The sequence below is a fragment of the Castanea sativa genome, chromosome 5 (genome assembly GCF_040712315.1).
Source record: "Castanea sativa cultivar Marrone di Chiusa Pesio chromosome 5, ASM4071231v1".
NCBI classification, from domain to species: Eukaryota; Viridiplantae; Streptophyta; class Magnoliopsida; order Fagales; family Fagaceae; genus Castanea; species Castanea sativa.
Genome location: NC_134017.1, coordinates 44,837,247 through 44,898,194, shown reverse-complemented (window position 1 = coordinate 44,898,194; position 60,948 = coordinate 44,837,247). Strand labels below are relative to the sequence as shown.

The following is a 60,948-nucleotide window of genomic DNA, read 5'->3' as shown; positions in this document are numbered from 1 at the left end:
CCCTCCTCACCTATCATTCTTTCTCGCAAATAAAAACTACACCTATCATTATTGTAGTCCGGCATTCTTTTCATTTATTTTTTCCTAGAAAGACTGGATCTTTCTCCCCACCTTTTTTATTATTATTTTTAGGGTAAATTACAAATTGCACCCCTGAAGTTTGGGGTTAACTAGATTTTAGATCCCAACATTCAAAAACTCGATTTTACACCTTGAAGTTTGGTTCCGTTAGCACTCCCATAGTTAGTTTCTGCTATTAACTGACACATCATCATGCTGACATGTTTTATGTTTGCCAAACTAACCCCAAAATTATGTACTTTCAGTGATGACCAAGTTAAAAGTTAGCACAATCAAAACTATGTAGTTTCATGCCTAAACTTAAAACACAAACCTCTAGCCTAAACGTCACCGACAAGCCAAACTCTAAAACAAAAAACAAAGAAGCACGAAGAAGACCTATGAGGATCTGACCTTCCTAACCCATGCCCCATGAACCAAGTTAAAAGCTTGCACAACCAAAACTCGACTTGGTCCCAAAAACCGGTCCAGCATATTTATTATAAGAGCTGAAATTAGAAGCTTTTTACTTTGAAATTGAAAACCATGGTAGCTAGCTCTAGGCGGGGACAACAAAGATTGTAAAGAAGAAGAAAGAAGATGCACAAAGAGAAGATAATAAAGAAAGACCGATAGTGTTCATGTAGCCAACAAGGATTTTCGTTCTTTATTTTTTATTTCTTTGTGTCTCACTCTGCTTCATTATTTTTTATCTCTAGTTTTGCATCTTTTTTAATTGTTTGTCTTCTAGGTTCTTCTGTATTTCATTAAACACTGGTTTGTCCCCCTCTTCTATTATTTTATTATATTATATTATATTTCTTGTATTTGTTATTTCTCCTTGTCAAGTTTACAATGAAATATCATTACTTCTTGTTTGTTTCATCACTTATCTTTCTATGTTATTCTTTTGTCCGAGTTTATAGTTCTGTGCAGAGTAGTGTAGCCCTCCTCTGTATGGGTTAGGTAGGTTTGGGTTCATGGGGTATGGATTAGGGAGGTCAGATCCTCAGAGGTCTTCTTCATGGGTCTTTGTTTTTTGTTTTAGAGTTTTGCCTAATCGGTGACGTTTAGGCTAGAGGTTTGTGTTTTAAGTTTAGGCATTAAACTATTTAGTTTTGATTGTGCCAGCTTTTGACTTGGTCATCACTCAAACTACGTAGTTTTGCAGTTGACTTGACAAAAATAAAACATGTCAGCATGGTGATGTGTTAGTTAATAGCAAAAACTAACCGTGGGGAGTGAATTGCTAATAAAACCAAACTTCAAGGTGTAAAATCAAGTTTCTGAAATATTGGGGGTGTAAAATCCAAACTACAGCAAACTTTAGGAGTGTAATTTGCAATTTAACCTTATCTTTAATTTGTCCTTGTCACCACTTGCTCCAACTAAGAAAAGAGATTTTTTTTTTTTTAATTTATACAAAATATAAATTTTACCCTAACTTAATTTAAATGTATATATATGTGAAACTTTCTTTTGAAGTCTTAAACTATGACTTTTACTCTTTACATCTCACAAGTACTTATACTTTTAAAGTAACCATTACACAAACAGTACCAGATACTAAAGAGAACAAAAATAATACAAAAAGTTTCAAATGAATATGATATTTGTACTTAACCAAAATTCGAAAGGAGAAAAAGTTAGTTGGGTTGGAGAAAGAGAATCATTGGAGAATAAACTTGACTTTTTTTTCTATAATTTATAATATAAAAAAAAAACCCCTTATTTTACTCTTTATTCCTTCCTCATTTTATTTAAATATTATTTTAGCTTTTTATTATTTTTCTCTCTCCACAAATTTGTTTTTTCCTCCTTTAGTCTTTCTTAGTTTTAGAATTTTCTAAGGTAGTCAATTCTGTACCAGTCGATATGGCCGAAAATTTTGATACTGGAACCTTCACTGATACAAAAATTGCTATGATTCATACCGCCTCATATATCGGGTCATACCGGTCTATTCCGGTCATTTTGGGATATTCCGGGCCATTTCGGCCGGTAAAGAGGTTTTGGACCTGTATAGACAAGAAGAAAAAAGAAAAAGAAAAGTAAGAAGAAGATGAGAAAAATGGGTATGTGACTCACTAACTTGGTGCCTAATGACTGAGATCTGTGCTCCAAATCTTTCAATTTTTTTCCCCTTCTAAACCCTTTTCTAATTTATATCTCATTCCTCTCCATTGTAGCTGCCACTACAACTTTATTATCCTTCTTCTTTCCTGTGTCTTTGGTTTCTTCACTGCTAATGCACTACAACTGTGTGCTTTCAGCTTTGTGTCTCTCAAACTTTTTTATCTAACTATTTAGCTAATGATGTTAGATTGTTAGGTGGGAGTGGTGTGACAATTTAATGCATTTACTGTATATCTTTTACTATCTTAGAGTCATCACGTGTCTATCAAATTTTTTTTATCTAACTATTTAGTTAATGATGTCAGATTATTAGGTGGGAGTGGTGTGGCAATTTAATGCACTTATTGTATATCGTTTACTATTTTAGGGTCATCACGTGTCTATTTTTCTTTTGCTTTTTTGCTTTTTCTTTTATTCCTTCACTTTTTTTTCTTTTTTCTTTTTTTGCTTTAACTCATTCCTTCACTTATTGTTTATTGTAAATATTGTACTTTTTATTCCTGAATATAAATATATACTATTTATGTTAATATATACTCGGCTAATAAAAAATGACAAATATATTAAACCTATACAGACTATAATTTATATAAATAAAAAACCTATAATATACATATATATATATATATATATATATATGTATTGTAAATTCTGAAACGATACACCGGTATTAACCAGTATCGAAATATTTCGTTTCTTTAATCAAACTAAAATGGTTTTCGGTACAGTATTAACTCTAATAATATCATATCATACTTATTTTGAGTTAATTCATGCATTTTATAGTTGATTTTGGAATAATGCTAAATAATTAATTTTGTACTTAATTGAATCTTAATGCGTGAATTTGTCTTTTGTAGAATAATGAAATTAAATAAGTTGTGCAAAGAAAAAAGCTAATGGACTTTAATTTTACAAGGGTCATGATGAAGTCAAAGAAGGCCAACCCAATTAAATTCAAGTCTAATTGGAGTAAGGAATCAAAGGAAATTTGCACCTAATCCAAGCCCAATTCGGATTAGGATTCCAGCTTGCACACCAGTTAGTATTTGGAGCATAACTTTTGGCTCAGATTTCCAATCGAGATGATTCAAGTTGGGCTGGAACGCTAACTTAAAGGTTTACAACTTTGTAGTTTAGAAAAATTCCGAATTATGAATTTAAATGGGCCAAAAACATCGGTTAAGTGAAGCTTAAAAACCTGGGATTTTCTCCAAACGAGAATTCAACTTGTAATAGGATTCCTTGACCTATTTAAAGACTCTTTAGGGCAAAATTCAAGAGAGAGCTGCTGTAGAACATAATTTAGATTTTCTTAAAGTTTCTTTACAGTTTTTAAAATTTTATTTGTGTTATGGCTTGCTAGAAGCTTTGCTAAGGCAATGGGTGAAACTCAACCGTTTATTGGTATGTTCTTAACAATTATTTATTGGTTTTAATGCTTATGTTTTTATGTTTTTGATTGTTTTACTCATCTAGAAAAGTGTTTTGTTCTGTATAATCCTTTGATTTATCGTAGACTCCGGGCACATTAAATGCTTAGTATTCCCTGCGAACTAATTCACTAGTTTTGTTTTGCCTAAAATCAATCAATTGCATGAAACTACTTTAGACAATTAATTCTTGAGTTTTTATTATTAAATCATCCGACTAAGATCATCCTTCGTATGAATTTTAGTTGAGTTATAAAATAAATATTGTTAAGGCCACCAATAGATGTGTTGTGTGTGGATCCCTAAACCTTAGCACTTTAATATATTGTTATTTTTTCTCAGTTTAAATTACCTTCACTAAACAATCAAAAATCTCTTCAGTTAAATTTTATTATTTTAGTTTTATTCTATTGTGGTTTGCTAATCAATTCATTTTTTCCTATGGATTCGACCTCAGACTTTCCGAGTTATTACTTCACGACAATCCTGCACTTGGGAGCGTTATTTAAGTTGCAGCAAGTTTTTGGCGCCGTTGTCGGGGAATTAGGCGATTAGAGAAGTGTTCCACTTTGTTTGGAGAGGTTTTTGGCGTTAAATTTCTTCACCTATTTGGTAATATCTCTCCAACTCTTTTATTTTTTAAGTAGTTTAGCTTTCTTTTAGAGTTTTTCTTTTATTTTTGCTTCTCCTTATTGTTAAAGGTTTTTGTTTTATTTTCTTTTCTTTTCTTTTTTCTTTCTTGGTTTAATATTGCATGCATGTTTGGTGTCGTGATAGTGATAATCGCTTGGTTAAAATTGATTCTAATAATTTGTTTGGCAATTTATCTGATTCTTTCACACATTCTCACACAGCTGATGTCATGGCGGACTTAGAAAGTAATCATGGTGATGAGAATAATTTAAATAATGAAAACTTCCATGCTCACCAACCCATTAGAACTCTCAAGGATTATTTGCAACCTACTAGGAGTAGTGCACCATCATGCATCATTTTTCCAACTAATGCAAATAATTTTAATTTTAAGCTTGGTATGATTTCATTACTTCCTAAATTTCATGGCTTAGATTTTGAAAATCCTTACCTACACTTTAAGGAATTTGAGGAGGTATGTTCTACATCCCATGACCAATCATGTAATGAAGAGACCATTAGGTTGAAGTTTCTCCCTTTTTCTCTTAAAGACAAGGCAAAAACTTGTCTTAATTCTTTGAGACCTAGGTCAATTGGTACTTGGAAAGAGATGCAAACTAAATTTTAAAAAAAATTTTTTCCAATTCATAGGACTAATGCACTTAAAAGACAAATAATGAATTTTTCACAAAAAGATAATGAGACATTTTATCAATGTTGGGAAAGATTTAAAGATTTGCTTAATGCTTGTCCACATCATGACTATGAAACTTGGAGTATAATTAGTATTTTCTATGAAAGTTTAACTCCAAAGATGCACCAATTTGTAGAAATGATGTGCAATGGAGAATTTTTGAATAAAGATCTTGATGAGACTTTTGATTATTTTGATCTCTTAGCTGAGAATGCCCAATCTTGGGATACCATTGATACCTCAGATAGGTCTAGAGCATCCACCAACCCCTCTAAGGGTGGTAAGTACCAACTTAGGGAAGATGATGACCTTAGTGCTAGGGTGGCTAGTCTAACTAGGAAGCTTGAAGCCATGGAATTAAGGAAGGGCAATGGAATCAATATTGTGCCTAAAATTGATGCGGTTTGTAGAATTTGTGAGACCATGGAACACCCTACCAATGAATGTCCTACAATTCTAGCTTTTAAAGAGGTGTTGCATGATCAAGCAAATGCTATGAACATGGTGAAAATACCATACCCTTCCCCCTATTCATAGACATACAAGTTAGGGTGGACGAATCACCCAAATTTTAGTTGGAGGAATAACAATGTGGTTGCACCTCCTATACATGGTTCTTCAAATTTTGTTCCCTATAATCCTTCTCCAAAGAAGAGTCTTGAAGACACCTTGCAACAATTCATGCAAACTCAATCCACCGTTAATAATCAGAACTCACAAGCCATAAATGACATTAGGAGCACTCTTACTAAATTGACCACATCCATGAGCACAATAGAAAATGGTAAGTTTCCATCTCAACCACAACCAAAACCCCAAGGTCAATTTTGTGTTGATGATTGTAGTTCTTCTGAAAATAAAGTGAGTTAAGTTAAATCTGTAACTACTCTTCATAATGGAAAAATCATTAAGAAAGATATTCCTAAAAGCAATACACAAGATGAATCTTCCAAAACAAAGTGTAGTGATGAAGTCCTTGACCCTAAATCTAATGAAATTGAAAGGTGCCTTATCCCTGCTCCCTCTCCCTAAAGGTTGATTCCACCTCAAAAAGTGAATCAAAATTTTGAAATCCTTGAAGTGCTTAAGCAAGTTAAAGTGAACATTCCTCTTTTGGATGCCATAAAGCTAATTCCATCATATGCTAAATTTTTGAAAGATTTGTGTATTTTTAAGCATAAGCTTAATGTACATAAGAAGGCATTTTTGACTGAACAAATTAGTGCAATCATTCAAAACAATAGACCTCCAAAGTTTAAAGATCCAGGTTGTCCCACTATTTCATGTGTGATTGGTAATTCAAAAATAGAGAAAGCTTTACTTGATCTTGGGGCAAGTGTGAATCTTTTGCCATATTCAATGTATGAGCAATTAGGTCTAGGTTAGTTAAAACCCACTTCCATAATTTTACAACTTGCCAATCGATCTGTGATTATTCCTAAGGGGGTTGTCGAGGATGTTTTGGTTCAAGTGGACAAATTTTATTTTCCTATTGAATTTATTTTTTTGGACATGCATCCTACTTCTAATGCTAATTCTCAAATATTTGTGATTTTAGGACGCCCATTTCTTGCAACTTCTAACGCATTGATAAATTGTAGAAGTGGAGTCTTAAAATTATCTTTTGGGAATATGTCCCTTGAGCTTAATATTTTTAATACTTGTAAGCAACCTAGGGAAGAAGAGGATGTGCATGAAATTGACTTTATTGAAACACTTGTTCAAGAACAATTCAACAAAACATGTTTTTTAGATCCATTAGAAGCTTGTCTAGTCAATTCATGTGATTTTAATTTTGATGAGAATTCTGAAATTGCATACATTCACTGTCTTTTGGAATCTGCACAGGAATTGGAAGCGGGCAATTGGAAATTGAAATATGAGGAGTTGCCACCTCGTAAGATAAAGTTGTTGCCATCTAGTGAGCAAGTACCAAAAATGGAGTTGAAGCCCTTGCCCGTTGAGCTCAAGTATGCTTTTCTAGGAACCAATGAGACTTTTCCTGTGATAATATCTTCTAAACTTGACTCTTTGCAAGAAGGTAAGTTATTAAATGTTTTAAGAAAACATAAGAGTGCCATAGGATGGAACATAGCTGACATTAAAAGAATTAGCCCGTTGGTTTGTACTCATAAGATGTATTTAGAGGACAATGCTAAACCATCTAGGGAGATGCAATGTAGGTTAAACCCTACAATGAAAGAGGTAGTTAGGACTAAAGTGCTCAAATTGTTAGATGTGGGTATCATATACCCCATCGCAAATAGTAAATGGGTAAATCCTACTCAAGTGGTGCCTAAGAAATCTGGAATAATTGTGGTAAAAAATGAGAATAATGAGTTAATTCCAACTCATGTCACCACAAGTTGGAGCATGTGTATTGATTATAGAAAATTGAATGCAATTACTAGAGAGTAGCGGGTCATGAGTACTATTGTTTTCTAGATGGGTATTCTGGGTACTATCAAATTAAAATTGCACTTGAGGATCAAGAGAAAACCGCATTTACTTGTCATTTTGGTACTTTTGCATTTAGGAGGATGCCATTTGGTTTATGTAATGCACTTGCCACTTTTCAAAGATGCATGCTAAGTATTTTTAGTGACATGGTAGAACATTATTTAGAGGTTTTCATGGATGATTTTTCTGTGTTTGGTGACTCTTTTGATGAATGCCTTTCTAATTTGAAAAAAGTCTAAACTAGGTGTGAAGAAAAGAATTTACTATAAAATGGGGAAAAGTATCATTTAATAGTCACAAAAGGGATTGTATTAGGCCACATTGTTTCTTCAAAAGGCATTGAGGTGGATAAAGCAAAGATTGAGTTGATTGCTAATTTGCCTACACCTAAGACTGTTAAAGATGTGAGATCATTCCCTGGACATGCTAGATTTTATAGGATGTTCATAAAAGACTTTAGTTTCATATCTAGACCTATGTGTAACCTCCTAATAAATGACACTCCCTTTGAATGGACCCAAGCTTTCCAAGAAGCTTTTGGTAAGCTAAAAGGCACGCTTACCACTACACCTATCATGCAACCACCAAATTGGACTTTACCTTTTGAAATTATGTGTGATGCAAGTGATTATGCAATTGGAGCTGTTTTAGGGCAAAGAAAGGATAAAAAATCTCATGTAATTTATTATGCAAGTAAGACTTTGAATGAAGCTCAAATGAATTATTCTACAACTGAAAAAGAGTTACTTGCTGTGGTATTTGCCTTAGAGAAATTTCGTTTATATATTCTTGGTTCTCTTGTTGTTGTTTTCATTGACCATGCAGCTTTAAAATATCTTCTTTCAAATAAGGATGCAAAGCCAAGGTCCATTAGATGGATTCTTCTACTACAAGAATTTAATATCACCATCAAAGATAAAAAGGGAGTAGAAAATGTGGTGGCAAACCATTTGTCGCGCCTCACTTTTAATGAATCCATGGATGCATTGCCCATTAGGGATTCATTCCCTGATGAACAATTTTTTTCCATCTCTACTTTGCCTTGGTATGCTGATATTATCAATTTTCTTGTCACAAGCCAAACACCATCTCACTGGAGTGCTCAAGATAAGAAACGCTTCATAGTTGAGGTACGCAATTTTTTCTATGATGATCCTTATTTATTTAAGTACTATCCAGATCAAATCATTAGGAGATGTATCCCTGATAATGAAATATTTAGTATCATCTCCTTTTGTCATAATGAAGCTTGTGGAGGCCACTTTTCTTCAAGGAAAACCGTTGCAAAGATTTTGCAATGTGGTTTTTCTTGGCCTAATATGTTTAAAGACACTCATCATTTTTGCAAATCTTTTGAGTCTTGTCAAAAGTTGGGAGGAGTAACTCATAGAAATATGATGCCTTTAAACCCAATTTTAGTTGTTGAAATTTTTTATTGTTGGGGCATAGATTTCATGGGTCTGTTCCTTCCTTCTTTTGGAAATCTTTACATTCTAGTGGTTGTAGATTATGTTTCAAAATGGGTTGAGGCTATTCCTTGCAAAAAGAATGATCACAAAATTGTTTTGAAATTTTTAAAGGAAAATGTTTTGTCAAGATTTGGCATCCCTAGGGCAATTATTAGTGATGGGGGCTTGCATTTTTGCAACCGACATTTTGAGGCATTAATGAGAAAATATTGCATAACACACAAGGTTGCCACCCCATATCACCCACAAACAAGTGGACAAGTTGAGCTTGCCAATAGGGAGATTAAATAAATTTTGGAAAAGACGGTTAACCCAAATTGTAAAGATTAGTCTTTGAGGTTGAATGATGCACTTTGCGCATACTGCACTACCTATAAAAATATTCTTGGTATGTCTCCCTATAGATTTGTTTATGGTAAAGCTTGTCACTTGCCTATGGAATTGGAACATAAATCATATTGGGCAATAAAGATGTTTAACTTTAACTTAGACAAGGCTAGTTCATTGAGAAAATTGCAATTGAATGAGTTGGAAGAAATTCTACATGATGCATACGAGAATTCTAGGATTTCTAAAGAAAGAATAAAGGTTTTTCATGACAAATAAATTTTAAGGAAATCTTTTGAACCATCTCAAAAAGTTCTTTTGTATAATTCTAGGTTACATTTGTTTCCCAAAATATTGATATCAAGATGGACTAGACATTTCATTGTTAAAAATGTTTTCCCCCATGATACCATAGAAATTGAAAATCCTAAGAATGGTAACATATTTAAAGTGAATGGACAACGTCTTAAGCCATTTCTTGAGAATTTTTCACAAGAGGAGGAATCCATTAGTTTGGAGGATCCCATTTATTAAGACTTGCCAAGCAATTAGCATTAGCATTTGTGTCGTAATTTAGATTTTTTTTTTCTTTTTTTTGTTGTTGTTGTTGTTTTGTTTTCTAACCCCTTTTGCAGGTGTTAAAGTTTTTTCTATTCATTTATGTTCATCTCTTCAAGGTACTCTCTGTAATCTCTACTCTTTATTTTTTTTCCTTGTTATCATTGAGGACAATGTAAGTTTTAGGTTGGGGGAGGAACTTGAGATGATTTGCATTTGGTTTTATTTTATATTATTTTTTTTTTTTGGGTTTTTTTTGGGATTTTTGTTTCTTTTTTTTAGTCCAATTTTCAAAAAAAAAAAAAAAGTGTTGCTTTAGCAAGAGTTTTAAGTCAAAGTTCTTTATGCTACTTCTATCTAAAGAATTCCACTGTTTTTCATGCTCAACTAGTATGCACATGCATATTAGCCACATGAACATGTTTCTTGGTTGAGAGATAGAGATGACTTTGAAAATCTTAAAAATAAAATGTAGAGACTATAACCCAAGTGAGTTCTTGAGCCATTCATTTTTTTTAGAGGGTTATTTTCTTTTGACCTCATTTTTAATTTGGAAGCACATAACTTTGTTGTTACTTGGTCTCATTATTCTTTGATTTGGTCGAATGCTAAGAATTCATCAAATTTTATGCCACACCTAAATATGTTAAAGTCATGGATTTTAAAGAACTATCCCAATCCTTAAGAGATGATTTTAGGCCATCTTTGTTAATTTTGAGCCTTTATGATACATTACTGCTAGTCACCCATTTGAGCCTATTATTTTAGTCGTTCTTTCTCAAACCCTTTCCTAAGGTGTTCTAAGAATGAATGCAATCAAATTGTCTTATTACAATAAATTTGTGGTGAAATAGTTGGAAGAAAAGGAGAACTCCCTCCAAAAAAAAAGAGTCATAAACAAAAAAGGAAAAATGTTGAAAAAAAAGGGCATGTGAAAGAGGAAGAAATAGAGCATGAATTTGTTGATGAAATTTTGAAGAAAAAAAAAAGAAAAAAAAAATGAAAGTGCGATATTCAAGAAACTTGAGAGAATAAATTAATTGGCATATATTCAAAAGAAGTTGTCTCTCTAATTATTCTTAGGAACACTTTTTTATTTTTACCTATACCCTTTGTTCTAAATTCCTCCTCTTTACCCTGCATTACATCCCAATTGAAGTCCTATTTGATCTTAAGGAAGGTGTGGTTTGGATCTTGACATGACTAATCAATGTGTGTGGTGTAATAGTCTTAGTGTTTGACATCCTTTCATGAGACTATAAATATCCTTTATTTTGCTTCACCGTTCTTTATCTTATTTATATGTGAGATATTAGTCTTTGTTCTATATTATTCTGCTCACATATGTTTGAGAGTGTTACACCCTTTTCGAAGTAATTTTATTTGCTGAGTGTTAACAACTGTGAGATTTGAGTTGAAACATAACTTTGGATAAACATTCAAGCCATGTTTTATCTTAAGACTAAGGTTGTGTTTGAGTTGGCTAAACCATTCACACACTAAGTATTGATGGCATGTGGAATATCTTTGGTGGTTGTTAGTGTTTTGACCTTTGATTAACTATTTCTACTAAAGTAATAATTTTTTGTTATTTTGTGTCTTTGTCTTGAGTCGGTTAAATTGCTAGGGACTAGCAATGAGCTGGTTGGGGAATGTGATAATAGCTTAATTTTACATATTTATATCATTATTAGAAAAACATTATCATACTTATTTTGAGTTAATTCATGCATTTATAGTTGATTTTGGAATAATGTTAAATAATCAATTTTGTGCTTACTTGAATTTTAATGCGTGAATTTGTCTTTTTTAGGATAATGAAATTAAATAAATAGATTTGTGCAAAGAAGAAAGCTAATTGACTTTAATTTTACAAGGACCATGATGAAGTCAAAGAAGACCAACCCAATTAAATTCAATTCCAATTGGAGCAAGAAATCAAAGGAAATTTGCACCTAATCCAAGCCCAATTCGGATTAGGATTCCATCTTGCACACCAGTTAGTATTTGAAGCATAACTTTCGGCTTAGATGTCAAATCAAGATGATTGAAGTTGGGTTGGAACACTAACTTAAAGGCTACAACTTTGTAGTTTAGGAAAAGTCTGAATTTTGAAGTTAAATGGGCCAAAAACGTTGGTTAAGTGAAGCCTAAAAACCTGCGATTTTCTCCAAACGGGAATTCAACTTATAATAGGATTCCTTGACCTATTTAAAGGCTCTTCAGGGAAAAATTTTGGAGAGAGCTACTGTAGAACATAATTTAGGTTTTCTGAAAGTTTCTTTACAATTTTTAGAATTTTATTTGTGTTATGGCTTGCTAAAAGTCTTGCTAAGGCAAGGGGTGAAACCTAACCGTTTATTAGTATGTTCTTAACAATTATTTATTGGTTTTAATGCTTATGTTTTTTTATTGTTTTACTCATCTAGAAAAGTGTTTAGTTCTGTATAATCCTTTGATTTATCGTAAACTCTGAGCACGTTAAATGCTTAGTATTCCCTGTGAACTAATTCACTAGTTTTGTTTTGTCTAAAATCAATCAATTGCATGAAACTACCTTAGACAATTAATTCTTTAGTTTTTATTGTTAAATCATCCGACTAAGATTATCCTTCATATGAATTTTAGTTGAGTTATAAAATAAATATTGTTAAGGTCACCAATAGATGTGTTGTGTGTGGATCCCGAAACCTTAGCGCTTTAATATATTGTTATTTTTTCTCAATTTAAATTACCTTCACTAAACTATCAAAAATATCTTCAGTTAAATTTTATTATTTTAGTTTTATTCTATTGTGGTTTGCTAATCAATTCCATTTTCCCTGTGAATTCGACCACAGAGTTTTCGTGTTATTACTTCACGACAATCCTACACTTGGGAGCATTATTTAAGTCGCAGCAAACTCCCTTAATTTTCTCTCCTTCTTTGTTACAAACAAATCACAAAGTCACCAATTAACCATTCACAATTTCAACATTCTCTCTCCAAGGCAACAAAAAAGAAACAATGGCATTTTCATCTTCTTAAGAGGCATTCTTCAACTTAACATAGTTCACCTCTTTTTTTTTTTTGTTTTTTTTCTTTTTTTTATGCGCTAATACTGGTTATTTTGTTGTGGGGCCGAATAGTTGTTCATTGACTTGAAGAACGTTCCCCTTCATCTTGGACTTTGTTTCTAGTGATTTCACCTTTTTTTTTTTTTTGGTTGATGCTATTAATGCAAGGGTTTTGGGATGTGTTTAGCTAAATTTTTGCCAAAAAGTGAAAATACATAGCCTATGATAATGCTCTAAATAAGTCTAATTAGAGTTAAGTATTAAAAGTTTAAAATTTGTTGATTTAATTTTATTTCAATTAGGAGTTGAGATCCAGCTCACAACCAAGATAGATTTCATGTTCAAACTTGGTTCATTTCTAACCGAACCAATTCAATTTTATTCACAAGCTGCTTTATAAATTTATTCTCTCTATATAAAGTAAAAAAGATAAAGTTTATTACTTCTTTACAAATCTTAAATCTACACTAATAGTCAATAACTAAATTATTTATGAGGAATAACTATTCTTGTGCAAAAGGTTGTATTAGCTATTCCTTAGTAGATGCAATAATTTCAAAACTTAATATATTTCCAAATAAACAAACTTTTCATATACATCTAACAATTATAAAATAAAAAATCATTAAAAAATAACACATATCTCTCTTAAATTTAAAAATAACAATTTTTAAGGAAATATAATTGTATGAGTAAAATATTTCCTAAAATAAATATTAAGTTTCATTTTAATGTTATAACTCACAACCAAACTAATGAATAGGTTTAGTTATTACATTATGACACACTTTATTACTAGTAATAAATATTGCAATTCCTATCGTAATCCCCGTTCAGTATACGAAACGTACCCTAATAAACAAAATATAAGCATCAAAACTAGTGTTGTTTATTCTAGCCAAAGCATCCGCACATAAGTTTGCTTTTCTATAAACATGTTCCACTCGCAGATTGTTAAAAGTCCTCAACAAGTTCGTCCTCAACAAGTTCCTGTAGTGAGTAGAGGTTCAAGTGAGAAACTACTATAGTTAACTAGTTAGAATAGCTTTCAATTCTGAACAAATAAAAATCATATTCACCAATCTTATTTAATTGATAATCATTCATAATTTACCAAGTAAGATGGATGAGTATAAATGATAGAGAAAAAAATATTGGTCTATGTAAAGTTAATTGGTAATTAATCATAATTTACCATGTAAGATAATTATAGTAAAAATTAATTTTTTTTAAAGAGAGTTATAACCTATAGCGTCCGCTCTTAATGATTACTCTTTATCATCAGACCAAGATACCAAATAGTTTTTTGTATAGCAGGAATTAAACTCCAAATCTTTTTTACAACTATTAAATATTTCATTAGTTGAACCAACTGAAACCAAATTAATTTTTGTTTTTTTACCTAAAAGGAAATCTTATATAAAAAGTCACTGACTATTATTGTTCATGGGGCAATCATATTAATGTGAAAATGACAACCTGACCAATTAGTTACACCTATCATTCTTTCTTACAAAAAAAAATCTTCATCTATCATTCCTTCTCAAAAAAAAAAAAAAATACACCTATCATTCTTTCTCACAAATAAAAACTACACCTGTCATTTTGTAGTTTGGAATTCTTTTCATTTATTTTTTCCCAGAAAGGCTGGCTCTCTCTCCCCACCTTTTTTTGTTTTTTAATTTGTCCTCGTGGCCACCTATTCTGACTAAGAAAAGAGACTATTTTTTTTTTAAAAATTTATGCTAGATGTAAATTTTATTCTAACTTAATTTAAATGTGTGTGTGTATATATATATATATATATATATATATATATATATATGTGTGTGTGTGTGTGAAGCTTTCTTTTGAAAACTTAAACTGTGACTTTTACTCTCCACATCCTACAAATACATATACTTTTAGAGTACCATCACACAAAAAGTACCAGAAACTAAAGAGAATAACAATGATACAAAAAGTTTCAAATGAATCAGATATTTGTACTTAACCAAAATTGGAAAGGAGAAAAAGTTAGCTGGGTTGGAGAGAGAGATCCATTGGAGAATAAACATGACCTTTTTTTCTATAATTTATAAATAAATAAAAACCCTTATTTTACTATTTATTCCTTCCTCATTTTATTTAAATATTGTTTTAGCTTTTTATTATTTTTCTCTCTCCAAAATTTTTTTTTTTTCCTCTCTTAAGTATTTCTTAGGATACATTTGGTACGTTATAATATCTCATGTAATGGAATAGTTATTTATGTGTAATATTAATTCAGTCATTTGGTTGCATCTTTATTACATGGATTAATTATTACATTGGAATTACTACTACTTAAATGGAAGAATTGTTATTCCTCTTTAAAATGGATGTAATAGGTATTCCTTAGTGCATATAATAGGTTTTAAAATTAATATATTTCCAAAAATTTAAAGTTTCCTTATACATAACTTTTATAAGCTTTCTATATGTAACAACTAAACTTATAATGTCTTCTATTCCCAATAATAAATATTATTATTCCTAATGTAATCTACATTCAGTGTACCAAACGTATCCTTAGTTTTAGAATTTTCTCTTCTTCTCTGTTACAAACAAATCACAAAGTCACCAATTAACCATTCACAATTTCAAAATTCTCTCTCCAAGGCAACAAAATGTCATCATCTTTAGTGGGAGGAGCTCGGGGCTCTGACCGCGTGCCTGTTGAAGAATGAGCTAGCGACTCATAGGCTGTGGCTTGGTTAAGGGAACCCACCAGAGCCGTAGCGAAAGCGAGTCTTCATAGGGCAATTGTCACTGCTTATGGACCCAAACCTGGGTGATCTATCCATGACCAAGATGAAGCTTGGGTGAAACTAAGTGGAGGTCCGAACCGACTGATGATGAAGAATTTGAGTTCTTTACAAGTACGTACAATTACAGCTTTGATCACTTCGGATTTTTCTAGAGGCGTATTTGGTATTGCTTCCTTGATTACAGCAACAATAACGTCACCAATATGAGCATATCGTCGATTACTAGCTCCTATGATTTGAATACACATTAATTGTCGGGCCTCACTGTTAATAGGAAATTCTCGGTAAATTATCGTGCTTCAATTTTTATACAAATTTATCTCTAATGAAAAGAAAAAGAGTTTCGCATAATCTAATCGTGCGAAACTTATACATTTTTTCTTTACATATCTTAAATTAGAGAGCCCCCCGCCCTTTTATAATTATAATTCGATCAAGAACGGCCTTTTGGTTCTAATACAACAATGCGTGCATCGCGAATATTGATTATTTTCTTCTTTGTTCTCTTTCTTTCGTCGAAGACTATTGGCTAGTCTTACTTCCACTCTGCAGTACCAGACAAGAGATAGATCTTCCAAAGAACAAAACTTTTTTCTAATAAGCCAATTCATTTGGGACCCTGCGGATCCACTTTTTTTCCTATTCAAAGATCCGCCATTTGTCTTTGTGGTTAAGGTAACGACTTTGGGCATGGCTAGCTCCCATAGTGTGACGGGCGGTGTGTACAAGGCCCGGGAATGAATTCACCGCCGTATGGCTGATCGGCTAGAGGGGGATAGGGCTAAGCGGAGCGAAAAGGGTTTTCCATGAGATGGGAAATGAAAACTATTTGCCTCACACGAGGTTTGTGAATAAGTGATTGTCTGATAATGAGCAAGAAATATCCGTCTTTCTGCAAGAAGAAACAATGTTCTCTTCATCTTCTTAAGAGGCATTTGTCAACTTAACATAGTTCACCCCTATTTTTTTACTCTAATTTTGGTTATTTTGTTGTGGGGCTAGTTGTTCATTGACTTGAAGAATGTTGCCCTTCATCTTGGACTTTGTTTCTAACGATTTCACTTTTTTTTTTTTTTCTTTTTCTTTTTTTCCTTGATGCTGTTAATGCAAGGGTTTTGGGATGCATTTAGCTAAATTTTTGCCCAAAAGTGAAAATACATAGCCTATGATAATGCTCTAAATAAGTCTAATTAAAGCTAAGTATTAAAAGTTTAAGATTTGTTGACTTAATTTTATTTCAATTAGGAGTTGAGATCCAGCTCACAACCAAGCTAGATTTCATGTTCAAATTTGGTTCGTTTCTTACTGAACCAATTCAAATTTATTCACAAGCTGCTTTATAAATTTATTCTCTCAATCTACACTAATAGTCAATAACTAAATTATTGCTGAAATTATTATTATCTTTTTGGTAAATATGAATTGCTGGAATTATATAGAAATAAGTCTGGTACAAGATATTCCCTGTTTATCAAGGGTACATAGCTAATCCACCATAGGCGGCGAATTATTAAACAAAATATAAGCATCAACACTGGTGCTGGCTATTCTAGCCAAAGCATCCATGCATCAGTTTGCTATCCTATAAACATGTTCCACTCGCAGATTGTTAAAGGTCCTCAGCAGGTTCTTGTAGTGAGTAGAGGTTCAAGTGAGAAATTACTATAGTTAACTAGTTAGAATAGCTTTCAATTATGAGCAAATAAAAATTGTATTCACCAATCTTATTTGTAAATAATTATATTTTAAAAAGAAACGTACATAAGTTTATGGAATATTTATATTTACCAGTAAATTACAAATAATAATTTGATATTATATAAACTTAATTAAAAATTTAGATAATTAATTTCAAGAGTTATATAAGGATATTTAATACATATACACTAATAAACATATAATATTATATATACTCAAACCAACACTACAAGAAATCTGGGTTTAGGCGGCGTTTTTTTTAGTGACGTTTTTAAATCCGCCACTATAAGTGGCATACTGTGACGTTTTCTAAAAACACCGCTAAAGATTGAGATTTTAGCGACGTTTTTTAAAAAACATCGCTGTAACTCAAAACAATACCAACGTTTTTTAAAACATCGCAAGAAGCATAGTTTTAGTAGCGCATATCTCGTTTATAGCGACGTTTTAATAAAATGTCACTATAGTGATTAAAGAAAATATACTGAGGGTGTGTCTAAAAAAGAAATACTCTATAGCGACGTTTTCTAAAACGTCGCTATAGTGATTACAGCAAATAGTCTCCGCTTGTTGGTGAAAAAAAAATAACACGCTATATTGATTAAAGCAAACACTTTCAAATACTCTATAGCGACGTTTCGAAAACGTCGCTATATGTTCTAAACTTTTGCCTTTCAGGTTCCCACACTTTTTTTCCCTCTTTTTTTTTTCTTTCTTTCCATTAACTCACTCCGTGTCCCACTCTTTTCTTTCTTAGGCTCACTATTCATTGTCCCCTTCTTTTCTTTTCTTTTCTGTTCTTTGTTCCTAGTGTTTTCTTTGTGACCCATTTTCTCTAGGATCACCACACATCTTTTCCCTTCCACCCACTGCCACCACCATACTTTTTTCCCTCTTTTTTATTGTTCAAGTTTCTTTAGAGTGTAAGTATTTGTTCTTGACTTATGGGTTTGCTTTGATATGGTATTTTTTTAATGGGTCATGGAGCTTTTTTGCTATTTTTCAGTTTTGGTTGGAAAGTTTTTGTTGTTCAATTTTCTTTAGAGTGTAAGTATTTGTTCTTGGCTTATGGGTTTGCTTTGATATGGTATTTCTTTAATGGGTCTTGGAGCTTTTGTGCTAATTTTTTCTATTTTTCAATTTTGGTTTAAAGTTTTTGTTGTTCAAGTTTCTTTAGAGTGTAAGTATTTTTTTTTTTTGGCTTATGGGTTTGCTTTGATTTGGTTTTTCTTTAATGGGTCATGGAGTTTTGTACTAATTTTTTCCTTTGTCTATTTTGGTTGGAAATTGGTAGAAAATTCTCTTATTCAGATTTGGCTTCTTGGGCAAAAGGACTTGAGGATCAAGGGCTGAATCATTGTAAGTATTTCTTTAGAGTGTTAGTATTTGTTTTTCAATATTATACCTTCTAACAGTGGCAAGGGATGAACAATAGGATTGCAAAATAGACTATGTTCCAAACATGTATATTAATAGGTTTTTAACAAACTAAGAAACTTAATTTAATAGCTACAATTAATCTTAGGCAACCAACCCACTTAGTTAAAGTGATACATGTATTGGTATTATACAAATATATATATATATATCTATGGTTAATGTGTTATTGTGGAATATTGATGATTAGTAGGTACATTTGATATATTACAAGCTTGTGTTAGTTATTGTTGAATTTTAAGCAAGTTTATATAGCATTTTTAATTTTTTTTTTTTTTTTTTTATAAATAATGAGCAGCTTTTGCGACATTTTTGAAACGTCGATAGGTGTGAATATTTGCAGCGTTTTAAAAACGTCGCTAAATGTATTTTCCTACATTACATACGAAAATGTTATATTAGAAAACGTCACTAAAAGTTTTTGAACGCCACTAAAGAGTAACATATAGCAACGTTTTTTGAAACGTCGCAATAAACCTATAGTGACCGCTCTATTGCGACATTTTTGAACGTCGCAAAAAAAAAACGTCGCTATAGACCATTTGTGTCTATAGTGACGTTTTTTGGGTTTTTAGTGACATTTTACAAATGTGGCATAATCCCAGATTTCTTGTAGTGCAAGTTTCATATTCACCAATGTTTTCATAAACATATTATTATGTTTGGTTTTAGTTTGTTGAATAGTAGGTCCTAAATGTAAACTTAAGTCAAGCATGTTTTTAAATAATCAAATATAAACAGTCGTCTTTTCGAGCTAAGCATAAATAATTTGATTGGTTCATTTATGGCTTTGATAGTTTATTAAATGGTATATTTGATGGAACCAGGTTGGCTAATATACAACACAGAATTGAGGCTTGTGGGATGGAATTGAAGGCTTGGGGGGTTGGTAAGCTTAACCCGGATAAGGATGAAATAAAAGAGCTTTAAAAAAAAATAGACACTATGATTAGGGAGGATGTCACAGAAGAGTCTAGAGCAAAGTTCCTAGAAGTCTCCAAAAAATTGGATGAATTATTACGCAGGCAAGAAATTTTTTGGGCTCAAAGATCTAGAATTTCTTGGCTCAAGCATGGGGATAGAAACACAAAATTTTTCCATGTCAAAGCCTCAGCGGAGATGAAGAAATCATATTCAACGGATTAAAAACTCTGAAGATTGTTGGGTGGAGGAAGTAGATGACATTGCAAATGTGGCAACTGATTATTTTGACAACCTGTTTAATGCAGGAATCTGTGACCAGATTGATGAATGCCTAAGTATGGTGACCTGCAAAGTCACTCCTAATATGCAACAGATCTTGACCAGTGAGTTCACTGCTGATGAAATTAAGGCAGCTGTGTTCCAGATGGGACCAACAAAGGCTCCTGGACCGGATGGTATGAATCCTCTATCTTACCAAAAATTTTGGCATGTTGTGGGTGATAATGTTGTTACTGCTGTTTTAGATTTTTTAAAATCTAGTTGCATGCCTCTTGGCATTAACCATACCAATATTGTTTTAATTCCAAAAGTGAAAATTCCCATGAAAATGTCTGATTTTAGACCAATTAGCTTATGCAATGTTATCTATAAAATCATATCAAAGGTTTTGGCTAACCGGTTGAAGTAGATCCTCCCATATATTATCTCTCCCACACAAAGTGCATTTGTCCCTGGCAGACTCATCATAGATAATGTGTTACTTGCCTATGAGACTCTCCATGCTATGAACATTTGGAAAAAAGGGAAAAAAGGTTCATTGGCGTTGAAGCTTGATATTAGTAAGGCTTATGATAGAGTGGAATGGCCTTTCCTCCATGGCATGATGGTGAAATTGGGTTTTCCAGAGAAGTGGATTAAGTGGGTGATGGGATGTGTGAGTTCACCATCCTATTCCATTATTATTAATGGGACACCACATGGTCACGTGCAACCTTCAAGGGGGATTCGCCAAGGTGACCCTCTTTCACCATATCTGTTTCTTTTGTGTGCAGAAGGGTTTACAGCTCTCTTGGAAAAAGCAACTATGGAAAGGCAAATTAGTGGGGTATCTATCTGTAGAAGTGCACCAAAAATTACTAATTTACTATTTGCAAATGATTCTCTACTATTTTGCCAGGCTACTCAAACCGAAGTTGCAGCCATTATTGAGATCCTACAAATGTATGCAGGTGCATCGGGCCAATCTATTAATTTACAGAAATCTTTGGTATTTTTTAGTAAGAACACACCGGGTGGCCAAAAGCAAGCAATTGTGGAAAGAAGGATGGCGGTATGGGGTTTAGAGATTTGAGAAGCTTTAATCTTGCTATGCTTGCTAAACAAGGGTGGAGACTACTACAAGATCAAGACTCAATCCTATTCCAATGTCTTAAGGCTAGATACTTCCCCCGATGCAATTTCCTTGAGGCGGTTGTATCTCCAAACTGCTCTTATACATGGAGAAGTATATTGGTAGCAATGCCTATCCTGAAATCGGGGTGTTGTTGGAGGGTGGGTGATGGATCAATGATTAGAGGTGCAAAGGACAAATGGATACCAAACCACACTACCAATAAAATCCTATTTCCAGTCGTGATGGAGGATGAGGACTGGCATGTGGCGGATCTAATTGACCCGGACCTTAATTGGTGGAATCGTGAGCTCATTTATGCCAAATTTCAGAGAGGTGATGCTGATGCAATTTGTAGAATTCCTTTGAGCTATAGGCCTGCACCAGATGCAATTTTTTGGCTTCATAGTAAGGATGGGATATACTCTTGCAAGTTCGGGTATCAAATTGCAAGACGGATTGCAAGGGAATCCACTTGGGCTGAATGCTCCACGGGTCCAGCAGGAAAGCAAGTATGGCAGAAGTTTTGGAAGCTTGGAGTGCCAAATAAAATTAAGTTGTTTGGCTGGCGTGCTTGTCTTTTACCAACCCGTGTGAACTTGGCAGAAAGGAAAATCATCTTTGATAATATATGTCAGTGCTGTGGGAGAGAACCTGAAACTGAAGCACATGTGTTATGGGAATGTGGGGCTGCGCAGGATGTTTGGGCAGGTTGTGTACCTAGGCTCCAGAAGATGCCAAACAACCACGGCAATGTCATTGAGCTTTTTGAGAATCCGTTAGCAAGACTTGAAAACTCAAAACTTGAGTTGTTTCTCGTCCAAGCCTGGTTCATATGGAACCATAGAAATACGGTCGTATATGGAGGAAGCTTTAAGGATCCAAAATGGCTAAACCAAAGAGCTAGCGACTATCTAAAGGAGTTTCAGCAAGCACAATGGCAACTTGCTTTGCTTGCAACAACAACAGGGAGAACCAACTGGAAGCCACCTCCACATTCAAGCTTCAAACTTGACTTTGATGCGGCAATCTTCGATGAGCTGAACTGTACGGGATTTGGTGCAGTAATCCGAAATTAGAGAGGAGAAGTGATGGCTGCCATGTCAGCAAAGGGACCGTCGGTGACATCTAGTGATGAAGCAGAAGCATTAGCTTGTAGGAAGGCACTCAAATTTTCCATCGATGCGGGTTTTTTGGAGCTGATCATTGAAGGTGATAATGCCCATGTTATGAAAAATATTTGTTTAGCACTCCTAAACCGGGCTTCGCTGGGCATAATCATTGATGATGTTAAGTGGCTTATGAATGGTATGCAAAATGTCTATGTAAATTGTATTAGGAGGGAAGGAAATATGGTGGCCCATGCTCTTGCGAGGTTTGCTAAAAATGTCTCAGAAGAGTTGTATTGGCTGGAAGACTCTCCTCCTCCAGTGGTGGATGAATTGTATTTTGACAGTTTGAATTTGAATGAATGAAATTATGCTAGTTTGACTTTCAAAAAAAAAAAAATGGTATATTTGAAAATGTGACTAGTTAACATAGAAAATTTATATATGTAAAGCCAAAATTGAGAGAAAATTCAATTAGATTTCAAATTGAATTTCAATTAAAGTTTAATTTGGGGCCATGTGTACTGTCTATGTTTTTTAATTTTTGCTCCAAGTGAATTAATAAAGCGTAAAAAAAAGTAAATAAACTATAAAAGAAAATATAATCATATATCTAACCCTATATATAAAATTAAAAGAAAAGAGAGTTCGAATGATTTTACTTTTATGAGCCATTTTTTTGTGTAAATAAAAATAATTCAAATTTATAAGCCACTTATAATGCTATGAATATTTACCATCTGTTACTAGCTAGGTAAGTAGGTAGAAACATATATATGATATTCATGTGTCTGTATTAACAATGATTATTTTTAATTGTACCATACATATGCATGGTTATAAACTAATTTTAATTATAATTAGTGTCTGAGACAAAGTGATTCATTTCCACAAGTTAAAACATTAAAAAGAAAAATCTAATGTCCTGTTTGACACGAGAGAGAGAGAGAGAGAGAATTATTTATCGGGTCAGTTTGGGAACAGTTTATTTAGCTGAAACTGAGAAATTTTTACTACAATTGATGTAGAGAAAAAGCTAAAAGCTAACTGAATAGTATAGTAAAACCCATAAATAATACAAAAAAATGTAATGAGACTCATAAATAGTAACAAAAATAAGTTAAAAATTCTAGTAAGCTGTAAGTTTCATCACTTCCCAAGCATACTTATCATAATGGGGGTTGCATCGTGGCTTTTATTCTCAAAAGACAAATTACTTTCCTTTTAGTACTGAAGCCATTCAAATCCAAATTGTAGTAGGTAAGCTATGAGAGATGGAGAACACCGTATGTAGTTTGTGGCAAAAGTGCTACAGTCTATTAGTAGGAATAGAAAAGCTATATCCCACTTTTTGTCCTCTTCTTTCTTTTTCAATAATTGTGTTATACCATGTATATGATTTTTTTTTTTTTTTTCCAATTCATTTTTAAACCTCGACTATTTTATAAGAAAATTTTTAATAAATATAGTTAGTAAAATATAAAGTGAAACACAAAAATTGTGACAGAAAATTTGTATTTAACATATAATTATCTTATATATCTTAGATTCCTCAATTAAATTCAAATATTTCTTCTAAAAACTTTTTTAAAAAATAAATAAACACTTGATTGTATTGACTAATCAAACACAAAATATGTTATATTTTTTAAAAATCAAATGTAATACAAATATGTGTTTTAATTTAATTTAAGAACCTAATATATCACTATTATACATAAGATATTGAATCTAATTTTGTCTTTTGTCCTTTCTAAAAAAAAAAAAAAATTGTCCTTTGTCTTCTGATCTAATCCATTTTTGTTTGGGCTCCAACACTCAAGAGCTCAAGCCCAGTGACCTAGGATTGCAAACTAGTAGCACGGCCATTTTGATCGACGTCATATTGTGAGCAACAAAGCCCAGTACCGAAAGACAAAATAGGGACCACAATCAGAAGAGATCCGGATCCCACATAAAATCCAACGGTTCCAAGTCCACCAAAAAACAGCGCATATTCCAAATTTATGCTCAATTAACAAATGAGCACCTAGAATTGGGTGGTCAAGCCTGTGGCCGAAGCCTATATATATATATATATATATATATATATATATATATAGTTGTTTTCGCTTCCTCCTTTGGTGTAAATTTAATATTGGACTATTGGTGGTGAATATATTGTTGAAACTTGAAATTCACATTGTACTGAAGTATACTCCACTATTGGTGGTGGATAGAATCAGATATATATTGCACGAATGTACATAATTTTAAGATAACTGTGGAGGTGTTTTGCCAGAATTTACTTGTTCAATTAACCTCTTGAAACCACTTGTTGCATCTGTTATCAATATAGCTTGCCAATCCTCAATCTTTGCCGAGGTGATTTACTTGATGTATAGGAAGATGATTATTAATAGTGAGGCAGTGAATGTGGGGAATTTAATTTAAATGAGTTAGGCATGGTAAATAATAATTACATATTAATGATGTGAGAAGTAATCTTTTGCTAACCATTAGATTTAATGAAAATTAATGGTCTAAGATGGGTGTAACTTTAGTCAACTTACCCCAGGTGTAACTTGAACATATCTATATTTATATATATATAAAGTAGAGACTTCAAGTAAAAGAACGTAATGTTCTGTCATGTGGCACTTTGTATGAGTAGTATTTCTTTCTTCTTTTTTTTTTTTCTTTTTTTGAGAATTGAGTAGTATTTTATTTAGCCTTTCACCTCACATCATCTCTTATTAATGACCAGTTTAGGCCATAAATGCAAAAGATTAAGAGATTTGGTTCCACCCCCTTTTCTATATATATTTTTTTAAACACACTCACAAACTCAAATGTATGTAAAATTAAACTTAAGATATGAAAATCTATAATTTTATATTTCTCTGTACAATTGTTGTTATATTTTACATCTCTTGACATGTATATTTGGTTTTACAAATTATAAATTATAAACATCTTAGATGTTCAACCATCAAAAGTTCACATATTTTCTTAAAAAAAGAAGAAAAAAAAAAACTCCTAAAAAATGAAAAAGATATAATAAGAATTTTTGTATTGAAAATGTCAAATGTAGGAGCCAAATATACACATATACTCGATAAAAAAAAATTAACAGGCATGTAGTGGCATTTATAAGGCCTAATTAATTATGATTACTTATGGATATATTGTATTTCAATTTTTTCTTCATTAATTTTGTGATATAATACATAACTGAAGTTAATTTTCCAAATATTATAACACATATGAGTATAATAAAATAACTAATAACGAACACTAACATTACACAAAATATCCACACTTAAGATTTTTTAACCGTTAGATTTCTTAGTAATTTCTAGTGTAAAAAAAATGTAACTTAACAAGAGTTATACCACATGTAACTTGAATGCAACTCTCATATATATATGAGGGCTTAGGCCCAATAAAAGGGGGGAGGGGGGAGGGGGGCTTAGGCCCAATAAACTGGCCCGATGAGATGCTGTTGAATGTCAATTTCTGGACAGATTACAGAATCCTACCGGGTCCAAGCCAAACCCCTCCCATAAGACTTCTTTTGAGCTTCGCTCTTCACGAAAGCATAACAAAAGGCTACTCGAAAGTCAATCCTAGGCTCAGTAGACTTGGGTTTCTTTCAATAATCTGGAGTCTGCTAGAGCTGAAAAGCAAGCTCACAGCAGGTTAAACACATAAAAAGGAATCAATCCTTTTTATTTCCTTGCTATTTTATTTCGCAAAGTAATTACTAATAATCTTCCTTTTCTTTTGCTCCTTTTGACACTTCATTAAAAAAAAAAAAAGGCTGATATGGGCTATGAGGTTACAAGTTTGACAATTGATTGGTAGTGGCAGAAATGAGAGAAATTATTAAGTTAAGAAGAACTGCTGACATGGTCTTTCTAATTAATGAAATAATGTCATTTATGCAAATGTGTGAGTAAGCTTCTTAATCAACATAAGGAATAAAAAATAAAAATGACCAAGTGATGTCACATTTGCATAATTAATGACATTTTATTGGTTGAGAGGTAAGAGAAGATCACGTCAATAATTGTCTTGGTGGACCTAATAATTTCTCCAGAAATGGATATTTAAGCCCATTCTGCAGGAGTGCAGACTTAACCACTCTCCCTCGAAAAAAGCTTAAACACCAAGTTACCCACAATCCAATGGCCACGGCGGACCAATAGAAACCAAAAAACTACCACAACATGTACCATCAATATTATACATGCATATGCATCACCAAGATTGTTACACTCAAGTCATATACAAAAGCTCTTAAGGGTTCAATGCTAACATACAGCAAGTAAACTTTATTTTTACAACAAAAAGGAGGATGCAACAACAGGATTGGTATAGCTGCCTTGCAACCCAAGCAAGACTATCTTCTCTTATTAATTTATAGTTCTGGATTAGAGCTCATAATACCAATTTCAGTTCTGCAAAAAGGACTAGTAGTAAGGCCAATCTGAAATTATTGAGGATTTGGAGGACGGCCATTAGCAGCAGAAACTCGGGATCCCCATTCCAGCAGCTCTTTGCTGGTGTCATCCTTGTGCGCAAATACTTCGATGAAACATAAAGAATCCTTTTGTGCACCTGTTGCTGTTGCAATCGCTTCTGTCAGTTCGTCCTCTGTACGTACCTGTATTTTACCAACTGAATCTATCAATATACTCCAGGAGCAAAATGATATATTGCTATAAGATTCAAGTTCCAGAATGCATCTTTTAAATATCTAAATGAGAGAAACTACAAGCAAAGGCTCTGCAATTTTTTTGACTCTGATTGGGACGTTTTGGTCCTCTGGGATCAGTCAATCTTTTTTGGTCATGTGCTTCAATATTTAAATAATATATACTACTTAGGTCCTTGAAGATTTGAATCTGGGAATCATGTGACTCTAAAGTTATCTGGAATATTAGGAGTGAAAGACCGAGCAGAATGGAGGAATACTTTTGAAAATGCACGCTCAACAAGAAAATTTGTGGTAAGAACGAAACAAATGGGAAAAAAACCAGTTATAATTGCTAGAAGCTTAAAAGTAAAAGTAAAAATCAAATAAAGAATGTGATCATGGTTCTCAGACAGTTGTTAGAACTCGATTTCGCAAATACTAACCTTGACAGTCCAGCATTTGCCTTCGCCATTGTGGATGGCATCAACAAGGGCAGTGTAGTCCCAGTTCTTAATCACATTGTATGGGCCATCATGAATCTCTACTTCAATTGTATAACCTCCATTATTGATCAGAAATATAATGGTCCTTTGTCCACATCGAATCATTGTTGAAATGTCCTGAGCGGTAACCTAAATAAAGTGGAAATTGTTTGATTACATGCTTGATATTCCAAAACATAGAAATCCCATAGCAAGGTTTAGCAATGCATTAACAGAGGAGGCCAGGTATCTCCACAAAGTCCCAAAGCAGGGATGGAGCAAGGACAGTGAAAGATTTGCTTGGTAGGGACATGGGCAGTGAATAGGGTCCAAGTCCCTAATCCCTATCTCCTGTTATAATATTTCATATCAAAATTATAACTAACCTGAAAACTACCATCACCAATGCAAGCAATCACACGCTTATCTTTGGCAGCCTGTGCATATCCAAGAGTGGCACCTACTGACCAACCAATAGATCCATACTGCATCTGGAATTCATACCTAAATGCAATCCATATAAAGCATTGGCACCCTTCCGGCTGATAAAAACATTGTATTCAATCATCAAGGAGTAAAGTGTTTAATCAAGACCCTAGCTTACCCGCAGTTCTCAGGGAGGCGGAGCTTCTGACAGTTGAACCATGAGTCCCCAGTTTCGGCAATTACTGCACTGTCTCCACTTAACATCTCCTGTTTAATCAATAGATGAATTAACCAAAAATGGCAAATCCACAAACAAAGACACAGGATAAGAAATTGGGTGTTACATAAGATTATTTAATTGTGCTGTGTTTCAAATTACAAACCAAAGATATCATAATAAATACTTAAAACACTTCCTCTATGGGGATGGTTTAGAGAAAGAAGAAATGATAAGAAGGTAGAAGTTGGAAGGACCAGGACACAATCTAGCAATCCCAAAAAATTGGGGAAAAAAAAATTAATGGCAAAAAAAAATGCCAGGCATATGCTAACCAAACCATATTAGAAATTCAAAGAATAGAACTCCTAATTTACAACATAATATCTTGAGTGAGTGTTCATTTCACAACCCTTAACAGTCTAAGACTAAAATGAATGGTTCTATAGTGTTTCCTGTGACTTACCTGAATGTGCTTGAAGAGAACATTAACTCTAAGAGGCTCATCTTTCTCGCATTTTAAAGGGATGCCTGACGGAACATAGATCCGTCTGTAGTTCTCATGAGCTGTGCAGTTCTTCTTTAGCCTTTTAGCCAATGCACTCAAGAAATCAGCCATGAAAACCCAGCCAAAAGATGGACCATTGGCTATAGTCACACGATTAGGGTCCACTATAATTGCTTTCTCCTTCTTGATCAGCAAGGAGTAACCAACAGAGCTGTAATCATTAAAGATGGGGCCAGCAAAGACATAAGCATCAGCAGACTCCACAATCTCCCCAACGAAGCTGGTGCTGACAGCACCCCAATATGTCCCAATGAAGCGAGGATGGTGCTCTGGCACCAGTCCCTTTCCTGAGGGCATAACTGCTATTGGATATTCACTGGCATCAGCAAGTTCTACAAAGGCCTTTTGCGCCTTCGCTACCCTTAACTTGGGGCCACCCACAAGCACAGGCTTCACAGCTTTGTTCAAAAACTCAGCGGCCGCTTCCACAGCTGCTTCTAATCCCAATTGATTGCTTATCCTGTTTAAAAAGGGTGGCCACTAAGATTATCATAGATATTACTTCCAATTATTTAAAGCAATTAAAATCCTATCTCAGAACTTCTACCCTTTTAAAACTTTAAAAACAATGACAGACACAAGCATTACATGAAAAAAAAACTACAATTTATGGTTGCATCATGTGAAATCAATATTATCAAAATTGGCAAATATGATGACTTGGTTTTGATTTGAGTTCATCACTTCCTATTTGGCAAGAAAGTATATCTATTCAAAATATCAAATGTTGCCAGAAGTAATGAAATGGGATTGATGCGCTACAAATACAGGGAATGTTTGGAATGGAGGGAGAGGAGAGGGGGAAGGTGGCTTGAATGTACTAAAATTTACTACATTGTAGTCATCTTCCATTCTCCTCTACTCTACTGTCCAAGCCTCTCCTCATCCCCCCCATCCAAACATAAGGGGAATGTGGAGCAATGTAGAAAATAAACAGCTTGATTGGCCAAATCAAATTCTTTTGAGTTTACACTAGTCAAGAAAGTTCATTGTCATCAAAATATGTTCCAACTGTTTCTATAGATGTGAAGTTAAACATCTACTAAAACGCTAAAATGCCTGATTTTACAAAGAAAACTTAGCAAGCATGCTTCTTTCTTTACTCTATAGTCAGAAACATTATTCATACTGTTCCTAGTATGCACTTCATCCATGAACCATGACCCACCAATTGCACATTACCATCACACTTACTAAGTAAACCAATACATTAAACATATTTTTAATTATTGGAACTCATAACTTCTAAATGAGCCATATCTTGGTGCAAGATTTCAAGAAATACTAATCAAATTCACAAAAATTCCAAAAACTGAAATCTGAATATGAGAGAGAGATCCATACTTGGGTGCTAGAAAGAACGGCACGGGATCCCTCCCGAAAGTTGGATGAGGAATCCCTGGCAAATTACAACCGATACTAATATAGACCGGCTTGCTTTCCTTCAATGCAGTCGAAATCGCCGTGTCAATCAACTCGTGCGCATCATCCAAGTTATTCACCACTGCCTGCCACATTATCCATCACATTTTAATAAAACACCACCCATTACACTTGAACATCACCTAAACTCATCAAACTTAAAAATAAAAAAGCTTATAGACTAATGTGACAACGAATATGATAATAGTTTACAAATTGAGTTCATGTGATCAGTGACACATTGCTTTATAAAACCTAGTAAAATTTGTAACAAACACATACACAATTTTTATATGACCTAGTAAAATTTTAATCCAAAAAACTTCCTAGATTCCACAACCACAAATAGTAACACACACATTCACAAGTTTATAAGATCAGACTTTCTCTTTGTCTTACCTGATTACAAGTGACAGTTTGAAAGCACCTAAGCTCTTGAGAAAAGTCAGGCAACCCGATCGTGTGATGGAGGATCCGGTTAGTTCCATAATCGTTGGAGTTGGGCCCACCAACAATACAAATCACAGGCAAGTTCTCGCTGTAAGCTCCAGCAATAGCGTTGATGACACTAAGCCCACCAACGGTGAAGGTAACCACGCACGCGCCAACGCCCTTGGCGCGCGCGTAGCCATCGGCAGCATAGCCAGCGTTGAGCTCATTACAGCAGCCAACAACGTTGAGGTTTGGCTCGGCTATGAGGTGATCAAGAAGTGCGAGGTTGAAGTCACCGGGCACAGAGAACACGTCTCTCACGCCGATCTCTACTAGCCGCCGAGCCAGGTGCCGACCCAGTGTCCCGCTTGAGCAAGCTGAGTGGACTGGAGCTGGACTTACTGAGCCTACGTTATTAGCAGTATCCATGAGAATGATAAGGTTTTTTTTTGTTTTTCTTTTTTTGGTTATGGCAATATCGAGTTTTGTTTGAAGGTGAAGAGGTGTGTTGTTGGGGTTTATATATGGTTGTCAAAAATGGGGTTTCGGAGAAAAGTAAGACCAGTTGGTTTTGGAAAACTATGTGCGAGAGAGATAGTGAAGAGAAGAAGAAAGGTGTGATTGGTTGGGGGTGAAGGTGGAAAGCGAAAAAAGTAGAGAAGGTTTTGGTTTTTGTCAATGGGTTTATTTATGGGCTATGGCTGTGGTTTTCGATGATGTTGCTGTGGTTTTGGGCGTAATTTGAGTTTAATTATTAATCATTTATGTACAGTACAGGGATGTTTGCATTTGCGGTGGGTGGTAAAGCTAAAAGCGATTGGGAATCTAGGACTATTTTGGGGATCTAGAGGACCCAAATCGTAATTTAATAGTTCATCCCCAAAAAAAAAAATCATAGTTTAATATAGTTTTTTTTTTAGCAAAACTACAGTTGATTAATTTTTGTCACTAACGTGATATTTTATTATCAATAGTTATTCATCATATTAGTAGATTGTAAAATAATTTGTGCCTTCAATATTTTTTTTTCTTTTATAATTCAATGCTATAAGTAGGAAATAGGATTTCAAAGCTTAATACTATAAAACAATATTTTTAACAACAAATTTCATACTTGTTAAATTGTTTAACAGTTATTCGTTCTTATTTAAGCTCACTATTTATACCACTTAATTAGTCACTATTTATGGCTGGAGCAGATGTGAAAAAAAGGGAAAAAATGTACACTGTGAACTGATTTTAATTTAAATCCTAAACGTTGAAAGCATGTCAATTGAGTAAAAGAAGGTCTCGGCGAAAAAAAAAAAATAGAGATAAAAGGGATTTGAATCTGGACTGTTGGCAAGATAGGATAGTAGGACTTGATTAATTAAATACAGCACAATGTTAGATTGGAAAACAAGATGTGGAATGTCTGGTTTTCGCAGTATTTGTGGGTTTTTTTTTTATATAGATTTGTTTATTAATTAAAGTGATTGTCTTATTCGAGGGACTTAACGTGATGCCTTGCTGGAGTATACACGTGGGGGAGGTATGAAAAAATTGGGCGAGACTATTGGGGGTTTCGGTCACGTACATTTGTTGCCTGGCCTTGATTTCCAGGTGCCCAATGGGAACTGAACGAAGGGCTGAAGCGTGCAAGACTTGACATTCCCAACTTCTAAGGTCTGACTGAAAGTTGGTCCGCAATTTTTAGTTCGTTGAACATTAAAAACAGGAAGCACTGACCAATGAAAAAATGAAAAAAGAATACTCTCCAAAAAACAAATGAAAAAGAAAATAACAAGCAGTACTGAAGAGACAGGAATGATATACCAGGAAAAAAAAGAAGAGCCAGGAATAACGTACTAGGAATGTTCCAAAATGACCATACTTTTGCTCTATATTTTGGGCTTTATTTTATTTTTTTTAAATTGATGTTGCACTTATTATTATTTGAGAAAATAGAAAATTATTTTCATTTTAGTCTCCATCGTCAAGTCACTAACAGAAAAATTCTACGTGACAAATGAAGTACATAGGTGACATGTTAAATGCTGATGTGACTAATAAAATAATATTTTAAAAAAATTATTTGGCTTTAAAAACCATTTTAATTAATAAAAAATAAAATTCATTTTAAAAAAAATTAAACTAAAAAAAAAAAAAACTTGTTCAATTTTAAAGATTGAAAAAATAATTTATAGCAACTATTTTAATTTTTCTTGAACTTTATTAAGAAACAAACACTAAATTAATACCCCTTCTCATTTTATGTTGGCATGTTTGTGTTTGTGTTTGTATGTATTACATTTTCTTCTTTCTTTTAAGATAAACCAAAAAATCAAATCAAAACAAAAATAAAATAAAATAACTTATTAAATAAATCTTGGTGCATGTTTGTGCTTGTATCTTTCTTCTTTTCTTTTTCTTCTTACGTGTTTGTGTTTCCTTCTCATTTTTCTTCTTTCTTTTCAGGTACTCTCTTTCTCTCTCTCTTTTGGTGCGTGTTTGTGTTTGTGAGAGAGATGAATATTGAGTGAGGAAATAATAAAAAAATTATAAAAGAATGAATATTTTATTGAATAGATGTATAGAATAAATAGACTAATGTGGGTGTTTTATAAAAACGAGTGTGTAAAATAGGAAAAAGTAGTTTTTTTTTTGGTACAAAATAGATGGAAAGTTTGCATGACCTGATGCGGTTACTCTAAGTTCCAGCAATAGCATTGAGGACACTAAGCCCACCAACGGTGAAGGTAACTACGCACGCACCAAAGCCCTTGGCGCGCACGTAGCCATCGGCAGCATAGCCAGCGTTGAGCTCATTACAGCAGCCAACAAGGTTGAGGTTTGGCTTGACTATAAGGTGATCAAGAAGTGTGAGGTTGAAGTCACCGGGCACAGAGAACACGTCTCTCACACTGAGCCAAGTGTCGACCCAGTGTCCCACTTGAGCAAAGCTAGGTGGACTGGAGCTAGAATTATTAAGCCTATGTTATTAGAAGTATCCATGAGAATGAAAATGTTTTTTTGTTATGGTAATATTGAGTTTTGTTTCAAGGTAAAGAGGTATGTTTTTAGTGTTTATATAAGGTTGTCAAAAATGGTGTTTTAGAGAAGAAAGACTAGTTGGTTTTGGAAAACTATAGGCATGAGACAGTGAAGAGAAGAAATGTGTGATTGGTTGGGGTGAACATGGAAAGCAAAAAAGGGAAGGTTTTGGTTTTTGCAAATGAGTTAATTTGAGTCCAAATGTTCTGTCCTATTTTTCTTACTCCACTTTATACTCTACCAATAAAAATTTGCCACATGCACTCCTATTAAGTTCAAATATAATTTTCAACCTTTTCTTATTTAGTTTCCTAAAATAAATAAATAAATAAAAACTCAAACAATCCCAACCACCACCACCAGTCCTCCACCTCCACCCTCGCCAGCCACTGCCAGCAACCTTCGCCGGTGCCACTATGAATGGATCGTTGATGACATCAGCAGCCACCCATGATGAAGGAGACCAAAGGCTCAAATCAAATAGTTCTCTTCAATCTTTACGTTTCTTTTGCTTCCTCTTCAATTTTTATGGCACTGACTATTTTTCTTTTTTTATTCTTACCTTTTAAATTACCACCGTAAGCGTGGTTTCTGACTTTCAATCCAAATTAGTGAATTATTTTTGGCTTGGTATGGGTCATAAAGATGTAAATCTGGAGGAAACAGTGAGTCATAGAAGAGAGGATTTAAAAAAGAGTTAAGAGAAATGTTTGGGTTTGTTGAATTAGGTGGTGTGGTTTGTGTGGGCCTGGTGGTCGTGGATGGCGGTGATTAGTAGTGTAGTTGATGCTGGCAAAGGTTGTTTGTGGTGGTGGTGGAGGATTAGTGGTAGTAGGGGACGTTTTGGGTTTTTATTTTTATTTTTCTGGGTATATGAAAAAAAAAAACATAAAGTTAAAATCTAATTAAATTGGTGGACGCATGACAAGTTTTTATTTGTGGATCATAAAGTGAAGCAGAAAAAACGATACAGAAGATGTGGACTCGAGTTAATTTATGGGCTATGGCTATGGTTTTTGATGCCATTGTTATGGTTTTGGGTTTAGTTTGAGTTTAATTATTAATCATTTATGTAAAGGGATGTTTGCATTGTGGTGGCAGTGGGTAGTAAAGCTAAAAGAGATTGGGAATCTTGGACCATTTTGGGGATCTAGAGGAGCCAAATCATAGTTTCATAGTTCATCCAAAAAAAAAATCATAGTTTAATATAGATTTTTTTTAGCAATGCATAAATTAATTTTACAATATTTTTACCAATATTTGATTGATTTTTGTTTGGGCTCATTACTAACATCTTCTTTTTATTATTAATAACCATTCATCACATCAGTAATTTGTAAAATAATTTGTGCCTTTTAATTTTTTTTTCCTTTATACAATTCAATGCTATAAGTAGGAATTCACAACAAATTTTATATTTATTGAATTGTTTAGTTGTTACTCATTCTTATATTTATAGCTTGATACTTTAACAGATGTGAGAAAAAGGGAAAAGATTTACACTGTGAACTGATTTTAATTTACATCCTCAATGTTTTTTTTTTTTTTTTGAGAAACAAAATCCTCAATGTTGAAAGCATATCAATTGAGTTAAAAGGTCTCAGCGAAAAAAAACAATTGAGTTACAACTTAAAAGGTATTTGAATCTGGACTGAAGGTATTTGAATCTGGACTGTTGGCAATATAATATAGTAGGACTTAATTAATTAAATACAGCACAACGTTAGATTGGAAAACCAGACGTCGAATGTCTGGTTTTAGTAGTACTTGTGTTTTTTTTATTATATAAATTACTTTATTAATTAAAGTGATTGTCTTATTCGTGGGGGCTTACGTGATGGCTTACAGGAGAATACACGTGGGGTCGTATGAATTGGTAATAGAGCGAGACTATTGGGGGTTTCGGTCGCGCTTGCCTCATGTTTGGGCTGAGTGAGTCCCTTGATTTCCTATTGGCGGCTGAAGTGCTGAACCAAGATTGAAGACTTGACATTTCCAAGGTCTGACTGAAAGTGGGTCCGCAATTAATAGTTCGTTGAACATTAACGTGTTCATTGGCCTGAAAACTGAAAACTGAAAACTGAAAATACTGTACAAAAATAATTTTTTAATGTGTAAAAATTACTGTTCATCCCAAAAAGTACTGTTTATTGGCCTAAAATCACTATTCATGGCCAATGAACAGTGACACATGCGCGTGGAAAAAAAAAAAAAAAAAAAAAATTGCCCAGACGTGGACGCAGCCTCCTATCCAAACGCATTCTAAGAGTAGGAAGCACTGACCAATGAAAAAAAAATGAAAAAGAAAACAGCAAGCAGTACTGAAGAGCCAGGAATAATATACCAGGAATGTTCCAAAATGGATGGTTTTTATTAGTAGTTGTGTATTTTGTGCAACCTAGGTTATAATGTTTCAATTATATGGTTTTCATTTGTTTTATATTTAGAAAAAATATGTTCATATAGTATAGGACATTATAATTTACCATCAATAAACTTATTAATTTAGAAAGTTACGTGCTTCCGTAAATAAACAAAAATTTCATCACAAAAAAAGAAGAAGAAGAAGAGAAAGTTAGGTCCTATAACTTTTTTAGTCAAAGCAAAGTGTTTAGTATTAATTTGAGGAAAAACTAGAACTCCCAAATGACAAACGTCTATTATAATTTTTTTTCATTGATATTATTGTGCAAAGTGTTCAGTCATTTATAAACTTACATGCTACATTTTTTTATTATGGGATTACATATACTCCAAATTGAAAGAGACTTGCATGCTCCAAACTGAAAGAAAAACTTGATCAACATAAGTAACAGATAATGATATGCACAGCGTTTATCAACTCCTATTCAGAGACTTCCTAGCTTCCTAGTTGATAAGGATAATTTTTCTCATTGTTCAAAGACAAAAAAGAAAAAAAAATGATAATCCACAATTGAATTCTAATAGCAGCAATATTATGGACGTAAATGATAAGTAAACGAAACATGCATAAAAGCTGATATGAAAAAAAAAAATTATTTATTAAAGAAGCTCTCCTAGATCTTCTTCTTTTTTCTTTTTTTTCTTTTTCTTCTTATTTACCAACAAGAATATTCAAATCTCTTCGAATATTTGATTATTTCCTTGAGTGTATACAGTCCCTTAATCCCACACACACCAAGTTATTACATTGACAAATTCCTTGAAAGTAGCCCCAAAATGCTGACAAGAGGTTTTGAACTCAAGATTTCATGAATATCAATCCCTTGTGATTTGAACTTGCCTAACTCTAAACTCTTTGTCATATGTATCGGGGGTTTAAACTCAAATCTTCACCCCATATTTTTGTGCTTCTGACGTGTTCTTTATTCTTTTTTTAAATCAACATGTTGGTGTAAGTTTCGTGTCATATTTACTTTCAAGGATCATTTTACGGTACTCTTTTTTTATTAATGTACTCATTCTCAAAAAAAAATAATAATAATAATAAAATCAAGTATTTATGCCAAGAGCTATTGCAATTCAGTTACTTTCTCTCATTTATAAATAATTGAGATTTGAATCCCCCATATGCCTCTCTCTTATTGTTTTTATAATAAAAACCTGCAATATCCTATATTAGCATATTATACCTATGGTTTGAAAAATCAGACTAGACTAGCCGATTCAACTAGGAATCAGGCACCAATTCGCTTCGACAAAAACCTCAATAGTTATTCAAAAACCGAGAACCAGAGCTTTTTCAGTTCTTTAATTGTACCGGTTTTTGAAACTATAATTATACCATATTAACTATTGAATTACCATACACAAAAAAATATATATATATTATTGTTTATTGAATAATTCTCCTTAAGAAAATTATGTACTTACAAAAGAATATATATATATATATATATATATATATATATATGTAAAGTTGTGATTTACAATTATGTTTTTATGTTGGCTTTAATTCCGTGTCAAATATGATTGTAATTTTGTTTAATCATTTCCCTGTATTTTTGTGAGAATTAATGTAAGGGCTGTGTGTGAGAGATTGATGAAGATTCTTTAAGAATGAAGAATTCACGACTAGTTCACAACTGGCAACCTGCAAAGGCCATGTAAGAAGCATATGCCTGAATTTGAAGAGTCTTTGCCAGGCTGGATTTCATGAGTCACTTTGCGACTCAGGCCAAGTCGCAAGTGATTCGTGAAACTCTCTACTTGGATGATTTTGAGTGTGCCTTTTCACATACCTTTACCAATACAATATAAGTCCTCGTTACCCACGAAATTGTAAGGAGTTTTCCAAGAAACTTTTGAGAGAGAAAACCCTAGCCAAACACTTGAGAGTTAGAAATTGTATACCCATAATCATCTACACTACTTCTCTAAAGTTTTCCTTTACTCCTACCTCTTCACACATTCTTAAGAGGTTCTTAACCCAAACACTTACCTTACCCAATCTGAGTGTTGAGAGAAGTTTTGGTGCATATGGGAAGTATTGGAAGAAGTCATTGAGTGGCGGATGCAATTTGGAGCTAATTGCGGGATATAGACAACTAGTGAAGATATGGCTCCGTGAAGCTCGTTGGTAGTAGGAATTTGAAAGGTTCAAGTACATTGGATAGATTAGGCTTAGAGAATCTCTTCGTTATTCATGTACTCCAATTTTATTCACTAGTAGATTGATTTCAGCTTAGAGGGCCATTGAGAGTTTTTCGTTGAGTACTTCGGTTTCCTCTTCAATAACACGTCTAGGTGTTATCTTGTGTTTGCATATCTCTTCCCTACTCTTTAAGCTTTACATTTATTGGTTATTGTACTTGCTTATGTCTTAGAGTAGTGTTCTAGTTTTATTACGACTCATTTACTCTTATTCCGCACTTAGTTAAGTTAAAGTAAAAGTAATCAAGCTGTAATTAAAATTTGGGGGTATAAATTGGCTATAGTTGTTAAGGACATATTTTATGTAATTGGCTAATCCTTTGACAAAATGCACTTTACTTGTAATTGGGTAGATCTAGAATGTATTTAATACTTTAAGAAACATGTTGTTTAAGTTAAGTATTAAAGCTATGAAGATTTTACCAAGAAACAAGTGAAGAAGGGTTGTTCATTAAAACTGGACAGATTCCCGATGGCTCTCGACAGATAGTTATCTATTGAGATTTAATGAGTCTCGACAGCTCTCGACAGCTGCTTGACAGATACTATCTATCGAGAATTACGAAATTAGAATTTTCAAATCTGATTTTTGTCTCATGCTAACATGTATGTGTAGGGTTTCATTTCTCACAACCCTAGACATATATAAGGCTTATTTTAAAGGCCGTCACATATGAGAATACATAGAGAACATATGCAAAAAGTGACTGAGTGATTATTCTCTCTGAAAGAAGCTACTGCGTCTTTGCGCGTTAAGGTTTTGTAACCAAGTGCTTCTTGATCTTCATTGTTGATGAAATGAAGAACTTTGTAACCAACATTCTTCTTTCTCAAGTTGGTGAGTGAATCACGTACTGAGATTCATGCAAAGGAGTGAGTCACGTAATGAGATTCATGCAAAGGAGTTAGTCACGTACTGGAAGCCATGCATCAAAATGGTGGCGTTCATATATTGAAAAGTTCAAAGGTTCTAAAGTGGTAGAAAGGTTCTAAAGTGGTAGAAGGTTTCTATTGTAAATTTATCTACGAGGATTGTAGAGTCTAGGGATAAAGATTTGTACTATATCTGAAACTTCTCTTTATTATAGTGGATTGCTTTTTAAGAAGGTTTCCCCCCAGGTTTTTTTACTGTGAAACTAGTTTGTTTCATTGGTTTTCCTAAGTCATCATATCTTGTCTTATTTAATTTTTCGTTGTGCATAATATTAACATGATATTGATGTTTGTTTGTTTTAACAAGGTTTATTCATAATAAATCTAATTAACAACTTAGATTTAAAACTTGTTAATTCTATCGCCTGGGGTCTAAATTTCCCAACAATAGTGTTTCACATTATTTGAGCTGTCAATTGGTATCAGAGTAGGTAGACTTTTTGGATTTCGTTATCCTCGTGTGATCCTAGGCCCCTCCTTGCTATGGAAATGGCAATGGAAAAAGCTTGCATGAATTGTGGCTCATGTGTTTGTGATAATGACTATATGAGCATTTTTGGAGATTGCCCTAGTAATGAGCTCACAGAGTTACTACAATCAAAGAAACATGCTAGAATCTTCTTACACATGCTAAAATGTCTAGAGCATAGGAATCATATGCTTCATAATAGTTTGTGTGAGTCTAATTCTTTGATTGAAAAATATAAGAGAAGGAATAGACACTTGTGTGATAAGCTTGCTAGTTTGAAAAGAAAACTTCACTCATCCGCTCACAATAAAACAGAATATGAATCTTGTTTTGAAAATCAAGAATGCTTATCTCATGCTTGCCTTTTTGTTCATACTGCATTGAAATTTTTCAACTCTATTTGAGGTATTGTGACAGTGGATGCTCAAGGCATTTGACATGTGATAAATCTCTCTTCAAGAGTCTTAAAGAAAAGGAAGATTGGTTTGTCACGTTTGGAGATGGTAGTCATTCTCAAGTTCTTGGAAAAGGAACGATTGAAATTTCGGGACCACCATTGTTGACCGATGTGTTGTATATTAAGGGTCTAGAGGCAAACTTGCTTAGAATCACTCAAATTTGTGACTAGGATTTTCTGGTTCAGTTCTCAAAGAAAGGGTGTGTCATTCTTAGTGAAGATGGGGTTCAAGTGTTGAAGGGACTTAGAACTACCAACAATTGTTATGGTGTGGTTCCCAAACCAAATGTGTCATGTCGAAGTGCTCGAGTCAAATTGTTGGAGCTATGGCTTCAACGATTTGGTCATGCAAACTACAAGCAAGTGGCAAAAGTCTCTAAACTTGAAGCGGTGGTTGGTTTACCAAAGTTCGGAAAAGTTGAGAAGACCGTTTATGGACCATGTCAAATGGGAAAACAAACCAAATCAAGTCATCCTAAGGTGAATGTCAATGCTACATTTCGATCTTTGGAGTTACTCCATGTTGATCTAATGGGTCCTACAAGGATTGAAAGCTTGGGTGGCAAGAGGTACATCATGGTTGTAGTTAATGATTTCTCAAGATATTCTTGGGTGGAATTTCTTAGAGAAAAATCGAAAGCATGTGAGAAGATGGAGAAATTTTGTAAGAGGCTTCGAGATGAAAAAGGGAGTTCCCATTGTAAATAAAAGAAGTGATTATGGGAAGGAATTCGAGAATGCGAAGTTTGAAACCTTTTGCAATGAAAATAGGATAAAGAAGGAATTTTCAACTCCAAAGATACCTTAGCAAAATGGGGTTATTGAAATGAAGAAACGCGTTATACAAGAAATGACAAGGCTAATGCTTCTCAACAAGGCTATCCCTCAAAAGTTTTGGAGCAAAGTCGTGAACACATCATGTCATATTAGGAATCGAATATTATTTCGAGCGGGTACTAAGAAAACATCTTATGAAATATGTAATGAAAAGAAGCCTAAAGTGAAATACATCTGGGTATTTGGTAGCAAATGTCTCATTCTCAATGATAGAGAAAATCTTGGAAAGTTTGATTCCAAGAGTGATGAAGAAATTTTTCTTGGGTACTCCGTGAATAGCCGAGTGTATAGAGTTTACAACAAAATAACCAAGACGGTTATGGAGTCAATCAATGTGGTCATAGATGATGCTATTCCGGAAAATATTATTGAAGAAAGTGGAGATGCTACAAACCTTAAGAAGAATGATGATGATGGTAATTCGTCTCAAGATATTGATGTTGAAAAGCAAGCACCAGAAAAGGAAACTACTCCTATCTCATCAAGAAGAGAAACAAGGTCATCTTAAGTGCCATCAAGTCAGCTCCCTCCACCGGAAGTGCAATCTCCACTATCCCGTGATGATGAGCCTTCAACGTTAAAGAAACCATCATCAAGAGTGAGTTGAAATCATCCCAAAAGCAATATAATTGGGGATTTGGATAAGGGTTTTCATTTGAGAAGAGGACCTAGTTATAGTGTAAATCATGAAAATTATCATTGTTATCTTGCTCAATTTGAACCTATGGAAGAAGCTTTGCAAAATGAAGATTGGGTAGATTCTATGCACCAAGAACTACTTCAATTTGTGAGGAGCGATGTATGGGAATTGGTCCCAAGACCAAAGGACATTCATGTGATTGGCACCAAATGGATCTTCAAGAACAAGACCGATAAGGATGGTGAAATTGTGAGAAATAAATCTTGTTTAGTTGCTCAAAGATATACTCAAGTTGAAGGTGTAGATTTTGATGAGTCCTTTGCTCCGGTAGCAAGATTTAAGTCCATTTGCATTCTTCTATCCATAGCTTGTATCATGTATTTTAAACTTTACCAAATGGATGTGAAAAACATGTTTTTAAATGGACTTCTCCAAGAAGAAGTGTTTGTGGAACAACCAAAAGGATTTCAAGATCCTCATTTTTCGAACCATGTTCTCCGATTGAAGAAGGCGCCATATGGGTTGAAGCAAGCGCCAAGGGCATGGTATGATCATTTAACGACATATCTTTTGGATCATGGTTTCAAAAGAGTTCATGCTTATTAGACTCTCTTTGTGAAACGAGATAAGATATCCCTTCTTGTAGCTCAAGTATATGTTGATGACATAGTGTTTGGTTCATCAATTGATGCAATCACTTAAGAATTTTCGGAATAAATGAAGGAAGAATTTGAAATGATCATGGTAGGGGAGCTAAACTATTTCCTTGGTCTTCAAGTGAAACAACGAAAGGATGGGATTTCACATCTTAAGAGAAGTATGCCAAAAATCTAGTTAAGAGATTTGGATTGGAATCAAAGAAGCATGCATGTAGACACCGCATTTTGTACCCCTTACAACTCGGGCCCCCATTCCCCAGTGATGCTCGAGCTCTGAGGCCTTAGGCCAGTTTAGAGCTCAATTAGATATCAAATTGACTTGAGAATTGTTAAAATAAAAAATATAACCTTTTAAATGAGAAAAATCTAATTTTGGAAATAAAGTGACCAAAGTGGCCCTCAGCCCACGTATGTGGGCCAATGCATGCGTATGTAAGCATACTCCTGCGTATGTAGCTAGGGTTTTAGAGCCATAAAAAATGCAAGTTTTCTGCAATAATGGCCAAGGCTTGGAATGAATCTCACATCGTCTAAGAGCTGTTCCAAACCCCATTTTTTCCACTATATAAAGCCTTATATGGTATATTTTCAAACATACATAGAAAATCCTAAGGAAAAACCTAAGATTCGCTAGAAAATAATGAGCATCTCTATGCACAACTAAGCAAGTGAGCTTTGTGACTTGTGTTTATGATGAGTAAGGTTAAGTGATCTTTTGTACTTAATACTCGTATTACTCTTTTTGACGGGAAGAACTAGAAAATCTTAGGAGAAAGGCATAAATAGCAATCTCACCACTGTTGCCCGCCAATCATGAAATGACATCAGTATGCTTCAACATAGCAAAAGTGTAATGTCAAAAAACTTAACATAATTGGGTAATTCTTTTTTCTCTCTTATATGCCCATGCATGGTGTGCTTAATAATAATAAAAATATGCAAAGAAGAATAAAAGCAAAAAGATCATAATACTTTAAAACTGGATTGCAAGCATGTATTTTAGGAGATGTAGGAGTTATAGGTTGTACCTCGAAGGTAATAGTCCCCATCAAACAGTTTTGATTGTGTGTGAGTTCTCATACCTAAAATCGTCATAACATGTAGACACTTATAGAATCTTGCGATGTTTTCACACACAACATGCAATATTCTTTGCTACTTTTGATACATGTGCAAGTACAATGTGATTTGGCCATCACAAGGTTTACTTGTGTTGATGTATGCTCACTAAATTGTCTTAACTTGTTTTTGAAATATAAAATTGGTTAGACTTGTTTAGTGTGTGTGTGTGTTTGGATCTAAATGCATGACATTTTTCTTGGTTGAGAGATGATTTTGAGAGCTTAAAATGTTGATTGGATCTTTGGTTGAGGAGCATGCTTGATTGCATTTATATTTGTGTGTTTCTCTTCCTTGAAAAACTGTTTTTAAAAGCAATCTCGATAGCTTCTCGATAGCTCTCGACAGTTAGGCTATCTATCGAGACTCTTCAGCTTCTTTTTATCGCAATCTCGATAGCTTCTCGATAGTTCCTCGATCCATCAAGAAACTTTCTATCTCATCGATAGCTAAAACACGCGTTTAGTGTGTGTGTGTGTGTGTTTGGATCTAAATGCATGACATTTTTCTTGGTTGAGAGATGATTTTGAGAGCTTAAAATGTTGATTGGATCTTTCGTTGAGTAGCATGCTTGATTGCATTCATATTTGTGTTTTTCTCTTCCTTGAAAAACTATTTTTAAAAGCAATCTCGATAGCTCTCGACAGTTAGGCTATCTATCGAGACTCTTCAACTTCTTTTTATCGCAATCTCGATAGCTTCTCGATAGTTCCTCAATCCATCAAGAAACTTTCTATCTCATCGATAGCTTCTCGATAGCTAAAACACGCGTTTTAAACCTTGATAGCTACTCGATAGTTCTCGATCGATCGAGGTTTATGAGGTTCCTATAAATAGGATTCTTGCGATTTCAGATCCATTCTCCTCAATCTCTCTTGACTGATTTGGGTCTTTTCACCTCCCAAACACCTCTCACTCCCTCCAAACTTCATTCCCAAGCTTTCTTCGACCTTAATCTTGCTTTTCTTCACTGGTAAGGTCTTTAATCCCTCTCTTCATCATGCATTTTGTATGTTTAACCTAACTTTTGGGATTTTTGGAAAGCTTTGAGATTTTTCAAAATCAATGAAGTTTTTGTAAAATTTTGGGATGAGTCCTATTTAAATGGTTTTTAAATCATCATACATTGCATCATATATGCATTATAACAGTGTTTCATGTATTTTAGATGTGTGTTTACTTTGTTGCTATGTTGTGTGCTGGTAGGTTTGGATTAGTTGAGCCCATGATGAATTTATATCTGCATGTCACATGTTCATGCATTCACATGCATACGTACCTTCAATTCTATATATCTTGATATATTTGTTGTTGGTACTTTTTTGATTGTCTCCCTCTCTCTCTCTCTCTCTCTCTCTCTCTCTCTCTCTCTCTCTCTTACGTTAGTTGCGTCATGACACCTAAACGTAAATCCATTCCATCTCGGAACCCTCTTCGTTCCGGGGCATCGTCTTCTTCCTTTCCTTCTGACCCCACTCCATTTCACGTACGGTTCCGTGATGAGAAGACCAAATCAAACTTCTTTGAGAACTTTTCACGACGAGGCATTCATTCGGAACGCCAAGTCATTCTGTCAGATTTTTCTGACACTGACCTACCCACTGTCATTCACAGTAAGGGTTGTGAGTCATTATGTGGTGTCTTGGTCACGTGCCCTTTTGTGATCATACATGAGTTCTACTCCAATATGCACGGATTTGATTATTCTATACCCCTGTTTGTCACTCGCGTTCGGGGTATACGCATGGTAGTTACTCCGGGTATTGTATCCGAGGTACTACATGTCCCTAGGGTAGAGCATCCTGACTATCCTGGTTGTGATCGTCTTAAGACTGTGTCTAAGATGAGCTTATGTCCTCTTTTTGTGAGCGTCCCTCTGATTGGGGTGATTATCAGTTTACTCTTTGTTCAGCCTTTGCTAAAGGTCTTAGGTTCATTAACATGGTTATGACCTTTGTTTTGCATCCTCTCTTTCATTATAACTCCATTACAAAGCGCCGTGCTCTATTTTTGTTATCTCTTATTGAGCATCTTATCGTAGACTTTCCCTCTCATTTCATTTGGTCACTCATAGATGTATATAAGGATACGGTGACCCGTGATAAGCTCATCTTCCCTTCAGCTATCACGTGGCTCCTTCTCCATTTTTCTGTCTCCTATCCTGAGTTTCCCCACTTCACGTACACGTGTGCCATTAATGCCTCTACCGTTAAGCGGAGCTTTGCATAGCTTCGCTCGAGGTAGACTCGGAGCGAGACGACCTCTCCTCCAGCTTCTACCGCTCCATCCACCTTCGCTCCTTCATCTTCAGCGGGTGGTGTGACACTTGAAGCCATTATGACACAGCTTGTGCGCATGGATGCTCACAGGTGAACACCCGTGTTGGTCATATTGCACGACGACAGGCTGTCATGGGTGGTTTCACGGTTGCTTCTTCTCCATCTCCACCGGTGTCTGAGGATGAGAGTGACAACGGCTCCAACAGTGCTGAGGTTGATGAGGGTGATGATGCTGGTTCATCTAGTAATGATGAGATGTCTACTTGATATACTTACCCCTTTGTCACTCGTGACAAAAAGAAGGAGTAGTTTTGGGATGAGAGTAGTCATACTCATAGGGGGAGGGTTAGTTTAGGAGATAGGGGGAGTGTTCATATTCATATTTTGAGGAATGTAGTGAGGACTTTATTTATCTTTTTTTTTTTCTTTCTATTTTAGATACATTGTTCATGTACCTTAGATCTTGTGATCATATTGTGATAGCAAACCTTGTACTTGTTGATATATATACATTTGAGGTTGTTATTACAGTTCTTTCACCTATCTTTACATGTGTTGTTTCTTTTCTCTTTTTATACACATGCTTCTTATATTTTGTATGCAATCTTTTATTTCTGTTTCACACTAAGATACCTTGATGAGTTTTGATTAAAGTGTTTCAGAAATACAGGTTGTCAAAGTCTACTTGCCATGAACTCTCTTCTTGCAAAATTTTTCAAGAGTTTGTGTTAGGATAGATTTTATTATACTTAACAAGTGAATATGAGTTAAGTGATTTATGACTTCTCTTATTTGTTCATTTGTTTGTTGTGGTTTTGTCATGGATTGCCAAAGGGGGAGATTGTTAGGACATATGTGATTTGATGTTAAAAACATATGTCAACATTTTATGTATTGGCTAATCCTTTGACAAAACACACTTTACTTGTAATTGGGTAGATCTAGGATGTGTTTTATACTTCAAGGAGCAAGATTTCAAGTTCAAGTGTTAAAACCATGCAAGTCTGTCCAAGAATCAAGTAAGGAAGTGATGGATTTTAAATCTCGACAGCTAGCTCGACAGCTAGTATCTATTGAGATTTAAAAAGCTGCTGAAGCCTGTGGCTCGACAGCTATCTTGATAGATGGCTATCTATCGAGATTTATGAAACTCAATTTTTCAAAGCTGTCTTTCATCCAATCCGTAAGTACGTGTTTAGGCTTTCTTTTCTCACAACCCTAAACATATATAAGGATTATTTTAAGGGCCATCACAGGTTGCATAGTTGCATAAGAGCACAATTGCACAAGTGTGAAGAAAAGTGTGACCGAAAACCTAGTTGCCCTAGTTCATCTTCAAGAAGCTGCTGTGTTTTGTACATCGTAGGGTTTTGTGACCAAGTAACTTCATGATCTTTCTTGTGTGATGAACTGAAGAACTTTGTAGCCAACATCCTTCTCAAGTTGGTGATCAAGTCGCATACTATGATCCGCGCATCTTTTGGTTAGTCACGTATTGGGAGCCGTGCAATACAAGGAGAGATTGTCACTACTGAACAAGTCTAATTAGGTATTAGGGTAAAGGTTCAACTGTAGGTTGGTATAAGGTACTGGGATTCCTTTACTTGTAACAGCTTGTTTTGATAATAGTAGATTCTCGAGAGTGGTGACCTTAAAATCAACCGGTGGGGTTTTTTCCTTGTAGGTTTTCCCCATTTGTAAACAAATCATTGTGACATTTAATTTCCGTTGTATATTTAGTTATTTAGTGATTTTTTGTGCTGCCACGTATTTTGTATGTTAATTTGATTAATTAATTAAACTTGGCTAATTAATCAATTAATCCATCACAAGGGATCAATACGTTTTTGGCTTATCAAGTTTTCTAAAAAGATTATTGTTCTTTAAATTTTTTTAAAACCATCTGATTTCAAATTTGTATTCCGACTTTCCAAATGGTATTTAAACGTTTCTTTTTTGTAAATTGAGTTTTCAGACTTACTCAAGAATTGTAAAATATTTATATAATGTCCTCAATTCCTATTCATTCCCTAAGAGAGTCAAGAATCCCCCGGTTTATGTTCAATTCGATATTGTGATCTTCAATATGCCTCTGTATTTGAGATAATTCTTACTATTAAGTAAATTATTCTATTTTTGTATAAACTTTGCTTTTGTAATATTTGACTAATTAAATATTTTTAAAATTGATCAGATGGTATGTAAGCTCACTCATAGGGTTGTATGTAAGATAAGTGTTGAACCCTCACCAACAAAGGTTAGATGTTGGTATCTGCTCACATGATTGTATGTGAGAATATGTGTATGTGTGTATATGACACAAATATCATATATGTGTACGATACACATAAAAAAGACATTGTGCTGTAATCAATTATTTGTATGTATTTTTGAATGATTTTGAGATTTAATTACATACGTATTAAGTGGTTCATTATATGTTTTGGAAAACTATGTTTGATATCATTTAGTGGATTTATGAATTCAACATACTCGTGCTTTTTCATAAAAAAAAATACTTGTATTTTGCTAAACTCTATTTTTTTGTTGTGTATTGTGTATAATTGCTTACGAGAGGTGTGTCTCACCCCATCAATTACAATTTTCTGATTAAGGTTTAGTTGGGAAACATAATCTTTGGATTGCTTCCTAAGGTGCATAGTAGAGCTTGGGATGATTGGAGTCTTAGAGGATTTTAGTTATCTTTATTTCGCCTTAGATTTTATAATATTTGGAGATTATTTCCAATTGTGGATGTTCTATGGATTTGGGCCATGACATCTCATAATGATAGTTAGACCATTTATACTTTCCCACTAAATTGAGGATATTTTAAATACAGTTGCCACTTATTTTATTTAAATTAGAAAAATATGAAAAGTGAAAATGAAAGAAACATTATTGATAGTATAAAATGTACATATTTGCTTATCTAACTAGAATATTACCTGGTTTTGGTTCTAGAAACATTCTAAGATAAAGTTGTTTGGCTTTAGATCCAAATTGTGTTCTATAAAGATGAAAATTACATGGACAAATAACTAGTCTAAGAACCCTTGATTGAAGTTCAGGGGTTATGTTACTAGGTAGGAAGGGATTAGACACTGACCTTGCCTTGTGAATTTGGTCTTCTAAGTTGTGGTGTCCAATGGTCATATCACATCATTCATACAAACAAACATAATTCTTACTATGCATTTTAATATGTCATGAACCATAACAATATGCATCTAATTATATAGCATTACCAAGTGTTATATCAAGTCATGTAGAGTGCATTTTTGACATCCTAATAATCTTATATTAGGGTTTATGGTATGGCAATGTTTCACATGTGTAGATCAGTGCTTATATGAAGATAATGAAATGTGCATCTTTAATGATCATGAAGTGTCTTGCATGAAATGCCTTTGCTCATGCATCATCTCAAAAAATTCTAGCATGTTTACTTAGTTTTTTTGTTGCATTGAATTCATTTATCAACATATTTTTTTTCTTCCATTTGAAACTCATTTCGATAATTCTTTTAGTAGAGAGAGAATTTGAAACTCATTTCGATAATTCTTTTAGTAGAGAGAGAAGAAGAAGAAGAAGAAGAAGAGGGTTTGATTAACTTTCCGGTATGCCATTAATATGACATAGAGATTAGGTTTTGTTTCCTCACATGCATTTATTTTAGGAAAGTTTTAACACCACTTTTATAGGAAATGAAAAAAGTTGTCAAAACATTAATTGTTTTATTTCATTTTCCCATAAAAAATTTCTTTAAAAGAATTGTTAACTAATACCCTAAGGGCATTCGTTAGCATCTCCCTTTTAACAATGCCTATGCATTTAGGATAAACTGCATTGCATGTTTACTTTCCGTACGATTATATCAGAATGAGTAATGTATTTGTTTTCCATTATTTATTACAGATTTCTCCTTTTATTTATGAGTAATGAATGCTTTCACTTTTTGTTTGATTTTTTTAATGGGTTATACTGATTATTGTATGATTTGTATCCTAAGAGACAGGGTCTTCAGATTGGGCAGGTGTGAAAACCATGATCCAAGGGCGAAGGGTCAAAATATGAGTCCTCAAAATGGTTACTCAATTGATAACAGTTTACCCTTTAAATTGAGGGTTTTAAATATGGAGTCCCTACTTGATTATTTTTGGATTTATATTTTTTAAGAAGAAAACGAAAATAAGTAAGTGATCAATTTAATGACAATGAAGACGGCAAGAAAAAATCCATCACAGCTGGCCTTCGTCGTATGCTAACTAAAATGGACTTTTTAAAAACTGTTGGCCAAAATTGACCAGCAAAACAAGACAATTTTAGCGTCAATTTCAAGACTGCTTAGCTAATTAGCTTGAATACCATGTGTGGCCCGTCTAAATTTCAAAGAATAGCAATATTTGTTGATAATATGCCCAATGGAAGTCTATAATGTTCCTATTCAGCTAGTTCACACAATTTGAAGTCTCTGAAGCTCTGTATAGAAGGTAACATTAGCCGGATGTAGTGTCCAGAAATTACAATCAATATGCTTCCCAAAGACATTACTCACTAATTTTATCGATGTTCATATAAATAATTAAATATGAATCAAAAGCCTACTTTCCTTACTATCTTCTTTTTTGAATTTGAACTAACTTTTGGGTTATACACCGGTACATTCAACATGTTGTTGTTGTTGTTTTTTTTTTTTTTTTTTTTGGAGAAACGATAGATTCAACATGTTAATATATCACAAGAAACGCTGAAAAAAAAAACAAAAAACAAAACAGGAACAACAACAATCCGGGGAAAAAAAAAAACCTACATACATTAATTTCATTTGTAGAAGAACAAAAATAATAGAAAAGGAATAGAGAGAAATTATATAGTAATCAAGATGGACCAGGCAAAAAGATTAAAAGAATTAAAACAGCCTTTATATGTCAAGTACATGACATCCAAGGACCAAAGTGCAAACATGGCCACAAAGGGAATCAAACAATGAATCCATATCAGAGCTACTACTACAAATTCTAACAAGGGATCTTGGATGTGAACCACTTCATCACCAGAATGGGAGCCTTAATCAAGGCCAATGCAAACTCAACTATTATTGTCACGCACAAGCAGCACGGGCATATGCAAGTCAACACCAACCTGCACCCATCACAAAACACAACACAACGGTACCATTCAAATTTCTAGTTTAAGAAAAAAATTAAAAGCCATAAACCTTCTAACGAATTCGAAAGAGTTAAGAGATTGACACTTTGATTTCCTACCAAAACGTCTAAAGTTCAAATTTCTTATTTCCAATTTCTAGAATAAAACAGAAAATCAAAAGAAAGAATTAAAGAGTGAGCCTAACCCGACGATCCATACTATGATACCCACAAGGGAGACGAGGAGGGAGAGGAAAGCAAAGGGAAGGCCCAACAGAAAGCCCAAAGGCCTGCATTCGCAATCCTCACCGCAGCAGCAACACATATCTCGTTGCTTGCTTGGTTGATTCTTCTTCTTCTTCTTCTTTCCTTGTTGCTTTATGAACTATAGGCTTTTGTTGGTCTTTCTTTGTTCATAGTTTCAAAGAAGCAGAAAATACGATACTAATATAAAAGTAGTGGGCGGAGTGCACAAGTAGTATAAACTAGAAAGAAGACATGAACGCAGACGTTGCTGCCGTTCACGCAAAGCCCAAGCCACGATATTCGAAAGAGATGGTTAAAACAATTAAACATAAGCAACCAATACCAGAAGCCCACGTCCTCCTCCATCTCTTACTAAAACTTCTTTCGTGGCTCACGCCGCTCTTTTTCATTTAAGATTTCAAAGGCAAAAAGTCCAATCGTGTCATGTCATGATATTTGTACAGGTTTATCTGTTTCTCGTGAAAGACAATTTTTTTTTTTTTAATTTATTTATTTTAAGAACACAAATAAGGGACAATTTAGTTAAGTGCAAATACAAGTAGGAATGGTAACGGGTCAGATTTAGTTTTATAGATGTGTTTTTGGGTCAGGCTTTTATATTTGTGTAGGGTTTTTTTTTTCTTACAACTCTAGACATATATAAGGCTTATTTTAGAGGCCGTCATAGATGAGAATACAAAGAGAACATATGCAAAAGTTGACCGAAACCTTATTCTCTCTAAAAGAAACTATTGCGTCTTTATACCTTAGGGTTTTGTAACCAAGTGCTTCTTGATCTTTATTGTTGATGAAGTGAAGAATTTTGCAGCCAATATTCTTCTTCCTCAAGTTGGTGAGTGAGTCAAGTACTGGGATCCGTGCATCAAAGGGTGGCATTCATATATTGAAGAGTTCAAAGGTTCTGAAGCAGTAGAAGGTTTCTACTATGAGTTCATCTACGGGGATTGTAAAATCTAGGGACAAAAGTTTTGTACTAGATCTGAAACTTCTCTTTGCTATAGTGGATTACTTTTCAGGAAGATTTCCCTCCATTTACTGTGAAACTGGTTGGTTTCATTGGTTTTCTTAGGTCATAATATCTTGTCTTATTTATTTTTCTGCTACAGTTATATTTTGACATGATATTAATATTTGTTTGTTTTAACAAATTTTATTCATAATAAACCTAATTAACAACTTGGGTTTAAAACTTATTAATTCTATCAATTGAGGTCTAAATTTTCCAAGATTCATGTTGATGAAATTTGTAGCCAATATCTTCCTCAAGTTGGTGTGTTAGCCATGTACTGGGATCTGTACATCATTCGTTAGTCATGTATTGTGATTCGTGCACTGAAAGTAGAGATTGTCGCTGCAATACAAGTCCAATTGGGTATTAGGGTAAGGATTCAACTGTAGATTGATATTAGGTATTAGAATTCCTTTTACTTGTAATCGTTTGTTTTGATAATAGTGGATTCTCAAGAGAGGTGACTTTAAATTCACTCGGTGGGGTTTTGCTTCGGAGGTTTTCCCCATTCGTAAACAAATCACAGTATCAAATTTATTTTCCACTGCATTTAGTTTAATTTGTGATTTTTTTGTACTACCACGCTATTGCATGTTAAATTGACTTAAGTAATTAACTTGGATAATTAATTAATTAATTTGCCAAATGGGTCAATACATTTTTGGCCTATCAAGTGGTATCAGAGTGGGCACTCTAATTATGGTTAATTTTTGCTGTGTGATCCATTGACCCCTGTTTGTCATGGATAGAGGACAATCTCTTCTTATACCTCTTTTATTTGATGGCACTAACTATGCATACTAGAAAGTACGCATGAGAGCTTTCTTGCAGTCTTTCGATGAAAAGGTGTGGCAAGCTATAGAGATTGGCTAGACTAAACCAAAGGAAGCGATGGCTAATTGGGATGATGCCAAGATCAAAATGACAAACTTTAACTACAGAGCATTGAATGCACTATTCAGTGTAATGACCAATAAGGAGTTCAAGAAGATATCCTCAACTGAAACTGCTAAGGAAGCGTGGACTATCCTCCAGACAACCTATGAAGAGACTAAGGCTGTCAAGGATTCAAAGCTTCAAAGGCTCACTACTAGCTTTGAGGAAATAAAAATGGAGGAAGATGAGTCGTTTGATAAGTTCTATGTCAAGCTAAAGGACATAGTCAACTCGACCTTTAATCTTAGTGAAACCATTCTCGAACCCAAGGTTGTAAGAAATGTGTTAAGGTCTCTACCTGAGAGATTTCATATCAAGATCACTGCCATTGAAGAATCAAATGATATTGTTTCTATTCCTTTAACTGGATATTGGGATAAGGGTTCAACTATAGTTTGGTATTAGGTACTGGGATTCCTTTTACTTGTAATCGCTTGTTTTGATAATAGTAGATTCTCGGAAGTGGTGACTTTAAATTCACCTGGTGGGATTTTGCCTCGGAAGTTTTCCTCATTCATAAACAAATCACTATGTCAAATTTATTTTCTACTACATTTAGTTTAATTGGTGATTTGTTTGTGCTACCACGCTATTGCATGTTAAATTGGCTTAATTAATTAACTTGGATAATTAATTAATTAATTTGCCAAATGGATCAATACATTTTTGGCCTATCAGTATATAAACAATTAAAACTAGTGGGAATATAAACAACTGGAAGTATTGTACTCTGATAAAAAAGTAAATCTAAGATTAAAATAATTAAAAATTAAGAACTGCGTAAAACATATGCTATAAGTATAAATATATCATGTGCTATATGTATAAAAATATATGTGATTTAATATGTACAATAATGTATTAGTTGCAAATAAATACATACACACATTGTATGATATCAAAATGTACTTGTTGAATTTATGAGGATAAATATATGTATAAAAATGTATGTGATTTAATATGTACAATAATGTATTAGTTGCAAATAAATACATACAGACATTGTATGATATCAAAATGTACTTTTTGAATTCATGAGGATAAATATATGTATAAAAATATATGTTATTTAATATGTACAATAAGGTATTAGTTGCAAATAAATACATACACACATTGTATGATACTAAAATGTACTTGTTAAATTCATGAGGATAAATTAAAAGAATGTGAAAATATATTGTTGGTTCTTGAGATTTACCCAGTAAACATTTTGATTCTTGAAATTTAAAATGAGCACATTATTGGTCCCTATAGTTTAAAAAAAAAGTATTGTTGATTATTCTATTAACTTTCATTGACATTTTTACTTACATAACTAATGAAATAATGAGGTGACATCTTTTAAATGATGTGGTAGTATTTTAATATTAAAAAATTAAATACATATCCCATTAAATAGCCAGCTCAGCCAAAATGACAGGTCACCTAAAAGAGTCCCATTAAGATCTCTCTTACCCCGCCATCCACCGTCCTTGCGGCCCAACCATCCATGGTGCCACCATCCCCAACAAAATGGAGGTCGTTGATATATGTATCTACTTGGATGTGGATTGGAGTCCTTTGTTTTCTGTGATTGTTATTAGTTTCCTCTGTTTTAGGTGTTTGTTATTATCTTTGGGAAGATCTTTATTGTAACGTTAAGATTGTTGTTTAGTTTGGATTGTTTTTCAATTTTGAGTGAGTCTTTAGCATGTTGGGTTGTTGTGCCACAGTATCCCTTCATATTAGGAACAAATCCTTGTATTTCGCTTTTGTTGTTATCATCACTGTATTTAAGCAGTTAGACAATAATGAATAAATCATCAGAGAATAAATTTCGAGCTATGTCTCAAGAGGTCACAGTTTCCTCAGTAAAATCCAATTCTTATCTTTCCTTTCTCTATTGTTATCATCAAAGAACCATCATAGGTAAAGATACTGTCTTATACGTACAAAAGTGGTATCAGAGCTTAGGGATGGACCAGAGGGTGGAGCAGTTAGAACAGAGCGTGAGTTCTCTTGTTAGCAGCCAGAAATAGATAATGGAGCAGTTAATAGAGATTTACCCCAAGCTTGGATCACTACCTTCCAGCCAGGAAAAGGGAGAGAGCTCCCAAAATTGCAACGGCAAGCGACCTGAGGGAAGAATGGCCATTGAGGGCGGTCATTCTGGTGGAAGCAGTCATTCATATACTCCTCATTTGGTGAAACTCGACTTTCCTAGATTCAATGGAGCCGAGGATCCCACGGGCTAAGCAATTTTTTCGCTTCCATGAAATGCCCATTGAAGACCAAGTAGCGTTGGCTTCCTTTCATCTAGAAGGAGAAGCGCAATTATGGTATCAATTGATGCAGCAAGAAGCAGAGACTCTTACTTGGGCTGCCTTCAAGGTAGGGCTATTAGCCCGTCCCACTCAGTTTTATGACTATTTTGGAGAGCTCACCAAGTTACAACAAATGGTACTGTTAAGAAGTACTCAACCAAATTTGAGCAACTATTGGCCCAAGGTTGGGCACCTCTCACCTGTTCGTTAAGTAAGTTGCTTTGTGAGTGGATTGAAGGAAGGTATCAAGGCTGATGTGGTAGCAAGAAGGCCAACTGATTTGTCTATGGCAATTGGGTTAGCCCGATTATATGAAGCTAGAAATTCTTCGCTGAGACGAACACCTGTGACAGTTCCTGCAACTACCAGAGTTGCTCCTCGGGTCTCTAGGGAGGATGCCACACCATGAAACTCCCTTGCAGTCCGACAAATGTCACCCGCTGAGCTTAAAAAGCAATGTGAAAAAGGACTTTGTTACAATTGTAATGAGTGATTTGTACCAAGGCATTGATGCAAGAAATTGTTCCTCATTGAGGCTTGTACCACAGAGGAAGATAGAGATTTTTCCATGAAAGTGGAAGGTCCTTTTGAGGAAGAAGCTCCTAGAATTTCCTTGCATGCTATTAGCGAGGGTCGTGCACCAGAGACAATGAAGGTTGTTGGAAGCATTGAATCCGTTCCTGCCACTGTTTTGCTAGACTTAGGGAGTTCTCATAATTTTTTGAGTGAATCCCTTGCTCAAAAAATTCAGCTACAACCAGTTAAGGGCCCTATGATTTGAGTAATGGTAGCTTCTGGAGAAAAGCTAACTAGCAAAGGGAAGTGTGTTAGTGTCATGGTAAAGCTTGGGAAATTTTTTACAAAGGCCGACTTCTACATTTTATCTCTTAAAGGGTATGATGTTGTTATGGGAACTCAATGGTTACGTACACTTGGAGAAATCATGTGAGATTTTTCTAAGATGATTATTGTGAGAGACCTCGAAAGTGCCTCTTCGAAAAAAGAGATTTTTTGAAGTGTTTTTTAGAACACCTCTCTTTTTGGGTAAGTGGTGTGGAGTAGCCACTTATTTTAAAAAAAGAAAAAAAGAAAAAAGAAATATAAAATACATGACTAAATTTTTCTTTTATTATTGATTGAATAAAAAAGAGTACTTATTTGATAAATTGAAAATTACATGGCTTTGGGTCCTAGTTACAAACTACCAAAGATATACGAGTTTTTGTCCTAGTTATAGTCTACCCAAAACAAAACAAAACAAAACAAAAACAAAAAACAAAAAACAAAAAACAAAAGACAAAAGACAAGGCATAGATCTACTTATCCAAAAGAACTAGATTCGGAACTAGATTCGGGGGCTAGGTTACAGAATGGGAAGGTGTTAGGCACTCATTCTGCTCAAACAGAGTCTAGTCATTTAGACTCTTATGACCAATGTACCCCTTTTATGCATGCTATGAATGACATGTTGTACATATGAACAAAACCAAATCACGTGAATTTATTTATGAATGCATCCTCTTCTTTGTAAAAAAATTCAGATCTGTTTTTGTAATTAAAAAAAATTTGATTTTGGTTTAGACAAATCAGATATGTTTTTGTATATGTAAAAAAAATAGTTTTTGTGAAGGAAAATCAGATCTGTTTTTTTTTTTATTATTAAATAAAACAAGGTTTTTTGACTAAAAATATCAGATCTGTTTTGGGAACTAAAGAAAAAAATTGGTTTTTGGTTTGTATATAAAAAATCAGATCTGCTTTGTAATATAAAGAAAAATCAAATTTGTGTATTAAAAAACAATCAGAATTGTTTTTATATGTTCAAAAAATACAAAAAAGATTTCTTGAAAAGAGAATTTCATTCATGAAATAAATTCATGCTACATGTATCAAATGAGACAAACACAACCATTCATGATCCTTTTTTACTTCTAAAAGCTGCTATGTTAAAAAATCAGATCTATATCTAATAAGAATACAAATCATTTTTTATTTTGAGAATTTCATATCTGCATCTAATGAAGATGTAGATCTGTTTTTATTTTGGGAAAAATTCAAATCTGCATCTAATGAAGATGCAGATCCGTTTTTGTTTTGAGAAAAATTCAGATCTACATATAATGAAGATGCATATTCGTTTTTATTTTAAGAAAAATTCAAATCTGCATCTAATGAAGATGCAGATCCATTTATATTTTGAGAAAAAATTTGGATTTGCAGCTAATGAAGATGCAGATTCGTTTTTATTTTAAGAAAAATTCAGATTTGCATCTAAGGAAAATGCAGATCCGTTTTTATTTGAGAAAAGAATTCATAACATGCAGATTTTTGAAACTAAGAAAGAGATCACAACAATAATTAAAAAAAATCAAGAACAAGCTTTAACAATATAAATTGACAATTCATGTTATGGATATTTGAAACAATTCAATTGAAAGAAATAAACAAACATGCATCATCACAATAAAAGAAACATAAGAAAAGAAAATGGTAATCAGAAACAACCTCTTGCATGGAGCACTCTTCTTTTTTAGTGGATATTTTAGGGTTCAAAGAAATTTATGCAATTAGTTTTGAAACCTAAAACCCTAGCTTGAGAGAGAATATCAGAGAGGGAGATCAGAAATATGAGAATTTTGAGTGTGTGAGAAAGTGTCTCTCTCAAAGCGTAAAAGAGTGTGCTAAATTTTGAGATCCAATTCCTATTTATAGATGCTAGAGTGCCTAAAAAATAAGTAACGATGGGTAGAATGTGAATCGGGATGCATCTTTCTGCGAAAAAGTCAAAAAAGATGTGGCTTATCAAAAGAGAGTTGGGCCAACGCCCAAAAAGGTGCCATTCGGCACTCCAAAAGTGCCGAATGGTACTCTTAGACGCCGATTGCACTTTCGTGTTCGGGTGCATTTTGGACTCATTTTTTAGGTTTTCTTGATCTGGGCCTTGCACTTAGACATGTTTTCAATCCATATTCTATTTTTTTTATCTCTTTTCAGGATAATTCAGGTCTTTTTAGCAACAATTATCTTATAGATAAATACTTTAAAATAAATCTTGATAAAGTTCAAATTATCCACAATTTTATTGTTATCCAATTATCTTTTTTATTCCTATGCAAGCAATTCTATTTTAAACACTAATTATCGACCAATTACAAAATTATTTAATTAATTTTAATTGTTTAACTAATTAAAATTAATTTAAATTAATCATGCATGTTCAACTCTACCTAGACACAATGTATGTCGACCATACAAACTTGATCATGTGATATCTTTTAATGTGATGGTTCGATTTGGAAACTGGATATACCGTCATGACCATTAGAATCTCAAAATCATGGGTGCAAATGGAGTGTCTACAATTATGAGGTTTCAAAGTGCTGGTAAAATGATTACTTTGAAGGGCCTTGCAGACCAAGTGGAGGACAGCCATGAAATCAATCGTCTCTCATCAAAACAACCTGTAGGGGCGTTGGTTCAAGTCATGGCTATTGAAGATCATGACCAAACAGAACCAAGGAGTGATGCACCAGAACTTCAAGAATTATTAGGCTCATTTTCAGAACTTTTTAGAGAGCCTACTGGTCTACGTCCCAATCGGGTCCATGATCATAAAATTCCACTACAACTCGGCAGCTAGCCTGTGTGTTCTCACTCGTATCAGTATCCTCATTATCAAAAGGTGGAGATTGAGAGATTGGTGACAGAAATGCTCTCTACCGGAGTGATTCGCCCTAGCAATAGTCCATTTTCTTCACCAGTGATATTAGTCAAGAAGCAAGATAGAAGTTGGCGCATGTGTGTGGATTATCGATAATTAAATAGGATCACCATCAAGGACAAGTTTCCAATTCCAGCTATTGATGAGCTTCTTGATGAATTAAATGGAGCAAGGTTCTCTTCTAAATTAGACTTGTGTTCTGGCTATCATCAGATTCGAGTTCAAGATAAGGATGTGCCAAAAACGGTATTTTGCACTCACCATGGGCACTTCAAGTTCCTTGTTATGCCTTTTGGTCTCACAAATGCACCATCCACATCTCAAGCACTAATGAATGACGTGTTCAAGAACCAACTCCGTAGATTTGTGCTTGTATTTTTCGATGACATCCTAGTTTATAGTGCAACTTGGGATGAACACTTACGGCATCTTAAAGAAGTTTTGGAGGTTCTGAAATGCCATACTCTTCATGTTAAATTTTTTTTAAAAAAAATACATTTTTGGCCAAACTAAGGTCCATTATTTGGGCCATATCATCTCTCAAGAAGGGTTCTTGTGGATCCTGAAAAAATTTCAGCAATGGTACAGTGGCCTCAACCTCGGTCTCCAAAGGCAATGCGGGGTTTCCTCGGATTGCTGGGGTATTACCGAAAATTTATTCAAGACTATGGTAAGATTGCCGCTCCACTAACCAACATGTTGAAGAAGAATTCATGCAAGTGGACTACCAAGGCTGAAGAAGCATTTCAAAGATTGAAGGAAGCAATGACCCAATCCCCTGTTTTAGCACTTCGAGATTTCACAAGGCAATTTGTGGTTGAGTACGATGCCTTTGGGTCAAGTATTGGAGTTGTTCTACGTCAAGATCATCCTATTGCCTTTCATAGTCAAGTATTACATGAGAAAAATATGATGTTATCCACCTATGAAAAGGAGATGCTTGCCTTACTCATGGCAGTGAAAAAATGGCAGCATTATTTATTGGGAAGGAAATTCATAGTGCGAACAGACCAGCGAAGTTTGCAGTATCTTTGGAGTTAAAAAGGCACAACGAAGGCTCAACAGAACTGGTTATATATGCTTATGGGATTTGATTTTTCCATTGAATACAAAAAGGGTAGTGAAAATAAAGTGGCTGATGCATTATCTCGTCGAGATGAAGCTATGGAGGAGGAGCAATTGTTAGCTTTCTCATCCCCTGTTCCTTATTGGGTTGATGCAATAAGGGAAGAACAACAATCTCAGCCTCAAGTACAGCAACTAATTCAGAAGGTTCAGGATGATGAGGCAGTAGGGCCTTGGGAGCTAAGAGATGGTCTGCTCTGATTCAAGGATCGGATTTACCTTGACTTAGGTTCAGCTATAAGGGTTGATATCATCAACCAGTTTCATGGAAGCTCTCATGAAGGATTTCAAAAAACATTTCAAATGGTGCGAGCAAATTTTTACTGGGCTAAGATGAGGGAGGACATCAAGGCATTTATTCGGGAATGTGAAATTTGTCAAAGGCACAAGGTGGAACAACTTTCTCCTGCTGGTTTACTACAGCCGTTGCCAATTCCAAGTCAAGTTTGGGAGGATATCTCCATGGATTTTGTGGATGGGCTACTCATGTCTCAAGGTAAGTCCACTATCCCGGTTGTAGTAGATAGGCTTTCCAAATACTCACATTTTATTCCAGCAATACATCCTTACACAGCAGTGAGAATTGCCCAAATATTTTTTGAAATTTTTTTTAAGCTCCATGGTATGCCTAGAACCATAGTTTGTGAGCGTTATCCAGCTTTTACTAGTGCCTTTTGGACTGAATTGTTTCATCTTAATGGAACTAAATTCAATTTTAGTTCGGATTACCATCCATAAACAAATGGACAAACCGAGGAAGTGAATAGAACTTTAGAGATGTATTTACGTTGCTTCACTAGTGACAAACCCAAGCAATGGGCCAGGTGGATATGTTGGGCAAAATTTTGTTACAATACAAGTTCGCGTTGTTGGAAAAATAGTATTTAGTATGGAGTGAATAAGAAATTAACTCCTAATATGTCTACTTGAACATGTTATTAAAAGTGATGAAAATCCTGAGTCCCACATAA

At 34.1% G+C, this 60,948-nt stretch overlaps 3 protein-coding genes and 1 non-coding gene across 4 annotated transcripts; 1 reads left to right on the top strand and 3 right to left on the bottom strand.

Moving 5' to 3' along the window:
• Positions 1–4,920: 4,920 nt before the first annotated feature.
• Positions 4,921–5,027, bottom strand: LOC142637723 (small nucleolar RNA R71). The gene has a single exon (XR_012844849.1). It is a non-coding gene; the product is annotated as a small nucleolar RNA R71 (small nucleolar RNA).
• Positions 5,028–21,193: 16,166 nt separating this feature from the next.
• On the top strand, positions 21,194–22,144 carry LOC142635262 (uncharacterized). The gene has a single exon (XM_075809451.1). It carries the CDS (start codon positions 21,194–21,196, stop codon positions 22,142–22,144), a length of 951 nt encoding a protein of 316 aa, XP_075665566.1.
• A 4,232-nt stretch (positions 22,145–26,376) lies between these two features.
• On the bottom strand, positions 26,377–31,123 carry LOC142634025 (pyruvate decarboxylase 1). Its single transcript, XM_075808287.1, has 7 exons — positions 30,370–31,123; positions 29,893–30,056; positions 28,447–29,008; positions 27,942–28,030; positions 27,724–27,841; positions 27,299–27,487; positions 26,377–26,822 (listed from the first exon to the last, which is right to left on the bottom strand). The coding sequence occupies exons 1-7, from the start codon at positions 30,829–30,831 to the stop codon at positions 26,652–26,654; spliced, it is 1,755 nt and encodes a 584-aa protein (XP_075664402.1). The 5' UTR covers positions 30,832–31,123; the 3' UTR covers positions 26,377–26,651.
• A 19,134-nt stretch (positions 31,124–50,257) lies between these two features.
• On the bottom strand, positions 50,258–51,056 carry LOC142636851 (signaling peptide TAXIMIN 1-like). The gene is made up of 2 exons (XM_075811144.1): positions 50,820–51,056; positions 50,258–50,608 (listed from the first exon to the last, which is right to left on the bottom strand). Exons 1-2 carry the CDS (start codon positions 50,936–50,938, stop codon positions 50,485–50,487), a joined length of 243 nt encoding a protein of 80 aa, XP_075667259.1. The 5' UTR covers positions 50,939–51,056; the 3' UTR covers positions 50,258–50,484.
• Between the last annotated feature and the right edge of the window lie 9,892 nt (positions 51,057–60,948).

Bases quoted from the DNA above. Each gene is read 5' to 3' on its own strand.
- LOC142635262 (XM_075809451.1), top strand. From the start codon at position 21,194: ATGCCTATCCTGAAATCGGGGTGTTGTTGGAGGGTGGGTGATGGATCA.
- LOC142634025 (XM_075808287.1), bottom strand. From the start codon at position 30,831: ATGGATACTGCTAATAACGTAGGCTCAGTAAGTCCAGCTCCAGTCCAC. The intron at 27,842-27,941 runs GTAAGCTAGGGT...GATTGCATTTAG, and splicing joins CGCCTCCCTGAGAACTGCGG to GTATGAATTCCAGATGCAGT. The intron at 26,823-27,298 runs GTTAGTATTTGC...GGTAAAATACAG, and splicing joins GCAAATGCTGGACTGTCAAG to GTACGTACAGAGGACGAACT.
- LOC142636851 (XM_075811144.1), bottom strand. From the start codon at position 50,938: ATGTGTTGCTGCTGCGGTGAGGATTGCGAATGCAGGCCTTTGGGCTTT. The intron at 50,609-50,819 runs GTTAGGCTCACT...TGATGGGTGCAG, and splicing joins ATCATAGTATGGATCGTCGG to GTTGGTGTTGACTTGCATAT.